Here is a 72089-nt window from a genome sequence, read left to right on the forward strand (position 1 = left end):
TAAACGATCCAATTAAGGTGCATCTTCAAAGCTTATCATAAGATATAATTTTGGTGTCGGAAATTTCAATTATGAGCTAAAAAACTGCTTCACATCTAATTATAAAATTTAAAACTCATAAAATGATCAATCTCGAGTAGATCTTTAATCTAACGAAATTCTTGAGAAGAGTATGTCTAAATAATTTATTACAAGATGTACCCTTTTTGTACTTTAATTTTCTTTTTTTTCTCACATCCGTACATATTATGCTCGAGATGATAAACTAGAGGGTTTTTCACATAAACTTTTTATGTTTGTATTTCCTCTTATGTCCCTTGTCTGCGTGTGCCTCTATGGCCAAAATCTCAATTGCTAATAGTTTAGCTATGTTCCAAATTTCAACAAAAAATTGACACTCCGATGAAATAATGCAACATTGTGTTTGATTTCCCTAGGGTCGTTTGTTTGAGCAAATTAGTTGAAATAAACTTAAATTTGATTAATGAAATTTCCATCAGGATTAAATGAGTAGCTTTTTCTGAGTAATCATGAAAGATTGAAGAGAGAGACAGGAAACAAAAAAAACTTAGAGCAAGAGATTAGAGAAATAAAAAGAAATGTATGGAACAACTTGCACTTGCGTTCGATTTACTCAGAACTCACCATTGAAAAGAGAAAAGAAAATAGGAGGAGAGAGAGAGAAAGATGAGACTTTTTTTTAGAGGGGATAAGAGCATCTGCCAGAAAGCAGGGGGGTGGGGAATGGAATAGATATGGACCCGACCCGGTACCTGATGACTGGACCGGACTTGTGTCCGAGTATGGGTCCAAAACTTAGACCCGGATGGTCGGATCCAGGTCCAAACATTGAACGCAAATTCTATTCGAAACCAGGTCCGAGTCTATGTAGACCTGACCTGAAGTATTATTATTTAAATAATATATAATATTTTAATAATAAATAATTAATATTTAATCAACATGTAAATAAATATAACTAGTTGTAATATTTAAATAGTACATGTGCATATTTAACATAATATTTAAATATATTTTTATTTATTTTTAGGTTGGGTCCAAGTCCAATAGGGTTCTGGTCGACCTAACCCAACCCCAACCAGAAAGTTAAAATTTTGGTGTGAACTAATTTAACCATAATTAACTTGGTGTCATTAATGCTTGTTGATGGTGGTTAAACTGAGTCCTTATTGCCATAATTGTTTTCTCTTCCTCCTTAGAAAGGCACATTTAACTATTCAATAATGCTCAAAATATCTTTCACTTTCAAAAAAAATAATGATAAAAATATCCTTAAAATATGTTACATGTTAATTGGAGTGTTGAAGAAATAAACAAAGACTATTTTGCCCTTGATCGTGGGACAACGGCAAAGTTAGGGGGAAAATTATTGGGGTTTACCCTACGAGCATTAGGATTTGAAGAATTTACGGTGGGCCACCACAGGTAAAAGATAGAACTATTGTTGGAAGACAATAAAATGGTCGAACTGCATAAAAAATTCAACAAGGTGGTTAAATCAATCAAATTTTGAATAAGTGGTTACTTGTTAAGAGTAAGGAATTATTTCACCTAGGTACATCCTTAATTCTTTTATAAAAATGCTCGAGTTACCAAACTCTGGCAATATTTTTTATAATTTGGCCACATGAGTTACTCGAGCTAAATAACCTAAATAATGCTTCTCATAACATATTATTTCATCAAAAAATTGTGCTCCAGGTTGTTTGGAACCAAAAACAAGGAATTATTTCACTCAGGTACATCCTTATTATTTTATATATCTTCAGTAAGATTATTTTTAGTGAAAAATATAGGTTCAAGATTTGAATCCAAAGACCAAAGCAATATTATTTTTTTATATTTTCTATCATTTTGGAAACGATTGGAAAGTGTTTTGGATATGAATACTTATTTTTTACATTTTCCTTATTTTTGGATTATTTTTAAAATAACCCCCCATCCCAAATTGATTTTTCAAAAGGAAGAAAATTCACTACACTTTTAACCTCATTTAGATGTGTTTTATTTAATTTTACTTCAAACAAAATTTTCTTATTTTTTATATTTTTATTTTTTTTAACACTTTTTGGATTGACCAGACTTCGCTCGACCCCAATTAACTTGGACTCGGCCTGAGTTACTTAGCTCGGCCATAGGCCGAGCCCCGTATTTGAGTCATAGTTTTACTCACAGGAAATGACGAGCTTGTTTGAGACTACAAACAGAACAAGGCAATTTAAGTAAGTTAAAAGTTTATATAAGGTTGCAACCTTAAAATGTAGAATTAAAAATGCACCTAAACAATCCATTGAAAATGGTTGTTTTAACGTTTAAAAATCCTATAATTGATCATCTTGACATCGAGATGTATGAATATGAAAAAAAAAAAAGATTTGAGTCCCATAAATAGTGCATCTTGCAACACATCATCTAGACCATCCAAGTTTAAAGATTTTCATATGTTTATAGATCTACTTGATATTAACCATTTTTGGAGTTTAAAATTTTATAATTACATTTATAAATAGATTTTCAGATAATCCTAATAATTTTTACAGCAAAATTACATGTTATGATAAAATTTGGAGGTGCACTTTAATTGGATTGTTTAAGGTTGCAACCTTATAGAAACCACACCCTTTAAGTAATGTTTAATAAAATTTGGGGGTACCCAGATGAAAATATGTTTAAAAACATTTTCATTTTCTTTTTTCTTTTTGTTTTTTTTTTTGTGTTTTTTTTGTTTTGGTGTTTTTTTTTTTTTGTGCTTTTTTTTTTTGTGTTCTTTTGTGTGTTTTTTTTGTTTTTTTTTAATGGAATCTTGACCATTTAAATGATACTTTCCCACAAATAAGTTTCTAAGGAAAAAAAAAAAAAATCCCCCCATAATGCATTAAGAAAGATAGACAAAGATTGGATATTCTAATATAAGTAAATAACTGGCATGGCTAGACACTTTTAGAATAGAAATCAGTGCCATTATGAGATAAAAGATCGCAAAGGTCATGTCCCAATGCATTTGGATACATGAACCAACACTAGTACAAAGAAGAAAATCAATGCTATTTTAAGTAAAGTAGTATTGTAAACTGGCACATGTCCCAATGCATTTGGAGATACTATAGAAATTTTAAGTCAATGAGTAGGGGTGGCAATGGAACTGGACCCGTACGAGGTCCAGGTACAGGTCCAATTGTTTAACCTAGTGTGTCGGGTTCGGGTCCAAATCTTGGACCCGAACACTATTCAAGTCTGGGTCCATGTCCTGGTCCAATCAGGATTGCGTCCGGGTCCCAGTTCTCAGTCCCACATTATATTTTTAGGTCCCAATTTATGAAATATATCTAAATATATGGATATTTTAATTTTGTTGTTAGGTTTAGGTCCAAGCCTGAGTCAGAGTCCCACATTATATTTTCAGGTCTAGGACTAAGTTCAGTGACTTTGGGTCCAGCCAGACTCCCACCCGACCCATTACCACCCTTATCAATGACACCACTAAATTTTAAGCATACATGCTGGATTTGCCATATAGGGGCAAATAGAGAAGGCATTAATACTGGATAAAGACAAGCTTGCCAAGAATAAAGAAAAGGAGAGCAGAAATACTAAAAATAGAGAGAGGCGTGCCAAACGTAAAGAAGCACCAAAGATATAGAGAGGTGTGCCAAGAGTAAAGGAGCACCAAAAATATAGAGAGGCATGCCAAGAGTAAAGGAGGAGGCAATTCAAATACTGCTTTACAAGAGGGTCGTTTCCAACGGTGGTGAGTGAATCATAGTTAACTATGGTTTGTCATTCATTTGGTGAAGTCACCCCAACCTTCACTAATATAAATACAGAAGGGCATCTATACCCCTCATCCAACCCCTTGCAATTATCTCCCTCACATCCCAAAGCTTCTTAGAGGTTTACCCCTATCCTATTTTTCCTTCTTCTTGAGTAGTTCTTTCTCATCCACTTAGTTCCTTCTTTGTTCAAGTCTCAAAGCCTAGTGCTTGATTGACATGTCTTTTCCCTACATCCTATATGTTTGAGGTCACTAGGGTTTTGCTCAATCCTAGGAACATCATGTACAATTCTATATCATCATCATTAAGCCTTTTTCCAATTATTTAGGGTCGGCTATATGAATCCTGATATGCCAATATGCTCTATCAAGAGCTATACAACCAATGAAGTCAAAGTTCTACATCAACATAAATTTATATCAATAGAACATTTCTACCAAAAGCCCAAGTTGTCAAGGTATGGTTTTGGAGAGAAAATTATTGAACTAGCCCTTGTTTTCTTAGGTGTCTCTAGCAAAATCAGTTTTTGATTAGTTCGTTAACAAGAGAATAAGACTAGAATTATCACTTTTGATGGAGAAGAATACTAGAATTTTATCTCTTCTTCTAATGGCGGATGAGGAGGAGATTGAAGATTTGAACTTCAATTCTTCAAGTATAGAGAGTTTGCTGGTATTTGTGATATTGGAATGGAGAAAATCACACCCAAACAGCATGGAAATAAGAAAACTCCAACCCAAATGGCGTGAAGATGTGTATATACTGGATGGAGGTGTAAGCTTGAGCTTCACATTGCACCTTCTTTCACGTCAATGGAAGAATCAGAGCCCATCATGACTTCTTACCTGGCTCACAAGGGGATTTGGAAACAATTCCAGGTTCGTTATCAGGTTTTGAAGAGGAAGAATAGCATGTACCTTGTTTTTGTTGTTCATTTGAAGAGAAACCCGAGGCCATGAATGTTTTGGTAGAGATACACATCCATAGATGTTTCTTATGATAGTTCAGAAGAGAAAGTAAAACCAATTTCAGTTGATCCTTTGAATTCAAAAGAAACATAAACTTCTTTATTAAGTGTGGAACCCAAATTCGAATTTGCTATAGCGTCCAGCTCTAATGAAGAAAAGGACTCCAAGCCCTTTGTGGATTGTTCTCTTTCAGAAGAGAAAGATCCTTAATCTGAATCAGTGGATGTTTATAAGGAGGTGGTAATACGCTTTGAGATGGCTCTCTTTCTATCAGGAGCAGCAAAGTCTCTATTAATATCAGGAGGTAAGAAGGCATCACCCTCTAGTCAAGAAGATAAACCCAAATTCTTACATGGTCATCATGGTATTTTATATCCCGTGATGGTTCAAAACATTAATCCCATCACCATACTAGGTATACTGTGATGCCTTCAGGATAATACACCTACCATAAAGGCTATTTGGTAAAAAAAAAAAAAAATTCAAAAAAGTGAAAAGGTATGGAGAAGGTTTAGTAAAAAGTACAAGGTGTTTTTTCTAATATGCCAAGAATTAAGGTATATTTATGATAACTCGGAGTATGTGAAAGAAGAAAGTAATGCATATTTTCTTTTTAAATCAGTTGGTACGGGATACAATTTTTTTTTCCTAAAGCTTGATAAAAAGAATAAATTTTGATAATCTGTCATTGCAAGAGGAAATATGCAGTTAGTTATTGAAAACAACTACAATGATGTGTACTTTTGCAATTATGTTACTTGTTGTCTTCAGCTTTTGCTGGTCTCTCATTGCATCCAATAGTTTTTTGCTGCCAAAAAAAGAAATCAGAAAATAATAAAAAAAAAAAGGAAAATCATCAATCCATCTTCACCACAATCAAACTTGTGAAATATCAAGTAATGAAATACTATATTTTCTTGAATAAAGGTGGAACTAATCTTGCGATTGATTGTTTAAGTGGTTGATAATTGCAATGCTACCATCTATTTTGAACATTGACGTTTGCAATACTACCATTCCAAGTGTAAATACTACATACGAGTTCATGTTCTACCATTAACCAACCACTAAAAAAAAGAAGAAAAAAAGAAGAAAAATGATTAGCAGTAAATATATTTCCAAAAACATATATAGTTTTAAATTCTAGAAGTTTTTTGGGTTTCAAGCTCTTTCGGTTGGATCTGTGGTTGCCAAAAGGGGCCTATAGTAAACCCTAATGTAGACGCATAAGAGATCGGTAGAGATCCTATACTAGGAAGTAGCTTCATGTTTTATATTTTACTTAGATAATTATACTTGAAGATTACCATTATCAACCTAATAATGAAGTTGTCCTGATATGGAATAAGTTCATCTCACACTCACTCTCTATTCGGCAACAAGAATGGCAAGGCAATCAGCTGTAAAGCCATTTTGCCATGTTGACAAGGAGAGCATGGATCTTCTTTTGCTTATCGCGTATGGGATCCGACATAGACAACTTTTGTAGTGTCCCTAACATGACTAATGTTCGAGACTTCGTTACAGATTGTTGGCGAAGAAATCCAAAGTGGTGATTATTGACACCACATGGACAACTAGGCTTGCGTTTATAGTGCCTGGTTTGGGCAGTTTAGGCCTGATCATAGCGAATCTTTGTTAGAAGGCTACTAGTTCTATACCTTGTTTCCTTTCCTTATTTGTGTATTCCTTTCTACTGAGACATTGTAGAACATAAAAGGCATGACCCCTGAGACATTGTAGAACATAAAAGGCATGACCCCAAGCTTCCATGTAATCCATTACAACGGAAAACTGGATATAGACAAGAAAGTAACAGAGAATACAGAAGGATAAACTTTGAGAGAGAGAGAGAGAGATCACTTTTAAGAATTTTACATTAATTAGAAAATTCTAAATTCAATTTGGCAAATGATACAATCAATTATTGATAACAGCTTCATGAATAAAGATGTAAAGTTGGCACAAAATGACAAAAGTAATCTTGTGAATGATAGCAAGTGTGCATCACTGCATTTGAATATCAATGTGTTTGAAAGCTCATCCATGGATATAAATAAAGAAATAGCAAATGTGAGACCAAGAGGTCCTATGTTATAGCCCATTTTGAAACATTTAAAGAAATGGAGCATGTTTTTCAGCATGATGAAAAAGCATGATGTTAGACCAAATTATATCACTAGCTCTCTTATCAATTGATATGGTAAAATGGGGTCCAAAAACTCCCGTAAGTACTGAGACAATTGGGTTGTTCAGCTATTCAAGATAACCCATATTTAAAATGCATCACAAGTGCATACGGTAGTGCACTTGTGTTAAGAAAAGTATTTAATGATGACATAAAAGCAATGCAAGTCTGATAACTTAAAAGAATTATTATCCAAGCTTACGCAAGTCAAAGTATGGGTGAGGCTACTCGTGAGGTGAAGATAAAATTTGGCATGTGGAGCAGCATATCTCAAGTATTAATTTAACTTTCTTTTTGGTATAATACATTACAGTTGTTGGTGAGAAATTCCCCTCATAAAATCCATTAATGACACCATTTTCTGATGCATACCAGCTCTATCATACGACTTGATCAAGATATTTAGAGTTTGAATGTTGATATTCATCATACTAGTTCTAGATTTCTTTAATAGATCCACAGTTACCATGAGCCAAATTAAAACAATTCTTTGAGTAAATATATATAGGCATCTACCTGTTTCATGCATTTCTGTAACTGACTTTTCCATATCTTTGAGCATTCCTGCCTCGCTATATTCATCGGTTATATAATTGTAAGGAATAGTGTTAAAGTTCAACACAATAGTAAGACATTTCCTTAAAGACCTAATTGATTATTTACCATAAGCCCAAAAAAAACCATTCATAGAATAAATATTTAGTGGGCATTTACATGTTTCAAGCATTTCTATTCGTGACTTCTCCATATCTTTGAGCATTCTTGACTTGCTATATCCACCTATTATACAATTGTAAGCAGCGTTTAAAAAATCGCCGAGTCGAACCGGACTCGCCCGGTTCGACTCGGAATTCACGAAAAAGGGACCGGATTGGTTCAAAAAACGGGAATCGTCCGGTTCTAGAGAGAACCGGACGATTCCGTACAGTGACTCGCCGATTCACTGTGCGGAATCGGCGAGTCGGTGAAGAACACGGGTTGCACAGTGTTCTTCACAGATTTTTTCAAATTTGTCATTTTTTGATCATTTTTTTTGTTTTTTTCGGCATGTGATCTGTTTTTCAGGCTGTAAACAGCTTTATTCAGATTTTTCAAGGATTAAATGGTGGAAAAATTGGTTGTTTTTGGATCAAGAAAAATTCGGGGTTTAGGGTTTCCGCCATTTCTGAAATTTCATGCCAAATAGGGCATGAATCTTTCAAAATTTGTAGGCATATTGATCTTAAAGTTGTGAATCAAAAGATTTTGTTACTAATTTGTGATAATCGTTGAGAAAAACAGAGTTTTTTGGACATTGAAGGCTTCGGTTCACAAAAACAGGTAAGAACTTTGGGTTTTTTTTTTTTTTCCGCCATTTGATTTATTTCACGGCATATTTTGAACAAAATGAGTTCAATAATTAGGGTTTTTAATCTTTATTGTGTCTAGTATGATTTAAAATTTTTAATTTTACATAATCTGATCAATTACAGCAAGAAATTTGATATGAACAGTGAGATGCCTGCGGAACCAAATTCCGCTGTTTTTTTTTTTTTTTTCCGCCTTTTGATTTTGTTTTCATGATATATTTGAAATAATGTGTTAAAAATTTAGGTTTTTGATTCCTTATATTGTTGTTTATCAGAAAATATAGTCAATTGGATGTAATTTATTCACTTGGAGGTGAATTTTTGAGTTAAAATCGCTTATGTAAAACGACTCTGTGAAGAACAATTTTTTTTTTTTTTTTTTTTTTTTTTTTTTTTTTTTTTTTTGTGTAGCCCATGATAGAATTTTTTGTAATCTATGATCGAATTTTTTGTAATCCATGATCAAAATGTTTGTTTTTTTTTCTTGTAATCCATGATCGAATTTTATTTTTTATTTTTTATTTTTGTAACCCATGATAGAATTTTTTGTAATCCATGATCGAATGTTTTGTAATCCATGATCGAAATGTTTGTTTTTTTTTGTAATCCATGATCGAATTTTTTGTTTTTTGTTTTTTATGTAACCCATGATAGAGTTTTTTGTAATCAATGATTGAATTTTTTGTTATCCATGATGTAATTGTTTTTTTCTTTTTTTGTAATCCACGATCGAATTTTTTGTTTTTTTTTTTTGTAATGCATGATCGAATTTTATGTAATCCATGAACGAATTTTTTGTAATCCATGATAGAATTTTCTGTAATCCATGATCGACTTTTTTGTAATCCATGATCGAATTTTATGTAATCCATGATCGAATTTTTTGTAATCCATGATAGAATTTTCTGTAATCCATGATCGACTTTTTTGTAATCCATGATCGAAATGTTTGTTTTTTTTACTTGTAATCCATGATCGAATTTTTTGTGTTTTTTTTTTTTTTTGTAACCCATGATTGAATTTTTTGTAATATGATCGAATTGTTTTTTTCTGTTCTTGTAATCCACGATCGAATTTTTTGTTTTTTTATGTTTTTTTTTTTTTTGTAATCCATGATCGAATTCTATGTAATCCATGATCGAATTTTATGTAATCCATGAGCGAATTTTTTGTAATCCATGATCGAATTTTTTGTAATCCATGATCGAATTTTTAGAAAATTTATGATTTTTTTTTTTTAATCCATGATCGAACTTTTTGAAAATTTGTTAATTTTTTTTTTTAATCTATGATCGAATTTTTGAAAATTTGCTGTACTTTTTTTTTTTACTTCTTTTTATCCATGATCGAATTTTTTGAAAAATGATGATTTTTCGAAAAGATGTGAAAATCGTGATAAAGTTTTGATTATCATGATGTATTAAACATTTAAAATTTTAAACCCAATTTTTAATTTTTATTGTTTGAGTTTGCTGTAAATTTTTTTTTTTTTTTTCCATGATCGAATTTTTTGAAAAATGATGATTTTCCGAAAAGATGTGAAAATCGTGACAAGGTTTTAATTATCATGAGGTATTAAACCATATTTTAAATTTTTATTGTTAAAGTTTTTGTTGAAAAAATTGTATGTTGATGGATTATTTATGCAAAAAAATGCATGTTATTATATTTTCAATACAAAACTGTATTTTTTTTTTCTATTGTTCATGGATTTTTTAGTTGGAATGACTGATGTTAGCCGGCTCTTTGAAGAATTGTTTTTATTATTAATTTTTTAATACAAAAAATGTATGTTCTTGATAATTGAGTTGTAGCCATGTTTGGAGCTTGCATTTTGTATTATTCTAAATGTTTGTAATTGATATGTACGAAAATATTATTGTCCTTTTGCAATAACAAATAACAACGAATATGACTACATGAACTACCGCATCATATTATCATTACATATGGTGATTATTTTTCTTTTTGAACTGTCAGGTTAATTTAAACTTTTTACATCTTAATTTAGATCGTATATTACTAATTTTATGCTTTATTGTAGTCCATGTATGCTGATATACTTATTCCATGATAATTCTATGTTTATCCTTTTGTGTGATGTAAATTAAATGTTGAATGGCGGTTCATGCAGGGGAAGAACATATCAATATTCGCATATTCATTCAAAAACATGAAAATTCTTAATGGAGTACCCTCATTTTTTATTGAATTCCTAAAAAACAATATTTATAATGAATTTTAATAATTTTTTCGGATTTTTTTGAAGCTTTATTCTGACCGATTCACCCGATTCCGACCCGGATCGCCGATTCGCCGATCCGGATCGCCGATTCGCCGATCCGGATCGCCGATTCGCCGATCCGGATCGGTTTTTGAAAAGCCCGATCCTGGTCACCGATCCGGTTTTTAAACCATTTTGTAAGTGATAGTGTTAAATTAAACACAATAATAGGATTTTGCCTTAGAGACCCAGGGAGGGACAGTTAAAGGAACACTTAATGAGGACTCTGTTACATGCATATATCAGGTTTACAATGAAACAACTACATTAATTGCATGAAATGCTTCATCAAGACGACCAATAATACCATAAGCACCCAAAAATGATGCACACATCACTGTCGATTTGAGTCCTTCAACGAGCATAGTTTGGAAGAGCGATCTTTCCTATTCATGTCACTTACATGTGCCAAAAATTTCAATGAGCTTTACATGTCATTTGGAATGATGTTGCTATAAGGAGTACTACAAAAACTGCAAGTATCATGATCACTTTATTGAAATTCTCTTGTGCAAGATTGTTTGGTTTCCATTAAATCAAAGTGTCAGAAATCATAAAATTCCTCAGGTTATGTATTACCCGTATCGCAAATGCCACAAGGTCATTCATTTATGTGTGTATTTATTGTGTAAGACATATTTAAGAATAAGAAGGTATAGTTCGAGTGTTCCGTAAGGGATATAACTTCAAATTGAGTATTTATATGTGATCATGAATATTTATTCCTTGAACTATGCTTATTTCATTTAATGGACATGAGAACAATGCGGCTCACTTTGACACGATCAAAACATTGGTCCTGTCGCTTTTACAAACATTTATTTCAACAAGTAAACCTTCCCTCCAAAAAATAGGTTCCTAAAAGCTAAACCTAGATGATATTGATGAATAATTTTAAAAAGGGATTCTATACTATAAACCCATTTACTTTTAGTACAAAGAGGTCATGATCACTTTTTCTTAAAAGGTTATACCTGGTTAGTATTTGAGAAGGCATTCATTAGAATATTTTCAAGGCACAAATTCAATTTCTTTTCAAGATATTTTATAGAAAACTTGTTTTTATATTGGAAATTCAAATATAGTCCCATATATTTCATGTTTTACACTCAAATCTCATTTATTTGAAAGTATATAGTGTCATTTTAATATTTTATGCCTTTTTTAATACATTAGATTAAGCTTAAATTTGGCATGTTAACACTTCTCATGCTCAAACACATAAAAATTATTTTTAAAACAATGTAAAGTAAATAAAATTATTTTAATACTCTTGAATAGTATAGGGTCATTTTGGTTATTTATTATTTTTTGAATTATTATTTTAATATTTTTTATAGGTGTGATGGTGAAAAGTACGGATATACCAAACTTGAACTTATAAAAAGAATAATAATTAAAACACATTTTAAGCTTTCAAAAAGTGAGACTTGATTGTAAAATATAAAATATAAATATGATAAATATCTGTCTATCACTAAGATAAATAGAAATGTTTTTTCGTTATTTTCACCTAAGAAAAGTGAAAAACTCTCCATTGTTTTTTTGTAAACAACCATTTGATTAGGCAAAGCAACCCTAAGTCTAGGTACGGTGCCAAATTTAAGTTTTTGAACTCCGATATGGCTTATCCTTATATACTCTTTTTCAATCTTATGCATAGGGAAAAGCTTTTTATTATTTTTTAAATATTTTCAGGGAAGGGTATGGGAGCCTTACCATTTTAATATCCAAGGATCTCTCAGAAACTTATTCATAATTGCCTATTAGAAGCTTCGGTGCAAATTGAATGCACTTCTACAGTCTTTTGAAAAAAAAGCACATTCAAACCCCTATGGTGCCGTATTATTAGTTTTAAAGCCTAATTTTGCATTGGGTGCATTTGTATAAGCCGTCAACCATAAACAATCCAATTAAGGTGCACCTCCAAAGCCTATCATAAGATACAATTTTGGTGTCGAAAATTTCAATGATGACCTGAAAAACTGCTTCACATCTTATTATGAAACTTAAAACTCATAAAATGGTCAACCTCGAGTAGATCTATAATCAGTTGAAATCTTGAGAGTAAACTTTCTAAATAATTTATTACAAGATGTACCCTTTTGTGTACTTTAAGTTTCTTTGTTTTCCGACATTCGTACATATTAAGGTCGAGATGATCGACTAGAGGGTCTTTCACCCTCAAAATAACTTTTTACGATGCCCTTTTAGGCATGCCTTTTTTTTCTACAATTTAAGTTTGCACCTTTTTTAAACTTTTTATGTTTGTATTTCCTCTTATGTCCCTTGTTTTTTATAAATTTAAACACAGCTAGTATGTATCTATAACGGAAAAATATTTGATGTGTCAGAGCCTTGTAGATATATTTCAACAACTGTGTAACTCAAGGCATCAAAGATCCATCTTTACTATAGTATTCTTATGGATCAAATGAGTAGCTTTCTTTAAATAATCATAAAAGATTGGAGAGAGAGAGAAAAGAAACAAAGAAATATAGAGCGAGAGGATAGAGAAATAAAAGGAAATGTATGGAACAACTTGCACTTGCCTTCGGTTTACTCAGAACTCGCCATTGAAAAGAGAGAAGAAAATAGGGAGAGAAAAAGAGAGAGAGATGAGACTTTGTTTTAGAGGGGATAAGAGCATCCGCCAGAAAGCAGGAGGGCAATGGATCTAGACCCAACTCGGGACCTGACTGTACCCGACCTGTTGCCAAGTATGGGTCCAAAAATTTGAACCGGTGAGTTGGCTCTAGGTCCAAATATTGAACCCAAATATTATTCGAATCCAGGTCCGGGTCTATGTAGACCTGACCCGAATACTATTATATATATATATATATATATATATATATATATATATATAAACTTCATAACGCCTGAAAATGAATAGTGATTTGGCTTACCCTCATCACCGTCCAAGTTTCATCGTGCGGTCATAATTGTTTGATAGTGTTTTATATTTCATTTTTTTTTCTATAAATCGGAATGACTTGAAATTTGGAGGGTATGTACATCTTACTGATGGGCATCTAATAAAAATATAAAAACATTATCCGTAAAAATAAATTGACCAAAATACCCCTGAAATATTTTGTGGGTATTTTGGTCAATGTTTTTCATATAAATATTTTTTTTATATTTTTCAAACATTCCCCTATTTTTGATGAATACACGCTTTAAATTTCATGTCATTTCAATTTATAGAAAAAAATAAAAAATAAAACACTGCCGGACAATCACGACACACGATGAACTTTGGACGATGTTAGCGGTAGGTGAAATCACTGTTCATTTTCGCCTATAGGCATTGAGTAATGTTTTCCATATATATATATATATATATATATATCTTTAGGACTCATATTGTTTAATAAAACTATGAGTACTAATACCAATCGTGGCAAAATGGCAATGGATGTAGTTCCAACCGGATCACCATCCAGTATTCTCCAACTGACCCAAATAGCCATATTTTCCAACTGGCCCAACTGACCCAAATAGCCCAATATATCCTATATATTCAAGCCAACCTCCTCCATCTTCTCCTCATACACCATTATTCCTACAATCCTCTGTTCCCAGAAAATCAACAGTCAAATCTCAATATGAAGCAACCGCTTTTATTGATGATATAATCATAGAAGATAATCAATTGGCTGAAGACCCAAATATATTAGCTAGACATTATCTCTGTAACAACTTAAACCCTTCTTTTGGCATAAAAACCAGATAATGGTTTGAGATGATATTGCTAGAAACTGGCTCAGTTACTATAGCACACCATTATCAGAAAAATTCGAGAATAATATCATATTCAAAATTACAAATACGAAAAGTTCTACATTTCAGTGAATGGGGTTCAAACTCTTCAAGGGCAAAAAGATTAATATCCCCAGAATTCCCAAATAAGCATTTTAGATACTCCGAATATATTGAAGCCCGGCACAAAATCCTTACTGTTCAAAACCAATACTACTCTCATACCTGGTTCTTACAATTCAAACTGCCAGTTACAAACCCATTCCCAAACTGGTTCATGGTTTGGGGTTCCAGAACCCAAATAATGCCCGCAGCCTTACAAATATCTGAAGACAAGTTCATTGAATTTAATGGGAGCAATCCCAATGTTCATTATCATTTGTATTTTGTAGCATTATATCAAATACCATAGATACTGAAATGGACATATGCTATATCTCCCAATATAACACATAATTATCAATATGTACCATGCTTGGGAAAACAAATCTCAGTAAAATGGTGGGACGTCTTTGTCTGTCACCAACTTGAGCCTGATAATATTTTGCTCAAACAAATACCTTTAGATCATATATCAGTTCCAAATGAAAACCCAAATAGTTTATCAGAATATATATCTGTAATGAAAAAAAAAAACCCTCAAGTCACCAAAGCAGAATTGGAAAAAGAATTACTCAAAATACTTTCAGAAGAAGCTGAGACTGCCCAAATACATCATGAAGGATCAACACCAGGAGACCCAGAAGACCCTGAAACTATTGAAGATCAGTCGGCCCATGGATGTTCGCAGAAACAAACACTCTACTGACCCGACCCGATCTAATTCAGTAATCACATCAGCAATAAAGATTCCCTTACCTGATAAAATGTCATATCGAATAAAGCAATTAGTTGTATACCTGCCACCTTTATCATGACAAGACATAAAGAAGATTCTCCTGTCAATATCAACCGAAATAAAGCAAAAGTAAATGACGTGGACCCTACACCTGTCACCTTTAAAAGATTCCCTCATCATCCGTACAAGACCACCTGTCCACTATCTATAGGAAAAAGAAGACTCCCTGTCGGCCATTCACTCAACAGGTCTCTTCAACCTTCTCACAACCGTCCACTTACCCCTTCTTTACCACCAACAAATCTCAGCCGATCAAGTAGCATCCAGATGACGCGCATCGAACGGTTCTCTCAAAAGCCAATAAAACCCAATGTAATAAATTTGAAGTTCGGCTATTATAAATAGCAGACTCCTCAGCACTTGAGAGGCATCGAGTTGTCTTCCAAGCCTCCTTCTTCCTTGGTCACTCTGCCAGACAACGAAGACTCTCTCTCTCCCTCTTCTCTTTTTTCTTCTATTCTCTTCTCTCTCTTGTAAAATAGTAGCTTATGTTTGACTGTAATTGGAATAACCTTCCAAGCTATTGTCCCGAACAATGGAAAGCCTTTTGTAGCTACTGTCAGTGCAGATTGTAAGTACTTCCAGTTTTTACAATTCATTAGTTTGTAATATAGTCTGTTATGAGTTGTAATACAGTCTGTTAATAGTCTGTAATAGCCAATATAGTTTGCAATAAATTCCAGTTTATGATGAATTATGCAATTTCGAATTGTTTTTAGCATCAAAGTTTATGATTTTTCATACACTACTTGGTTGTTAATCGATATAGCTCCTTTTTCATTAATCTTAGTTCTTATTCTGTGCCTATAATTAGGTTACTTTAGGTTGATAATTTAGCAGGGATGATCTTGGTTTGATTTGGTATCAGAGCCATTCCTTAAATCTTCTAAAGAATAGCTTCTAAGTATTTACTCTAAGAAAATTATTACTTTGAGAAATACTCTATTAGGCAGAAACCTAAGTAAATTTACCATTAGAGAAAGTTGGTCCGAGAGTTGAGGCTAAAGAGCACTCAGTCGAGAGACCGTTAAGGCCAGGAGAGCCGCTGAGGTCAAAAAGACATAAGAGGTAGCCAAGAAAGCACTCATCCGCAACTTAATAATGGAAAATTTCATTAGAAATCTATCTAATAAAGCGTTACCTCAAAATAATAATATTCTTAAAATAAAAAACAAAGAAGAAATTATTATAGATAATATAGAAAACCAATTACAAAATTGGACGATACCTAAGGTACCCATTTCAAATATATATCAAGTAGGATCTTTCGATTTAAAAATAGGCTATGCCATGAAGACTGTAGAACAATCTATCTCAATAACTAGTACTCAAAAAAACTTTCAATTATTATCAGATAAAATTATTCAAGTACATAAGAATAAAAACTATAACTATCTACATATAGGACTCATCCAAGTAGCAATTAAACCATTGACAAGATTAGGATTTAATAATTCAATATTAGTATGTCTTAAAGATACTAGATATAATCAATTTAATGATTCATTACTAGGTATGGTTGAATCTAGTCTATGTAATGGACCTATGTATTTTAACTGTTTTCTTAATTATTCAGTCTCTTTAAATGATCCAAACATCCTCAATGTCTTAACATTAAATGTAAAAACTCAAGGATTTGATATGATCCCAGGATTACAAAATCTAGCAATTATCTATAAAATTTATTATAAGGTTATGAATACCTTAAGCCCTAAAGTAGTTCAAATGGATACTAAAGGAAGAACAATTTTTTTTCAAACAAATATAGAAAAATCCAACATCATTATCCCAAAAACAATAAAATGGTCAGAAATTATTTTACCAGAATCTTGGTCGATCCAGAATGAAAATATTCATCATCAAGTTCCACTAAATAATATTCCTGATAAGATTATCCAACACCTAGATGGTAACATAGAAATAAAATTTGCAAGGTCAAATAAAATATTAAAATAAAAAAACGAAGATGAGATAGAAACTTCTAAACATAAAATTGAACCATCCAGATATTCTCTTTCTTCTGCATCTAGTTCTTCTAGACCTCAAATACAAGGCCTAATATGAACAAGAGATAATATTATCATACCTCATAATAAACCAATACAAAAGGAAGCTAGAAATGATTCAGAATTCTCTGATTCAGAAATGGACTTTCATGTATTAGTATTAGAAAAACAAACAATTAATAAAGCATATATCGAAGCAGATTATCTATCAAATGAAAATAAAGAGATAAGGAATTGGTATCGTAAAAAATGTGAACCAAGACTAGTAGAATTATTTCATAAAAAATATAATAAATTTCTAAAACAAAAAATACAAAATAAAGGATTTTTTACATGGTTAAGAGAAATATTAAAAGAGAGAAATATTTCAATCCCCAATTTTGAAATAAATAAATTAGAAAGTCAATATACGACTTATGATACACCAGAAGGAAACAAAATTACTAGTGTACATCCCCCAGAAAAAAGTTTAATTATAAAAGGGAAAGAAACGGAAAATACTCATGTATTAGAAACAAAAGCCACTCCTTATAAAATGACTTCTGGAGAAATAGTTCATAGGACAATTAATTCCACATATTATAGAACAAAACAATTATACAAATCTATACATGCAACCTATTGCAAAACAAACTCTAAGAATAGAAAATATGCTAAGACCACTACCCATACAAGAAACACAGAAATCTGTATTATTTAAACCACCTCCTACATTAAATAAAAAAAAAATTCATATAGGAGACAATAATAAGACCTTAATGGACCAATTAATATCTAAACTAGCTAAACTTGATATTACAGAACCAGGTAAAAAAGATAAAGCTAAAGGTAAAATACCAATTATAGAATCTGAAACATTAATATTAGAAGCTGAAGAACCTGAAATACCCGATACTATAGAAAATATGGAAACTGCTTTTACTGAAGGCCAAAACAGTCACCAATCTATTCAAAGAATAGCATATGGAAGAATTTGGAAACTTGCTACAACTAGACCCTATCATCATAGACCAACCCCAGTTGACATCCAATTTGAAGAAGATCTTATATCTCATACAACTTCCTACTCAGGAAGGACCATAGTCAGTTGGAATATAGATGGCATGTCAGAACATCAAATACTTGATACAATGAAGCATATGACTATGTATGCCTCTGCCAGTAAAATGGTTAGTAACCATGACCAAGAAGTTGTCAAAACTATTGTTTGTGGATTCACTGGCTGGTTTCGTAGTTGGTGGGATTTTCATCTCTCTGAAAATACAAAAAACCAAATATTAAATACTACTAGACAATAGACAGTAAAAAATGAACAGAATCAAGATATCTTATACTCCGAAAGTGATGTGGTTAACACCCTTATTTATACGATTACTCTTCATTTTGTAGGGAGTACAGCCCTCCTTTAGGCAAGAACCGAATATCTTTTATCCAATCTTAAATGTCCAACCCTATCACATTATAAATGGTATAAAGATGTATTTTTCTCAAGATTATTAACTAGAAAAGATAACCAATTAAATCATTGGAAAGAAAAATTTATAGCTGGATTACCATATTTATTTGCCGAAAAAGTAAAAAATAGATTAAAAAATAAACATGGAGGTATTATACCATATTCATCATATACCATAGGAGAACTCTCTGTAGAAATATGTGCAGAAGGATTAGCCTTATGCACATATATAAAACTCAAAAAACAATTAGATAAACAAAGATAAAAGTCATAAAAAGAAAAAATATAAATATGAGAAAAAAGAAAGAAAATCATATAAGAAACATAAGAAAGAAAAATTCATGAAAAGGTTTACACCAAAATATAAATATGAAAAAGGCAAGAAAAAATTACTAGTCTGCTATATGTGTAGAAAAGTAGGTCATTATAAAAGCAATTGTAAAGTTAAAAAGAAAATAGATTCATTAATATTAGATGAATCAATCAGACATAAACTATATGATATCATACAAATATATCAAGAAGATGGTTCTGAATTAAGTAACTCAGATAGTTCTAGTGAAATTCATTAATAGGAAATATAGAAGACGAAAACCTCATTTGGGAAAGTTCTAGTGAATCAGATCAAGAAATGGAAGATTGCTCTTGTAATATGTTATCTAAAGAAGATACTCTAATTTTAGATCTAATTGAGAAGATCAAAGATCTAGATGAGAAAAGAGAAACTATTACCCAATTTATAAACATTACTAAAAATAAAAATAAACCTCCTCCTTTATTAAAAACCCCAGATGAATATAATTTTGCTGAAATTATTAAAAGAATAAACAAAAAAGATATAGTTCAGAAAGAACCAACAATAGGAGAATTACAAAAAGAAATGAATGAAGTTAAATTAGAAATTCAACAATTAAAAGATAGAATTAAAATACTAGAATTACAAAGTGAAGTTTCAAGAAATATAACTGATACAGATGAAATAGAATTTGAACAATTAATCAACCAAATAGAAAAACTTGAATCCTCAGGAATAAAATTAGAAGAATTAGATATATCAGTAAACCTAATAGATAGAGTTATTACCCAAAAATGGTTTATATTAACCAAAATCATAATCAACAATGACTACACTTTTCAAACCTTAGCATTAGTAGATTCTGGAGCAGATTTAAACTGTATAAATGAAGGTTTAGTACTTACAAAGTATTTTGATAAAACCAAATAAATCTTAAATACTGCTGATGGTAGTAGATTATTAATAAAATATAAGTTATCTAATGCTATTGTATGTAATAATACACATTGTTTTCCTATTCCTTGTGTAATGGTAAAAGGATTAAGCCAAGCAGTCATTCTTGGTGTTCATTTCCTTACTTTATTATATCCAATTACAATTACTAATAAAGGAATTGAAACAACTAGACTAGGAGAAACAATCATATTTGAATTTGTAGATAAACCAAAATTGAAAGAGATTAATAGAGTAAAAAATAATATAAAACAAAAAGAAAAGTTTATTTACTCTCTTAAAGAAGAAATTAAGTATAAAACAATAGAAGAAAAACTACAAATAGATGAGGTAAAAGAACAAATAAAAATTCTTACTCAACAAATAGAAATGAGTATATGTAGTGAAATTCCTAATGCATTTTGGGAAAGGAAAAACCATATAGTAAGTCTACCATATGAAACTGGTTTTCATGAATCTAAATTACCAACGAAAGCAAGACCTATACAAATTGAATACACAATTATTAGAAATCCGTAAAAAAGAAATAGATGGATTATTAAAGAAAAAATTAATTAGACCAAGCACTTCTCCTGGGAGTTGTGCTGCTTTTTACGTTAATAAAAATGCTGAAAGGAACGAGGAGTACCAAGGTTAGTTATAAACTATAAACCATTAAATAAAGCACTTCAGTGGATTAGATATCCTATACCTAATAAAAAAGATCTATTAGATAGATTATTAAATGCTTATATCTTTTCAAATTTTGATTTGGTTATTGGCAGATCCAAATAAAGAAGAAGATAGATATAAAACTGCTTTTAATGTCCCGTTTGGACAATATGAATGGAATGTCATGCCCTTTGGATTAAAGAATGCCTCATCAGAATTCTAAAAAATTATGAATGATGTCTTTAATCCCTATATAAAATTCATGATAGTATATATTGATGATGTTCTAATCTTTTCTGAAAATATACCCCAACACATCAAACATATTCATGCTTTTATAAATGCAGTAAACATGCAGGATTAGCTATATCTGCAAAAAAGATAAGTTTATTCCAAACAAATATTAGATTTTTAGGACATAATATAACTCAAGGAACTATCATACCAATAGATAGATCCATTCAATTTGCTGGCAAATTTCCAGATATTATCTTAGATAAGAAAGAATTACCAAGATTCTTAGGATGTCTTAATTATATTGTAGATTTTTATAAAAATTTAGCAATAGATGCAAAACCTTTATATGATAGATTAAAAAAGAATCCTCATAAATGGACTGATATCCATACTGAAGCAGTAAAGAAACTCAAACTAAAATATAAGGAATTACCCTGCCTTTCTCTTTCCGATCCAAAAGCTTTTAAAATTATTGAATGTGATGCATCAGAATTAGGCTTAGGTGGAATACTTAAACAATGAATGAATTCCAGTGAACAATTAGTCCGTTATACCTCTAAAGCATGGAATTCTACTCAACAAAATTACTCTACAGTTAAAAAAGAAATTTTAGCGATAGTACATTGTGTTACTAAATTTCAAGGAGATGTTCTTAATTCCAAATTTCTTATGCCTATAGGAGAAAATGAATAGTGATTTTGCGTACCCTCGTCACCATCCAAGTTTCATCTCGCGGTCACGATTGTCCTATACTGTTTTATTTTTCATTTTTTTTTTATAAATAAAAAATGACCTGAAATTTAGAAAGTAAGTACATCTTATTGAGACGAATCTAATAAAAATATAACACAAATTATCCGAGAAAAACAAATTGACTTAAAATACCCCCGAAAAGTTTTGGGGTATTTTGGTCAATTATTTTCATGTAAAATATTTTTTTTATATTTTTCGAAGATTTCCCGATTTTTGATGAATACAAACTCCAAATTTCAGGTAATTCTAATTTGCAGAAAAAAATAAAAAATAAAACACTACTGAACAATCGTGACCGCGCGATGAACTTTGGACAGTGATGGGGGTAGGCGAAATCACTGTTCATTTTCACCTATAGGCGTTGCGTAGTGTTATATATATATATATATATATATATAAAATAGTTAATTAATACTTAATCAACATTTAGATAAATATATTTTTATTTATTTTTGGGTTGGGTTCAGGTCCAATAGGGTCCGGGTCCGGGTCCGGGTCCGGGTCCGGGTCGACCTGACCCAACCCCAACTAGGAAGTTATAAATTGGGTGTGAGCTAATTCAACCATGATTAACTTGGTGTCATTAATGCTTGTTAATTGTAGTTAAGAGGAGGCCTTATTGCCATAATTTATTTTTGCCTTCCTTAGAAAGGCAACCTTCCCTTTCAATAATGCTCAAAATATTATGCTCTTTCAAAAAATAATGATCAAAATATCCTTAAAATATATTATATGTTATTTGGAGGGCTGATAAAGAAACAAAGGTTATTTTGCCCTTGATGGGAGGGACAATGGCATAAGTTGGGAAAAAATAATTGGGTTTTAATACAAAATTTACCCTATGAGCATTAGGATTTGAAGAATTTACGGTGGGCCACCACAGGTAAAAGACTGAAATATTGTTGGAAGAAAATAAAATCGTCGAATTGCGACAAAAATTCAACAAAGTGGTTAAATCAATCAAAATTTGAACAAGTGGTTACTGGTTAAAAGTTAAGAATTATTTCACTTAGATACATCTTTAAGTATTTCATAAAAATGCCCGAGGTACCAAACTCTAACAAATGAGGAGCTTTTTGATAATTCGGCCAAATAAGTTACTTCAGCTAAATAATCTAAATAATGTTGCTTTTTTAAAATTTCAAACTCCCAATATATTATTTCAACAAAAAAATGTGCTCTGGGTTCTTTGAAACCAAGAACAAGTGGGGGCATCTTCATTTTTGGACTCAAGCGACTAAAAAGGGCTAACCAAAATTATCGTACTTATTCCAAATTCTACATCTTCAGTAAGATTATTTTTAGTGAAAAATATAGGTTCAAGATTTGAATCCAAAGACCAAAACAATATTTTTTTTTTAAAGTTTTCTATCATTTTGGCAAAGATTGAAAAGTGTTTTAGTCATGAATAATTATTTTTACAATTTCCTTCTTTTAGGATTATTTCTAAAATAACCCCATCCCAAATAGATTTTTTTTAAAAAAAAAAAAAACTAATCATTACATTTTTTACCTCATTTAGATGTGTTTTATATAATTTTACTTTAAACGAATTTTTCCTATTTTTTATTTTTTTTTATTTCATTTAACACTTTTTTTGCTTGACCGGACTTCGCCCGACCCTGATTAACTCGGACTTGGCATGAGTTACTCAGCTTGGTCATAGGCCGAGCCCCGTAGCCGAGTCAGACGAGCTTGTTTGAGACTACAAACATAGGAGAAGGCAATTTAAGTACTTTTCATCAAACTTGGGGGTACCTAGATGAAAACATTTTTAAATATTAACCATTTGATTGGCAGAATAGTTGATTTAGCCACGTTTTCATTTTCTTTTTTCTTTTTTCTTTTTTCTTTTTTGCTTTTGGTTTTTTTTTTTTTTTTCTGTGGAGTCTTGGTCATCTAAATGATATTTTCCCACAAATACGTTTCTAAGGAAAAAAATCCCCTGCATAATGCACTAAGAAAGATGGACAATGATTGGATATTCTAATGCAGTTAGAAAGATAGACACTTTTAGTACGTAAATCAATGCATTATGAGATAAAAGATCACAAAGGTCAAGGACACCTGAACAAGCACTAGTACAAAAAAAAAAGAAAATCAATGCTACTTTAAGTAAAGGCTCACATGTCCCAATGCATTTGGAGACACGGTACAAAGTTTGGCCATACCTTAATTGTAAGTGCATGAGTAAGGGTGGCAATTGACCTAGACTCATCCGAAGTCCCGGTACAGGTCCAATTTTTGGACCCACCATGTCGGGTTCGAGGACAAATCTTAAACCTAAGCACCATTCATGGTTCCATGTCCAGGTCCGATCAGGATTGGGTTCGGGTCCCAGTTCCTAGTCGAACATTACATTTTTCAGTCCCAATTTATGAAATATATTTAAATATATAGATATTTTAATTTTTGTATCGGGTCCAAGTTCAAGCCTGAGTCTAAGTCCCACATTATATTTTCATATCCGGGTCTAAGTCTGGTGACTTTAGGTTCGGCCAGACTCCTACTCGACCCATTACCAGCCCTATCAATGACACCACTAAATTTCGAACATACATGCTGAATTTGTCATATAAGGGCAAATAGAGAAGGCATTAATACTGGATAAGGACAAGCTTGCCAAGATTAAAGAAAATGAGAGCATAAATACTAAAAATGGAGAGAGGTGTGCTAAGAGTAAAAGAGGAGGCAATTCAAATATTGCTTCCCACTTGGGCCTTATTCAACTATTGTTAGTGAATCATAGCTAACTATGGTTAGTCATTCATTGAGTAACCCAACCTTCACTAATATAAATATAGAAGGCCATCTATACCCCACATCCAACCCCTTGCAATTATGTCCCTCACATCCCAAGGCTTCTTAGAAGTTTACCTCCATCCTATTTTTCCTTTTTCTTGAGTAGGTCTTTCTCATCCCCTTGGTTCCTTCTTTGTTGAATGGAAACAAATATACCCAAGTCACAAGGGCTATTGCTTGATTGACATATTTTTTTCCCTATATCCTATATGTTTGATTTCAGTAGTCTAGCTCCATCCGAAGCACATCATGTACAAATCTATATCATCATCATTGAGCATTTTTCAAACTATTTAGAGTTGGATATAGAAATCCTGATCTGCTAATCTGCTCTATCAAGAGCCATACGCTCAATGAGGCCATATTTCAATATCAACATAAATCTATTAATAGAAGATTTCTACCAGAAGCCCAATTTGTCCATAGAGTTTCCTCACTACTAAATGATCAATCCAATGTATGGTTTTGGAGAGAAATTATTGAACTAGCCCTTGTTTTCTTAAGTCTCTCTAGCAAAAACAGTTTTGATTAATTCGTTAACAAGAGAAGAAAACTAGAATATTATGACTTCTGATGGAGAAGAAGACTAGAATTTTATCTCTTCTTCTAATGGTGGACGAGGATGGAAATGAAAAACCAAACTTCAATTCTTCGAGTTTGGAGAGTGTGATGGTATTTAGGATACTGGAATGGAGAAAATCACACCCAAACAGTATGGAAATGAGAACAATCCCACCTATATGGTGTTCACTCTTCTCATGACCAAAAAACACCCAAAAGAAGATCCTCATGGACTGATACAACAGATATTTCAGAACCCGTTGCACCTTCTTCCACTTAAATGGAAGAATCAGAGCCCACCATGACTTCTTGGTGTGGTTCACAAGAGGACATTGCGACAATTTCAGGTTCATTATCTGGTTTGGAAGAGAAAGAGCATCATGTATCTCATTTTTGTTGCACATATGAAGAGAAACCCAAAGCCATGAAGGTTTTGGTAGAGAGAGACATCCATGGATGTTTCTTATGATAGTTCAGAAGCGAGAGTAAAACCCATTTCAGTTGATCTTTTGAATTCCAAAGAAACAAAGGCTTCTTTATCAGGTGTGGAACCCGAATTCATATTTGCTATAGCGTCCAGCTCTAATGAAAAAAAGTACTCCAAGCCCTTTGTGGATTATTTTCTTTCATATGAGAAAGATTCTCAATCTGAATCATTGGATGTTTATCAAAAGGGGCAATACGCTCTGAGATGGCTCTCTTGCTATCAAGAATAGCTAGGTCTCTATTGATATCAAGAGGTAGGAAGGCTTCATCCACTAGTCAAGAAGATAAAACCAAATTCTTACATGCTCATCACGGTATTTTAAGACCGTGATGTTTCAAAACATTAATCCCATCACAATACTGAGTATATTATGATGCATTTATGGTAATATGCCTACCGTGAAGGCTATTTTGGTCAAAAAACTCAAAAGTAAAAAAAAAAAAAGAGAGGATATGGACGAGGTTTAAAAAAGTAAAGGATTTTTTTTCTAATAAGCTAGAAATTAAGTTATACTTTTTATAATTTCCTTATATTATTCTAATGACATCGCTCTGTATATGTGAAAGAAGAAAGAAATGCATGTTTCTTTTTTACATTAATATACAATTTTATTTTCCTAAAGCTTAACAACAATAAGAAATTTTGATAATCTATGTCATTGAAAAAGGAAATGCCCAGTTTGAAACAACTACATTGATGTGCACTTTTGTAATTCCATTATTTGTTGTCTTCAGCTTTTAACAGTGTCTCACTGCATCTTTTTTTGCTGTCAAAAATAGAGAAATAAAAAAAATAAAAAATAAAAAGGAGGAAAATCAGAAATCCATCTTCACCACAATTAAACAAGTGAAAATTAAAAGAAATCAAATGGAACCAGCCTTGGGCTTGATTGTTTAAGTGGTTGAGGATTGCAATACTACCATCTCAAGTTCAAATACTACATCCGAGTTCGTAAGCTGCCATTAAACAACCACCAAAAAAAAAAGAAGAAAAATGATGATCGAGCTCAATGTTCTACAATAAACCCAAGATTACACAGGCATTTTCAAAGAAATCCAATATCATGTCTCTTGTTGGAACAATGATTTTCAAGGATACAGATCCAGTTGCAATAAATGTATTGCTGAAAACACATATGGTTTTACATTCTAAAAGTTATTTAGGTTTCAAGCCCTTTTGGCTGGATCTATGGTTGCCAAAAGGGCTCTTTAGTGGACCCTAATGTAGAAGCATCAGATCGGTTGAGATGCTAGACTAGGAAGTAGTCCTGATCTGAAATAAGTTCATAGCATACTCACTCTCTATTAAGCAATAAGAATGCCCGAGCAATCAGCAGTTTGGACTTGACTACTGTTTTTCCATGATGATAGTGACAGCATGGATCTTCCTTTGCTTACCTTGTATGGGAACTTACATAGAAACCTTTTATAGCATCCCTAACAGGACAAAAGTTTGAGATTTTGTTGGAGAGAAGTTAGCGAAGAAATTCAAAGTGGTGATTATTGATACTTGGTGTGCTAAGGGTTGCATATCATAAACTATGTTGAAAGCAATCCAACAACTACCTTTTAGGAATGCTGGTATACACATGAATCGAACAATGTGTGTCAGAGAAGCAACATAACTCAAATGCTTTGCCAAAGGCATGGCAGCTCACTGAAGCAGGTATGGGATCATTGGCAACTTTTATAAGGAAGTTTCTTTGGAACACAAGATGGGTTATACCAGTACAGGATTGAGTTTATAGTGCCTGGCTTAGGCAGTTTAGGCCTGATTATAGTGAGTCTTTGTTAGAAGGCTACAACTTTTGTAACATATTTCCTTTCCATATTAGTGTGTTCCTTTCTACTGACACATCATAGATAAAAGGCATGACCCCAGGCTTTCATGTAATCCACCACAATGGAAACCTAGACATAGACAATAAAGCAATAGAGAATACAGATCAAAACCAATGAACTTTGAGAGAGAGAGAGAGAGAGAGAGAGAGAGAGAGGGTGAAAGAGAGAGATCATATTTAAGTATTATACATTAATTAGAAAATTCTAAATTCAATTTGGCAAATGATGCGATCAATTATTGATAACAGCTTCACTAATAAAGATATAATAGCTTAAAAAATAAAGATATAAGTTGACACAAAATGACAAAAGTAACCTTGTGCACGAGAATGCGTGTGCATCACTGCATCTGAATATCGATGCATTTGAAGCTCATGCACGCATATAAATAGAGAAATAGCAAATGTGAGAGTTAGAGATCCTATGTTGCAGCCAATCTTAAAACATTTAAAGAAATGGAGCATATTTTACAAGGCAGGATGTTAGACAAAATCATATCACTAGCTTTCTTATCAATTGATATAGTAAAGTGGGGTCTAAAAAATCCCATCAGTACTAAAACAATTAGATAGTTCAGGTATTCAAGATAACCCAAATTTAAAATGCATCACAAATGAATATGGTAGTGCACCAGTCATAAGAAAAGTTTTTAATGATGGTATAAAAGCAATGCAACCCTAATAAAGTAAAACAACTATTATTCAAGCTTACACAAGTCATAGTATGGTTGAGGCTACTCATGAGGTGAAGATAAAATGTGCCATGTGGAGTAGCATTTCTCCAGTAGTTAGTTTAACTTTCTTTTTGGTATCATACATGATTATTTTACTGTTGTTATACGGTTACAGTTGTTGCGAAGAAATTCCCCTCATAAAATCCATTAGTGATATAATTTTTTGATGCATAGCAGCTCTATCATACGACTTGATCAAGATATTTAGAGTTTGAATGCTGATATTCATCATATTGCTTCAGATTTCTTTAATAGGTCCGTAGTTTTTTAATACGTCCGTAGTTTTTTAATACGTCCGTAGTTCATTAAAACAATCCATAGAGTGAATATTTATATAGGCATCTACTTGTTTCAAGCATTTCAGTAAATTACTTTTCTATATCTTTGAGCATTCTTGCCTCGCCATATCCATCAGTTATATATATGTAAGGGATAGTGTTAAAGTTCAACACAATAGGAGGATATTTCCTTAGAGACCTAATTGATTAATAAAAATCATTCATAGAGTAAATATATAGTGGGCATTTTACCTGTTTCAAGCATTTCTATTCGTGACTTCTCCATATCTTTAAGCATTCCTGCCTTGCCATATCCACCAATAGTACAACTGTAAGTGATAGTATTAAATTAAACACAACTATAGGATGTCGCCTTAGAGACCCAATTGATTAGATCAAGGAGAAACAGTATAAAGCAACAATTAAATAGGACTTTGTTACGTGCATATATCTGGCTTACAATGAAACAACTACATTAATTACATGAAATGCTTCATCAACACGACCACTAATACTATAAGAACCCAAAAATGTACAAATCAAATGTCGATTTAAGTCCAACATATATAGTTTGGAAGAGCAATCTCATATGCTCATGTCATTTACATGTGCCAAAAATTTCAATGACCTTTACATGCCATTTGGGATGATGTTGTTATAAGGAGCAATACAAAAACTGCAAGTATCATGATCACTTTATTAAAAATCTCATGCACAAGATTGTCTGGTTTCCATTACATCGAAGTGTCAAAAATCATAAAACTCCACGGGTTATGTATTACCCGTTTCTCAAATGCAACAAGGTCATTCATTCATGTAGATATTTATTATGCAAGACATATTTAAGGGTAAAAAGTTATAGTCCAAGTGTCCAGTAAGGGGTATAGCCTCCAATAGAGTAATTATTGTAATAATGGATATTAATTCTTTGAACCATGATTATTGCATTTAAGAGACATGAGAACCCTGCGGCTCACATTGACACGATTAGAATATTGGCCAAAATGGTATTGTCGCTTTTACAAGCATTTATTTCAACAAGTAAAACCTTCCTTCTAAAAGATATGGTCCAATTTAGTTTATCAACACACACAAGACCACTAGGCAAGCAGGCTGCTCCTAGGAACCTCACAATTGGTAGGGACCCCAAGGCCTGAATCTAGTTAGCCTATGTTCCATCTTGCACTGTGTGCCTCCCCTATGCTTCTATAGGGTGGTGGAAACATACATCAAGCAATGGCAAAAACTCTTATTCCCCTTGAAAAGGGAGGAGTTGAAAGGGGGGCTTTCTTAGAGCGAGAAACTTTCATAAGTCTAATTTTGATTTTTTTAATAAAAATATAAAGTTTCAAAGAACTCTTTTAGAAACAAAGTTTGAAAGTTTCCAGAGTTTGTGATATCTGAATAGTAAGAGTTTTGGCATTCAAAACTCGTTGAATCTGCAAATCTGCATTAAGATGTTTATTTTGTCGTATTGCTTGGTTTTTGGAAATGTCATATTCCGGATCTCATAAACATTTCAATTTAGGATGAAAATATGCAAAACTATATAATGATTACACTATAAATAAATAAAAATAAAAAGTTAGGCTACAAGCATAAAACCTCAAACCCACAGTAATTCCACTCCCTTTTAAGTCTATGGCAAATTCGTTGAGGAGATGACACCTAGTCATGGTGCTCCAATTTATTGTAGATTACATGGATACCTCAAATGCAAAGTGATTAGTACTATGTGAGCTATTGGAGTCTCAAGACCAAAGAGAGGGAGTTCAACTCTTTCTTCTTTTCCTCTTTTTTGGGTGGGGGAACACTGTAATTTACTTTATTAATAATTTAGAGAATGCAAGTCTCTTTTTGTATATCTTGAGTTTATGTAAAAATATTCCAAAGTCTCATTGGTAAGGAACCATCTTTTTCCACAATCAAATATAGGAGTTGGAGTCTTGAACTCAAGCAGGGACTATTGAATTTTAAAGTAATAGTTGAATATTATTGAATATAGCTAAGCTCAAGATGTGTGATGGTGTTCCTAGATCAAAATCCCCTATGGTGTAGATCTCAAAACCTAATTTTACTTGACCTTTGTGATCATACCCCTTTTCTGAATGTTGGGTTTAAATAGTCACGGATACAAAAGTAACTAGTATATAACCTTGATTATCAAAACTATAGATGAGAAAGTTCTGATATTATTTTATTCTATTTTTAACCACTAAAACCGTCTTTCCCTAGCATGAAAATAATTCATATTTAACCATTGGAATGTCCTTTGCCTAGCATGAACTCAAAACTAAACTTCTTCACTCTATTGACAAATTTGACTACCTATTGAAATCTTAACGTGCACATTGATTGTACTTCTATAGTCCTTCTGTTGAAAAAGAACATCCAAATCCCTGTGGTCCCTTAATGCTTGTATTTGCTTGTGTAAATGTCTCATTTTGTATTTTTTGATCTTTCATGTGTGCAGTACTTTTATGTATCCATAAAGGAAAAGTATTTTATGTGTCAGGGGCGTAGTTTAAATACTATATCCCCCAACGCATCAAAATCCATCTTTAAGATAGATTTCAAAAAGTAATGGCCCTACCAAAAACTAAACTAAACAATGTTGACAAATATATAACAAAAGATTATCATTCTAAATTTTCAAAATGTATTTTGCAATGGTTGAGATTTACGAACCCAAAATTTTGGATCCAAAATACATATCTAAGATAGATTTTGGAGTGGAGTTGTATGTAAAAAATGAGCCACCTCACTCATCACAACCTTATTCATCTATAAAAATGTCTAAGGGCCATTAAGTGGTACTCTTAGTGAGTTGATTTTTTAGATTTTTGCATAGTAAACCTCACAGTAAGAAAAATGTATATGAACTGACTGTTAATGCTATTTCAATCAACATTTAATGTTTATCATATTTTTTATTTAGCTAATATTTTAACCTATTATGAATTAGTTAACTATAATTAATTTAGGTCACTAAAGCTCATTAACAATAACTAAGCCAAAAAGCATGTTTCCATAAGTGATTGCTCTCACTTCTCACTTCTCACTTCTCACTTCTTAGAAAGCCATCCTTGACTTTTTAGTAATGACCAAAATGTCCTTAAACTATATTGTTATTATTTGGAGGTTTTTTGTCTGAGAAATGAAAAATGGCTATTCTTCCATTCCGTCTAGGGAAAAGTTGGAATTATTTACTCACATTTTGGACAAAATTACCTTGTTTGCATAAGAATTGAGCCACCACATATAAACTACATAAATACTTGTAAAGGCAATAGAATGGTAATGCCACATCAAAAAATCTATAAGGTTATAAATATCAACTAAATTACCAACAAGTGGTTACTTCTTAAAATTTGGTAACCTCAATTATTTTAACAGAAATACCCAAGTGCCTCTTTTTGTGTTTAGACACTGTAACTTACTTTATTAATAATTTAGAGAATGCAAGTCTCTTTTTGTATACCTTGAGTATATGTAAAAACATTCCGAGTCTCATTGGTAAGGAACCATCTTTTTCCACAAACAAATATAGGAGTTGGAGTCTTGAACTCAAGCAGGGACTATTGAATTTTAAAATAATAGTTAAATATTATTGAATATAGCTAGGCTCAAGATGTGTGATGGTGTTCTTAGATCAAAATCCCCTATAGTGTAGATCTCAAAACCTAATTTAAGTTGACCTTTGTGATCATACCTCTTTTCTGAATGTTGGGTTTAAATAGTCACGGATACAAAAGTACTAATATATAACCTTGATTATCAAAACTATAGACGAGAAAGTTTTGATATTATTTTATTCTATTTTTAACCACTAAAACCGTCTTTTCCCTAGCATGAAAATAATTCATATTTAACCATTGGAAATGTCCTTTGCCTAGCAAGAACTCAAAACTAAACTTCTTAACTCTATTGACAAATTTGACTACCTATTGAAATCTTAACGTGCACATTGATTGTACTTCTATAGTCCTTCTGTTGAAAAAGAACATCCAAATCCCTGTGGTCCCTTAATGCATGTATTTGCTTGTGTAAATGTCTCATTTTGTATTTTTTGATCTTTCATGTGTGCAGTACTTTTATGTATCATAAAGGAAAAGTATTTTATGTGTCAGGGGCGTAGTTTAAATACTATATCCCCCAACGCATCAAAATTCATCTTTAAGATAGATTTCAAAAAGTAATGGCCCTACCAAAAACTAAACTAAACAATGTTGACAAATATATAACAAAAGATTATCATTCTAAATTTTCAAAATGTATTTTGCAATGGTTGAGATTTACGACCCCAATATTTTGGATCAAAATACATATCTAAGATAGATTTTGGTGTGGAGTTGCATGTAAACAATGAGCCACCTCACTCATCACAACCTTATTCATCTATAAAAATGTCTAAGGGCCATTAAGTGGTACTCTTCGTGAGTTGCTTTTTTAGACTTTTACATAGTAAACCTCACAGTAAGAAAACTGTATATGAACTGACTGTTAATGCTATTTCAATCAACATTTAATGTTTATCATATTTTTTGATATTTTTTATTTAGCTAATATTTTATCCTATTATGAATTAGTTAACTACAATTAATTTAGGCCACTAAAGCTCATTAACAATAACTAAGCCAAAGAGCTTGTTTCAATAAGTGATTTCTCTCACTTCTCACTTCTTAGAAAGCCACCCTTAACTTTTTAGTAATGACCAAAATGTCCTTAAATTTTGTTGTTATTAGTTGGAGGTTTTTTGTCTGAGAAATGAAAAATGGCTATTCTTTCATTCTGTCTAGGGCAAAGTTGGAATTATTTACTCAACAAGTGGTTACTTCTTAAAATTTGGTAACCTCAATTATTTTAACAAAAATACCCAAGTGCCTATTTTTGTGTTTAGAACTCTTAACCAGATATGACATTTTGGTAATTTGGCCACATAAGTTAGTCAAGCCAAATTAACCAAATACCACTGCTTGTTCCTGATTCCAAACTCAAAGTTTTCTCAAAACATCATGTTTTGAGTTTGGAACTCGAAAAAAGAAAGGGTATTTATGTCTTTGGACTCATTTAATTTAATAGGGGCTAAACTACAAAATGGTGTTTCTTGTTCCAAATTCCAAATCTAGAATAATAATGTTTTTAGTTCATATTAATATTCTAGTTTTGAAATTTTATTTATGTCATTTTGCTCAAATGACTTAAATATAACAAATTACTGGAAGAGCAATGATTGATTGGGGGTTACAATCCTAGAAGAATGGCAATTTTAAGCATTTTTTCTTGGAGAGGTATCCATTTTAAAAAGTAACCACTATATGGGTAAAATAGTTTATTTAACAACACAACTGATCTTTTATGGTGGTTGGACCATATAAATAATATTTTTATTTTAATCTTTTAACTTTATATTGAGTATGAAAGACCATATGAATGATATTTTCTAATAAATTACATATCAAAATGTAAAGAAAATGTTTTGATAGGGCCACAGCCGTATCAAAATAAGTAAAGCCTCACCATTATGGTTGTGAAATAAATTTAGGATTTCAAGCCAAAAAATAGTATCTATTTTAAAACATTATCTATACCTTCCATTTCGCCCTAAAAATAAGCATTTATCAATTTGCAAGATCTGTACTATTCTTTTAGTTTCAAATTTCATAGTCGGTATTGAAAATTAATTTTAGAATCATCAAGGACATTTTCAATACCCAAAGTGCTTTTCGGACAAGGATTCGGGATGAGGCTTTGCTTTGTTTTTATAGAGCCTATGCCTTATAGCAAATGCATCTTTTACTTAAAATTGTTTTTTTGGTGTTACAAACCTAGAAGAAGGGCACTCGAGCATTTTTAACGAACTTTTTAGGGAGTTGTGGTTTGATCATCTAAAAGATATTTTCCCCCAAATCAATGTTGTGTTTAGTGAAAATTCAGCTATCTCCAAAATGCCTCAAGAAAAACATACAAAGTTTGAATGTCCTAATATAAGTAAATGGCACCGCTAGACTATTTTAGTAAACAATCAATGTTATCATGAGAAAAAGATCACATATGCCAAGAATGCATCAATGAGGATTGGTACAAATTAAATAATAATGCTATTTTCAGTAAGAACTCACTTATGTCCCAATGCATTTAGAGAGATTGTACAACGTTTTGCTGTATCCTACTTGTAAGTCAACACTGCTAAAATTTGACAATGTAGAGTTTATTCTTTCATAGTTGCAACTTACAATGAGGGCATAATAATGGATAAAGACAAGCATGTCAAGATTAAATAAAAGAGAGCATAAATACTGAAAATAGAGATGGGCATGCCAAGGGTAAAGTAGGAGGCAATTTACATATTGCTTTTCCAATTGGGTCTTATCCAAAAGTGATTAATGAATCACAATGTTAGTTAACCATGGTCAGCCAAATTGGTAGGTTAAGTAACTCTGCCTCCAACATTATAAATAGAGAATGTCATCGCTCTCTCTCATACAACTTGCGGTCATCACTCTCACATCCAAAGGCTTTAGCTTTTCATTGATTCATCTCCCATTGCTTTTTCTTAATAATTTATTTCCCATCCTTTTTATTCTTTCCTTGTTAAATAAAAAAACCCAACTCCCATCAGCCCACCTTTTTGCTTTTCCTCTATTCTTTTGCCCAGGACTGGGCAAATCATGTAGAGATTTATATCAATAGAATTTTTCTACCAAACGCCCAAGTTGTCTAGAGTTTTATCTTAAGAGATCAATCCTCATTCGCATAGTTCTTGGGTCAGACTGATCCAATTAGTCGCTAAAAAGAGAAGAAGACTAGAATTTTGTAACTTCTTCTAATGGCGAAGGAGGATGAGATTGAAGATTCGAACTTCAATCCTTTGAGCCTAGAGAATTTTGTGAAATTTGCGATGTTGAAATGGGGAAAATCACACCCAAGCAGTATGGAAATGAGAAAAATCATAACTGAACAGCATGGAAATGAGAAAAACCCAAACCTACATGAAGTGGAGATGTGAAGGTATGTAGTGCTATGTGAATGGTCGAGCTTTATACAGATGTGAAGATGATGAGGAAAGATGTGAGGATTGTTCAAGCCTAATAACATACAGGGCAAAGAACTCTTCAAGCCAAACAATATATTAGACAAATTTTCTAGCTATTTTGTCGGTTTGATGAATTGATAATAAATTTGCATGCAAACATGCACATATATGTAGTTTTAATTTTATATGCATGTCAGTAAGCTTGTTTGTTACATGCAAACATGCACATATCTGTAGTCATAGTCTTATACGTGTGTCAGTAAAATTGTTTGTTATCCCAGGAAAAAATCATAGTGTACTATTATGATGACATCTCTCTACATGTTTAAAATAAGAAAACAATGTATGTTTGCTTTTTTTTCCTATTTTTTGTTTGTTTTTTTTCCCCCAAACCAGAAGTTATATGAGATAATTTGCTTTTGCTAAAGCTTGACAAAAAAAGAGGAAATTTTGCTAAATCATTCTAAGAGGAAATACCAATTCATTTGTTGAAAGCAGTTGAAATGATGTGCAATTTCTCATTTCCAATGCTTCTTGTCTTTAGCTTTTGCTGGTGTCTCCTTGCATAAAATATCTTTTTTACTGTCAAAAAAGTAAAACAAACACCAAAAAAGATGGACAACCATCAATCCATCTTCACCACACTCACTAAAACTTGTCAGTTAAGGTATTGATTGCTGAAAATATGGCCTACGAAGGCCTAAATTCCAGTAGTCTCTCATTCAGTGGGAGTGATTAAGATATTGAAATCTTGGCGTCTTACGAAATGGAGCTTAGATTCTTTTACCCCAAGTATGCATGAGGAATCGAGAGTTCACGTGTTGATAAAACAACTTCTCAAAGAGGTGTGATGGTCACCTCCTAGTCAGAATTTTATAGGTTAGCATCATGTTTAGCTGCAATCGGCCAAGGCTTGGAGAATCCAAATGAGAAAAATAGAACCCGAGTACGTATTGAGTATTCGCCCTGCACATAAGTCCGTATCCTGATAAGAGACCATGGCATAGCATGTGTATTTTTATTTCATACGGGAAGCCACTCTTCCAGATGCATTATCTAAGTTTAGAAAAGCCAGTGCACATATGCTTTGAGAGGACCCCTGTAATTGAGTTGAATCATATCCCATAGGGGTACATCTGTAATCCATTGAGAGCCAAATAATCAGAAGTTCTAGCTCATATAGCCAATTATGTGTCCCTGCTTTAGACTGTGGAACATAGGTCTATTGGGTCGATCTAAGACTCGACAGAACATCATTCGGGACTAGCCCAATGGAGTACTCCGATACCTATAGTTATTAGCCCGAGATGTCACTATACCTTTTGTACGATTTTATAATTGTGAAAAAAACCTAATAATTACTCAAAAATACTTTAAATATTTATTGTGAATTTTCGAGAATTTTTCGAAATTTTATTTGTTAAAAAAACTAAGGGTTTTCATATTGTTAGGCTCAAATTCCACTTTAGTCTTGATCTGGTAGTGCCATGTAGCATCCAAGTGGCCATAGGGCTGCCACATGGCACCCCACACCTCACTCTAGGATCACCACTCAGCTGGCCACTGATCCCTAGGCGGGAGACTAGATTGGCATTTGGTTGTTTGTTTTATAAGGGGTTGAGTTATGGTGTCTTGTTATATAGTGTTATTTTTTGTTATATAATGTTATAAATTAAGGCCTCCTTTTTATCACGTCTTAATTAACTTACACATGGTTCATGCATGGCATGTGTGAAGTTTAATTAATTTATTTATTTGATATTAATGAGAAAATGCATTTTCAAATTTGAGTGTAAAAATATCTTCTCACACATATGTGAAGGGGATATTATCTTTAAATTGATTGGCTTGAAATTTTAGATCTACAAAGTGATTGACTTTGATAAAGAAGAATATCTCCACATGTGTGAGCGTTGCCAATTACTTCTTTGCCCTTTAGCCTTTGTGGTTATCTAATTTAATATATTATTAAAAAAACTAAGGGTATTTTTGTAAGGCCATATTGGATATAATTGGAATAAAAACATGGGTCAATGACAAAATGGTAAAGTAGCATAACTTAGGGTTAGGGTGGGTGGTATGAAATCTCATCCTTTCATTCTAGTGGTTGGATGGGGATGGGTGGCTAGGTACATTAGCCTCTCATATGCCTTTAGATTAGTGCATCAAGGGTGTTGATTGAATCCAAAGTTACACCTATGTTATAAAAACACATCATGAGATCTCAAACCCTAACTATCTCAACTCTTGAACAATTTTTTGAAAAATTGTTGCTCCCCTCCTTCTAAGGTTTTGTGAGAGAAAATTGAAGAGAGACAGATTTTAGCGTTCTATTAATGGTGATCTTGATGGTAGTCCTCCTTTTTTATGCATAAGTCCATAGTGTGCATTTATCAAGATAAACTCCATTAAATTTTCTTTTCTCATAAGATCATATCCTTGTCATCTATAGTTGCTGGAGTTTTGAATTTAGAAAAGTTTCATTGATCTTAGAATCCCCATTTGATCATCCTTTTCATCATGCTTATTCATAGAGTGGTCATTCATGAGTTATAGCCTATATGCATAAGAATGCATGATCATGCATAGTATCTTTTAATTACTTTGCTTCAAACCCATCAAATAATTTAGTCTCAGAGTGGCACTCTATTTTCATAACTTTTTCATGACGTTTTTACCTATGGGGGTTCATAATCTTTCTATACAAGACTGTTTTGGTGGTCCGAGAGACCACCGTAAGTAGTTTGGCCATAACTCTCTTGTTCTTTATCCGATTCGATTCAAACATTTTGCATTATGTTTTGGATGATAATGTCAGTGTGTTGAGATCTTAAGAAGTGATTTTAAGGCATGTAATTTCTTCCTATTTGGATTAGACACTATTGTGAGATTGAACCACTTTTGTACAATCCGAAGGGACAAAATTAAGTCCTTATTGGGCCTAATTGCGTGGCCCTGGCCCAAGGGGTTCGAACCATGGCTTATGTATTTTAATTTGGCATTCTAATTCCCTAGTTAGCTGATTTTATTCTTTATAATGTTGTTTAGATTAGTTGCATGATGTATTTAAGCTTTGGGACATAGTTTATGTAATTTGTGCTGTGAAAGTGTAATTCATAAGCTAGTCTTGCTTTATATGTAATTGCCCCATAAGGAGTTAGTATTTGAGTTTATTTACAGTGGTTATACAAGGCTAGAAATGGTTGTAATTGTTATGTAAAATGATTGTAACTTATTCACTTAGCTTGGTTTTAGTAAGTGCCTTGTTAAAGGTGTCCATTTTGCCTTGTTTTTTGGCTTAAAAATTTGCTCTAGTTTTTGTATCCACTATCATTGATGACTACAATAGTACATCCCAAGTTTGAATCCTGCCACTAAAGAGAGAGAGAGAGAGAGAGAGAGAGAGAACTAGTAAAGGCGAAAATATAATTTAGCTGAATTTTCCAAAGCAAACATGAATACACAGGTATTCCTAAAGTAATTCAATATCTTATGTCTCTTGAAAGAACAATGATTTTCCTGCAAATAGATCGATTAGCATTAAATCTATTGTCAATAGTACATCCGGTTCTACATTCTTGAAAACATTTAGGTTTAAAGCTCTTTTGGCTGAATTTATGTATGCATAAGGGCCCTATGGTCAACCCCAATGTAGAAGAACCATCAGTGAATTAGTAGAGAGAGAGAGATAGAGAGAGACTAGACCATGGAGTAGCTTCGTATTTTATATTTTGATGTCAATAATAACGCCTAACGATAACCATTATTAACCCAATAATGGAGTCATCCTGATCTGGAATTAAGTCAACACCCACACCAACTATAATGCACCAAACTTGCTTGGACAAAAAACAGTTTGGACTCAACTATTTAGCAAACTATTGAATTGCCCCTACTATCATTCCAAAGACCTTCAAGATGACAAGGTGGCATGGATCATTTTCTCCTTGCTTACCCCTCATGGAATCTAGAGAGATACAGGCAGCAACCAATGTTTGAGACTTTTGTCAGACATAGGTTGGCAAAGGAGCTCAAACTGGCGATTATTGACACACATGGAAGTCCAGCTTCCTATTACTATAAGGCACACATGTTTTGCTAGGGCTTACATATTTCATAATACATAACTAGTTGAACGCGATCCAACAGCTATTTTTTTAGAAACTCGCGCCAGTATGGTCTAAATTGCTAATCATGTGTACCAGAGGAGCAACATAGTCTCGAATGCCTTGCCAAGACATGGCATCCCAGTAAAACATGGATAGTATCAGTTCCAACTTTTACAAGGAAGTTTCTATGGGAACAACTAAACATGTATAGGTTTTGAGTCATCAGTGTAGTGTCTAGTTTAAGCAGTTTAGGTCTGATCATAACGATCTTTCATTAGGAGGCTCTTAGTTTTTGTGTCATATTTTCTTTCCCTATTTAATGTATTATTTTGTGTTGATACAAAAAAAAAACAAAAAAAGCCCAGATCCTGAGCTTTCATATAATCCACTACAAGAAACCTAGATATGGATCTTATTTAGCCTTGCTAGCAAGAAGCCACAACAAATATAGAACAAAACCTGCGAAATTTAAAAAATAGAGAGAGAAAGAGAAAATATTTAATAAGAACTAAACCTTAATTGAAAAATTCTACATTCAATTTTAACTCAAAGGCTCAGGGAGAATAAATTAACTGAAACATATAATTCACTTTACATTACGAGTCCACGAGGCAGTAGTAGAGAAAAGGGTTGTCAACTTCACATTGTATCCCTTACAAAGTTGTCCTTTATACTCTGTCATCTTAGAAATTAGTAAGCCTTCTTTTTCAGCAATGTATGCTGGTAAATCAAATGCAAGATCCACTTATAAAGTGAGTTATAAAGCTCCATTTCACTCATTACCCATAACAATAGTTCATCATAAACCAAATAGGAGCCCCTTGGTTCAACTTATCTCCACCCATTTCTTTTCTTTCTTTTTTTTGTATCAATGTGTCTCCATCCATTATATTACTCAACCCTCAACCCAGTATTTGAGCATGAAACCATCACTATTAAAAAACTGTAACGAGAAAAATATATACAAAATAATAATGGGAAGAAAAGCGGACCAAAAAAATTTGAGTTGGAACATAGAAAATTAGAACATATGCTGCCATTTTCTTCTCAGAATTGCCAGTGTGTAGTAAATCAACAAACAACAATTAGAAATATTCCATGGGATAGAAAATAATAATAACAATAGTGGTCGTGATCCTTAAAAGCCACCCAGGGAACACCTACTCTTTCTCCATGGAACAAGGAGTAGCACCTAGAACTAGACATGCATAAATTTCAAAAGCTATGTGTTCCTTGAAAGCAATTATATTTTGTTTCTTAGTTCTAACTCACGTGCACTTCACAACTCTCTACTTGGCAATTTATTTACTCGTGAATGTGAGGTGAAGATAAAATGAGGCAAATGGACCAGCATAACACGAGTAGATAATTTAACTTTCTTTCTTAGTATCTTACAACTTTATTTCAATTATTGTTATTAAAGTCACAGTTGTTGGTGAGAAATACTGCCTCCTCATAAAATCCATTACTAACCATCATTTTCTGATGCATGGTAGCTCTATCATAAGACTTGATTAAAAATTCAGAGTCTGAATGAATGGCTCGACAACCAATACGACGAAATTCATCATACCACTTCTAAATTTCTTCAATCGGTCCATAGTTACCGCAAGCTGAGATATAACAATTCATAGTATAAATATATTGTAGGCATTAAGAGACTTTTCCATATCTTTGAGCATCCTGCCTTGGCACATGCATCAATTATACAATTGTAAGTGACAATGTTAACTTCAACCAAATAATAGGGAATTTCCTCAAAGACCACACTGATTAGATCAAAGTGGGACAGTTTAAAGCAACAACTGATGAGAACTACATACATGTATATATCAGGTCAAATTTACAAATGGACTTCATTTCATCAATTACATAAACACTTCGTCAGTTCAATCACTGAGGACATAAGCGCCCAAAAGTGGTGTCAGCATTAACTATTGGTTTGAGTCATTTAGGAAGCATGCTTTGGAAGAGCTAATATATTTGCTCGCTCACGTCGTTTACATGTGCCAAGTATTTGAAAAAGTTGTACATGATTTTTGGGATGATACAAATGTTGCCACAAGGAGTACTTCAAAAAAACTGCAAATATGCACAATAAAATAATATCCTGATCAGTGAGGTGAACTTCTCCAACAGGAAATCACCTGGTTTCCATTATATCAAAGTGTTTCCATTATATCAAAGTTTATTCAACTGTCAAAGATCACAAAATGTTCCCTTACAATGTATTACCAATATTAACAGGACCATTTGTTCACACAGATATTTAATGTACAAGATATATTAAAGATTGCAAAGGTATAAGACGTAGTCTGGAATTAATTATGAACATTTCTTCCTTCTACCATGATTATTATATTGGAAAGTGAGAACATGGCTCACTCTAACACAATGCGAATATTTGCAAGAATGGTCCGTTCACCTATAAAAGCATTTCTTCTAACAAATTCAATGTATTAAAAGCAGCCAAGAACAAAGGCCGACTAGGCAGGGGAATTTTAATTTTTCTTTCTACGAATCCAAATAATTTAAAATTTTAGTCATGTGTTCTTGAAAATAGGATAATCTAATAAAAATATCAAGAAAATAATTCATAAGAAATAAATTGACTAAAATACCGCTGAAAATTTCAAAGCGTATTTTGGTTAATTTATTTCTTACGAATTACTTTTTAAATATTTTTATTAATTGTGCCTTTATGAGAAGAATGAATGTCTAAAATTTCAAGTTATTTGGATTTGTAAAAAAAAAAAAAACATTTAAACACAATATGAGGTCGTAACCGTCAAATCGACCTAAATTCAATCTGGGCCATTAGGCTCATATGTTCATATGAGCTAGTGGGCTAATCTCAGCATTTTCCATATATATATATATATAGAAGATGCTATAATAAGCTGACGGGTGTACCTGTAAGAATATGCCCAACGACCCAGATTGAATATGGGCCAATCTGACGGTCACGAGATGGCCTTGACCTCAATTCATGTTTGAATTTTATTTTATTTTTTTTACAAATCCAAATTACTTAATATTTTAGGCGTGTGTTCTTCTCATCAAAACGCACCTAATAAAAATATCACAAAAATAATTTATAAAACATAAATCAACCGAAATTTCCCCGAAATGTTTTGGGGGTATTTTGATCAATTTATTTTATGTAAAATATTTTTTTGATTTTTTTATTAGATTTGCCTATTTTTTAAGAAGACATGCCTAAAAATTCAAGTAATTTGAATTTATAAAAAAAAAATTAAAATTCAAACACAAAATGAGGTCGTGATCAACAGTTCAACCCAGATTCAATTTGGGCCGTTGGGAGTCTACTGTAGTAGTACGCACATGGGCGTACATGAACTTTTTCCTATATATATATGCTACAGTATGTATATGGTTGTGCAAGATCTTTTTCTTATATATATCTGCTACAGTACGTATATGGTTGTGCAGAATCTTTTTCTTATATATATATATATATAGGGGGTATTTTGGTCAATGTTTTGTTCTTACGAATTATTTGTTTTTATATTTTTATTAAGTGAGCCTTACTAAGATGTACATATATTCCAAAGTTCATGTCATTCTGATTTGTAAAAAAAAATTGAAAAATAAAACACAATTACCGGACAAGAATGAACTTTGGACGGTGATGAGGGTAGGCGTTAATGAAGACTTTTCCATATATATATATATATATATATATATATATATATATATATATATGAACAATGTACCTTGATAATATATATCTTGTATTCCAATTTTAGATTGGAATACCAAAACAATGGATAGTTTTGGATTGGAATACCAATCCAAAACTATTTTGTATTCCATGAACAATTTTGTATTCCATGAACAATTGTTTTGAGGCATTTAATATTTGTTCATGATATATATATATATATATATATATATATATATATATATATATATATCATGAGATATATGAACAATTTTGTACTTCAAAATTGTTCATAAACAATTTTATTAACAATATTGTTCATGAGATACAAAATTGTTCATAAACATATATCTCAAAATTGAATTTTGTACCTCAACATATATGAGATATATGAGATACAAAATTGTTCATAAACATACATCTCATATATGAGATATATGTTTATGAACAATATATATATCTCATAAAATTGTTTCTGCCTTTTGAGATATATATATGAGATACATATATATTTTATTTATGAACAATTGTTTATGAGATATATTTATATATATTGTTTATGAACTTATATATTGTTCATAAACAATCCGAAATCTTTATAAAAATCTGAAATCTTTTGAGATATATTTATATATATTGTTTATGAACATATATTTAAATATATGTTTATGAGATACAAAACTGTTTCTCATAAAATTGTTCATAAATATATGTTTATAAACAATTGTTCATAAACAATGTATTTATATCTCTAAACAATAAATATAAATATATATATCTCGAAAGGCAGAAACAATTATATATATATATATATATATATATATATATATATATATATATATATATATATATATATATATATATATATATATATATATATATATATATATGAATATGAGATATAAAATTGTTTCTAAGATATGTATTTAAACAATTATATATATATGAGATATATCTCATATATATATTTAAATTGTTTATGAGATATATCTCATATATCTCATAAACAATTGTTCATATATATAAAATTGTTTATGAGATATGTTCATAAACAATCCGAAATATATCTAAAAAACAATTGTTCATAAACAAAATATATATGTATCTCATATATATATCTCAAAAGGCATAAACAATTTTATCAGTTATATATATTGTTCATAAACATATATCTCATATATGTTGAGATATATGTTTATGAACAATTTTGTATCTCACATATCTCATATATGTTGAGGTACAAAATTGTTCATAAACAATATTTAATAATGACAATTGTTTATGAACAAATGTTTTGAGATATATTTCATAAACAATTGTTTATGGACAATTGTTTATATACAATATTTAATAATGACATATATTTATGAGACATCTCATAAATAATTGTTTCTGTAGGAAATATATATCTCAAAACGGCATAAACAAAATTGTTGCTGCCTTTTTTATGAGATATATCTCAAACATATATGTTTAATATCTCATAAACAAATGTTTATATGTTTATGAACATATATGTTTATTAAACAATTGTTTATATGTTCAAATGTTTATATATGTTTATAAAATAATTGTTTATATGTTCATATGTTTATATATATATCTCATAAGCAAAATTGTTTATAAGTTATTACATATATATCTCATAAGCAAAACGCAAAATTGTTTATGAGTTATTAAACGCATATGTTCATAATATAAGATATATGTTTATATGCTTATGAACATATATGAGACATATCTCATATTATGTTCATAAACATATAAACAATTGTTTTGAGACGTATCTCATAAACAAATGTCTATGAACATATCTCATAAACATATATGTCTCATATATGTTCATGAAAGACATATCTCATAAAAAAAATTGTTTCTGCCTTTTTGAGATATCTCTCATAAACAAAATTGTTTATAAACATATCTCATACATGTCTCATATATGTTCATGACATACACGAGACATATATGAGACATATATTTAAATATATGTTTATGAACATATCTCATAAACAATTGTTCATAAACAATTTTGTTTAATGAGATATATTTAAATATATATCTCTTCAACAATTTTGTTTATATCTCATAAATTGTTTATGAGATATGTTCATAAACAATATATATAAACAAAATTATTTATGAGATATATCTCATAAACAAAATTGTTTACGAACATATCTCATAAACAATTGTTCATATATATATAATTGTTTATGAGATCTATCTCATATATATTTAAATATATTTAAACAATATATATATTTAAATATATTGTTCATAAACAATATATTTAAATATAAATATGAACAATTGTTCATATATTTCAGATTGTTTAAAATTATATTTCGGATTGTTTATAAACAATTGTTTTAAGATATATTTATATATATTCATAAAATGGTTCATAAATATATCTCATATATAAACAATATATTTAAATATATATATTTAAATATATCTCATACACATATATTCTTCATAAACAATCCGAAAACTTTATAAAAATCTGACATATAATTTAAACAACCAAGAAATCTTTGTAATTCTGTTTTTCCCGTGATTGTATCTGAAAATTTGGATGCAAATTCTATTGCTCTATCGATGGGAATAATTCTTCCCTAAAAAATATTGTGCCCTAAAAATCTAATTTTTTTTCTAACATATATTTATTTTCTTTGCTGAAACTACTAAGCGAGCATTTTTATTGCTTTGATAAATGTACTTAAATGTTTCCAATGTTGATCAATTGAATCAGAGAAAACGAGTACATCATCAATATAAACAATCATGAAATTGATATAGGGATTAAAATTTTCGTTCATGATATTTTGGAGTTCTGATGGTGCATTATTTAATCCAAATGGTATAACATTCCATTCGAATTGTCCAAATGGAACATTAAAAGCAGTTTTGTATTTACCTTTTTCGATAATCTGGATTTGCCAATAGCCTGATTTGAGATCAAATTTTGAAAATATACAAGCATTGACTAATCTATCTAAGAAGTGTCTTTTGTTATAGATTGGATATCTGATCTACCTTAAAACTTTGTTGAGTGGTTTGTAATTTATAACCAATCGTGGAGCCCCTCTTTTTATTCGGAGGCTTTTTCTACATAAAAGGCCGAACAACTCCATGGTGATGAGTTTTTTCTGATAAGCTTTTGTCCAATAATTCTTTTATCTCTTTTTTGCAGATTTCGAGCAACCTATTGTTCATTTGAGTAGGCCTTGCTTTGGTAGGTATTTTGCCTTCTCAAAAATCTGGTTCATATGGAAGTTCAACTATATGTTACTTTCTATCCCAAAAGGCATTGGGGATATCGGCGCATATATTTCTTTCCATATCAATTTTTAGATATTTAATTTTATTTTAGATTTCAGAAAGAGATAACTTTTCTTCGATATTTTTGTATTTTATTTCTTCTTTCAAATAATACAAAAAAATTTCTTTAGAAGAAATCTTATTTTTAATATTATTGATTTCATGGACTCTGGGATTTTCAATAAAGGTAAATTTGACCTTATGCCCTTCAATACTAGCTTCTATCCCAGTATCATCAATCTTAATTGGATAGAACATATTTAAAAAGGAGTCCCTAGAATAACATGTTGACTTAAACCTTTTACCATTATGAAGGAAAAATTGAAACGGCACCATTATTACATACTGCAGTTTCATATAGTTTATAGTTTATAAGCATTTTGCTGTCATCTGCAGTATTAAGAATTTGGGTAGTCTTGTTGAAGTATTTAGTTGGTACTAATCCTTCATTAATGCAATTTAGGTCTACTTCTGAATCTATCAGGGAGGTAGTTTGGAAGCTATATTCCTTTTGAGTTACGATTTTGACGTTTGTAAACCATTTTGGGTTATAATTTTGTCTCCTAGGTTTATATATTTACAATTTTGGACCTTTTCTATTACATTCATACCAGCTTTGGAGGTTTTTGGTTTAGGAAGGATGTCTTCAACCTCATGTGGTAAAGGAATATTATACTCAGTAATCAGATTATCAAATTCACCTTCTATATTTTCTTCTTCAATTGTTTCGTTGATAGGATTCTGGGTTAATTCTAAGATTTGCACCCTAGATTTCAGAGCTATCAACTCATTTTCGACTTAGTTGATTTCATATTTCAGCTCAGATATTGAAGGTTCATTTTCTGTATATTTTTTATTTTGTACCCTTTTTAAAATATCTTGAAAAATATAATCTTCTTTTGTTGGAACAAGAGAAGACTTAGGTTTTCTAGAAAGGGCTTTGGACATATTGATGTATTGGATTAGGGCTTCTGTTTTAGCCTCTGGGTCAGATATTTTGTCGATAAGGTCTATGATCAGGTCTTCTTCTTTGGTGAGGGTATTGATGCTTAAACCGTTCATGTCCATTATTGCCTTGTAAAATCACATTGGCAAATTTCTTTTTTTTTTTCTGGACTATTTTCATTATCGGAGTCTGAATCAGAACTGCTAATAATGATATCCTCATCATTTATTTCCCCAATCAACATTTCCTCTTCTGATTCAGAGGAATCAGAGGTTTCATCCTCAATTTGGAGTATCTCAAATAATTGCTTTTTAATATTATCATTTATTTTCAAAGAGTTGATTTTTCTTTGAACTCTACATTTGTTTTTGTAACGGCCAACCTTGCCACAATTATAACAGACAGGGATTTTCCTTTTTCCCCTATGCTTAAAAGATGGTTTATCTTGTAAGAGTTTTTTTCGAGAATTTTTCTTTTGCTTTTGAATAATGTTTAAATTTTCTTTTTCTAAATTTTCCATGTTTTCTTTAATGGAAAGGCTTTGAAGGGGGTAGCATATTGAATCCAAATTGCTCGCAGAAGTCTCCTAATTCTTTTCTGCCCGTTATTCTCTGTTTCTCTAACTGTCTTCTAAGTTTCAGGTCTGTACATAAAGCCAGGCCCTCAGCACAGATTCCAGCTGATAATTCTCCTGATGTATACAGAGAATAAGGAATAATTCCACCATGTTTGTTTTTAAGCCCTTGTCTTTACCCTTTCTGCAAAAAAGTGTGGCAGACCGGCTATGAATTTTTCTTTCCAATGGTCTGACTTACTATCTTCTCTTGATAGTAGTCTTGAGAAAAATACATCTTTGTACCATTTATAATGAGAGAGTATTGGACATCTTAGATTTGATAACAAATCTTCAGACCTTGCTGCTAGCAAAGCAGTACTTCCTACAAAATACAGAGTAATGGTATATATCAATGTATTGACTGCATCTCCTTCTTGTACTATATTAACTTGGTCATCTTCTCTCTTAACTATCCATTGTTTTGAGGCATTTAATATTTGGTTTTTTTATTCTTCATCCATATGAAAATCCCACCAACCTCTTAACCATCCTGTAAATCCACATATTATGGCCGTGGCTATCTCATGATCTTGGTTTCCACTTGCCTTGCAGGCAGTGGCACACATGGTCAAATATGTTTCATGAGATCTAGGATTTGGTTCTCAATCATGCCATCTATATTCCAATTTACTATGGATTTACCTGAATAGGAGACCGCGGCAGAGATTAGGTCTTCTTTTATTTGTAGATCTACTGGTGTAGGTCTAGGATAGTACATTCGAGTCTGGGACACTAGTCTTACCTTTTTCCATAGTCAATTCTATTTATATATAAGCTTTTAGTTTTAAAAGCTTTTTCCATTTCTTCAATTTCTTTGTCAGGTGCTTTTTGCAAAACTTGAACATTTCCTTCCTTAGTGTTGAAAGGTTGGCGTTGGCCCTTTCCTTTTTCATCGATGCTTAATTTTTTTAATCTTTTGACCAGCTCATCAATTAACTCACTATTTTTCTCTTTTTTCTTTATTCCTTGCATGCTGAATTTTCATGTTTCAATAGTTTGACGAGGTTTGAATAGGACGGCTTCCTTTTGTTTTTCAGAACTTCTAGGTTCAGGAGTTGGTCTTAATTTGTTTACTGCATTTTCTATTCTTGTAGTCTGCTTTCCTATTGTTTGGAGGCGAATATTTGTATAACTATTTTGTTCAATAATATGAGGTATTCCATCAAGTTTGGCCATATTATGGTCGCTTTCTTTGGGTCCTATCTTGAGAGGTGAGGCTCTAATTTCAATTTTCTCCCCTAATTTATCTCTTTTAAATTGTAAGCTAGCCTCAGGGGATGAATGGACTCAATTGTTTCCCCTTTGGTGGTTTGAAAGGATTTTTCGACCATATTTACCTCAAAGTTTGGAATTTTTATTTTATAATATTTTGTTATATATTTTAATCATTTAAAAAACTTGACAGTTGCCTGATGTTTTATCATAAAACGATTAAATTTTAGATGAAAGGAAAGGCATCTATCAGAGGTTCTTTAAATTATTTGAATAACCATTCTCTTATTAATCTATTTTCTTCAGAGTAGAAATCTTTTCTGATCCATTCTTTATCAATATTAAATTCTTCTTTTTGAATAACATTCACATCAAAGTCCAGATCAGAGGAGTTGGTTCTTGTTCTTCTATTTCAGAAGAACCTGGAGTATCTACTCTATAGACTGGTTGTTGAACTTGATTTTGAATCATATTAAGTCTTTCAATAATAGTTCTCCTATGAGTGGATAATATTTCATATTCTGACTGTGGGATCGAAGAGGTAGAGCTTCGGGGAGGATCCCTAATGCTAGATTCAACAATTATTAATGTAGTCCGTCTGGAGGATGGAAATCTGATTTCTATCTCTCCATCGGAATATTCTATTATTTGTTCAGTGTCTTTGTTCTCAAGGTTTTTAATTGGGGATTCAATTTGTAAGGACCATCTCTATGGTAATTGTACCTAAGACTATGCCACTGACTTTGGTATGACTAGATTTGATTTTTCCATGTTTGTTTGGAAAAATATGGTTTGTCCTTTTAAATCCATTTGCCCAACATTTGGACAAAGAGTATTCATTACCTTATAATATATTCAGTAAACAAATGCTAGATTTTGAGAACCTGAGTCCATATCAAAACCTTGAGTTTTAAAGTTTAGAGTCAGGACCTTTAAAAGATTAGGATCAGTTAAGGCCACCGAGAAATTTGGAAAACAGTTGAAATAAATGAGGCCGTTACAGAGACTGGATTCTACTATTCCTAACAAGGAATCAGTGAATCTCTTATGCCTGTTGTCTCTTAGACAGAGTAGAACATAATTATTTAATCATGTTCTTGTCAATGCTTTAACAGCTATTTGAACCAAACCAATATGCAAGAATTTGTATTCTTTCCTTTTATGATCTTCAATCATTTTAGGGAAAAATAATTGGAATTTATCCTGGGTTTCCATTACAGAAATATTTTGCTCAATAGTTTTAATAGAAAAGCTACTTTTAAAATCAAACTTTCCCTTACTATAAACATCAGTTATAAGGACCTTTGGTATATTCCAATTTTGGATTTGCTTTTCTATGTTATCTATTATTATTTCTTCCCTATTATTAACATGTAGTGTATTACTAGTAGTAGCTAACCTATTAGATAGAGTTCTAATACAATTTGCCATTGTAATTCGAGTCAACTGGAAACAGTCCCTACACTTTTCTGGCTCTTCCTGGCCTTAGTGGTCTTTAGGTCATGACGACTTTGAACTTACTACTACAAATTTTTCTCAGAATACTATTTAATAGTTCAGTTTTCTACTGGTAATACAGTTAGACCACTGTAATATAAACTTGGCTCTGATACCATAAAGCGGAACTGAACATTAAAGCAAGATTAAACGCAGTACAACATTAACATGAAACAAATACAACAGACTACAAGACGTAACTTCCCTTTGCATAGTAGTTGGACTGATCCAAAATCTGAATTTTCTTGTCCACATAGCGGTTACATTAGAGATGTTGCCTTCATCTCTACTCATCTCATCTCCAAATCTCCTATACTAAATAGTTTGCTCCATCTTAACAACAAAACCCTTGCCCTGTTTGAGATATCTCCCTGCATAATTAATCTCCTAAACCCAAGTACTCCATAACTTCTCTCTCTCTCTCCCCCCAACATGGGCTCCCATCAACCTTCCTGAAAATCTACCCACACAAACGCCATCAATGACCCGATGCATGAAACCTCCATTACTGGTCGAAATCGTAACCTCCACCTTTGTAAAACATATACAATTTCAGGCACGAAAACAATGTTCCATTCATTCATAAAATTCTCCATATAAGAAAATTCAGGTTGAGAGCCCTGGTTTAGAGGGCCTTCGAAATAATTGCCCGCAAAGTGGTTTGAGCCCTTGGTAAACTAGGGTTTTGAAGCCCACAAAGGAAGGTAGCATAGTAAGTCTGGGATGAGGGCAAGGTAACAGAGCATGGGGCTGGATACCAAACGCCGAAGAGGATAGGGAATAATATGCCTGAGAACAAACGGAAAGACCATCTTGTGCAACAAGATTGTGGACGCACTATGCAGCAACAAACGGAAAGACCATCTTGAACTTAGCTCAGTAGCAAATGGGGAGGATAATATGAATACCAATAATGAACTTGATCTTAGAATAGCCAGTGTTCTCAAAAGCAAAGGTTATAAATACCAAGGCGAACTTTGGACTGATTCAACAACGAAAGACTTTGAGGGTCAAAAACACAATGTTGTTATCGTGACTACTGCAAGTCTTCCTTGGATGACTGGAATTGAACAAAAGAGACATGCGCAAGCGTTGAGGAAGGGGGAGTGTTGAGAACATGAACTCCGCTTCCCTTCTGGTGGTGCCACTTCAGCCATGGCCTCTCTTTCTCTGTTTGTACGGATCGGAGGTCCTCTCGATATTCAAGATCAATGTCTCGCTGCTCTAATACCATGTTAGAATTCGTGGGAGCATAGAATGGAGAGAGAAGAAGAGAGAACACAACATTTACGTGGTTCAGGCCAAAGCCTTACATCCACAAATCCAAAGCCCAACTGGCCACATCTTAACTATTTTGGATGAATGTTTACATCAATAAGTTTCTCTATATATAGAGGACAATCACACAATTAGATGAGATAATTATGGTATGATAACCTGATGACCAAGTAACTTAGTCTCTACCTTTTAGATACCTAACTTTATCAAGAGATATATACATATACATCCATAATAATGTATATCAATATGAAACCGATATATCCATATCTTAACACAATTCGCATCCAAATCATGGGTAAGATGCATGGTGACATCCTTTGTTGTAACTTTGGGAGGGATAAGACCACAGCCCTAGTGGAAGAAAAGTATTTTTGCCCCAAACTAAAGGAAGATATCAGCCAGTTCATGGAGTGCTGCCAAGTGTGCCAGTTGGCTAAGGATCAGACTTAAAACACCAGCCTTTACACTCCCTTACCCATCTCCGACTGACCACGGACAGATCTGAGTATGGACTGTGTGATGGGGCTTCCCCCCACCTCAAGAGGGTGTGACTCTATCGTCATGGTGTGAGATAAGTTCTCTAATGGCTCGCTTCATTACATGCCGAAACATTTTTTAGACATGACACAAGAAGCCAATATTTTCTTTAAGGAGGAAAATTGGTTCAGCAGGGAGGAAGGGGGGGGGGGGAGTAAAATTGGTTCAGCACAGGGGAGGAGTAAAATAGGTTCAGCAGGGGGGGGGGAAGTTTGCAACGCTGTTAAATCCCCTTCGACCCAAAATGCCATTGTCAGAGTGCATTATCCGCACTCTTGCCAACGGCTTGCGGCATCGCCTAGCGGCGCAGGAGGATGCGGGCGCCTAGGCACCTCAACACCTAGGCCCGTGCACTTCGCATAAGCTGCCTAGCCGCATAGGCAGCCTACCAAGGGGGCAAAGCATTTCAAACAGAGGTAGTTCCCAATTTTGAAGTATCTCTTTAATATTATTCTCTCACTCACTTCCAGAATTCCAATTATGACTTCCACATGTATTGTCAATCCAATTGAAATGATATTTGGAATGGAAACATGACGAACCACAAAATGAGAATCTATAAATATTTGATAAGCGAATAGAACATAATAATATGTACAAATTCGCTTTAGAAATAGCATTGACAAAATCATCTTCTAAATCATCTTCTAATTAAATGAAGGCTAGAAATAGCCTCGGTCAAGTTCTTAGTGGCCATAATATTGCAGTAAAACTCAACAAAGCATGGTAAGTACACAACATACGATGAGTCATACAGGACCTTCAAAGATGCAAAAAATCAAGACCTATATTCAAATTCTCTACATAGAACATGCCTGTGACAAGACAGCGAGGAGGTCCTGAAAACTGTGTGTATACTCCGGATGAGAATCTATTTCATCTCTTAGCCAGTTCAAAATGCCAGCACCACCCCAATCTTCTGAAGAGACTTGCACTGCCAAAGAAGCCACCACTACACTAATTGGCAAAACAAAGAGGTGAACTAGGAGTGACTTTCATGCTATGAGCATTGCTTAAACAAAATACATAAATTGCAGATAGACATTCCACAGAAAATTACCTGTGCTCCAACTTTCGTTGGTCCATTGTGGAGCTTTTTGAGCAATGACTGCATTTAGCACAACTCCTAGGTCATGCAAAAGATGAAGAAGATATGGGGAATATGGTAAACGAGATAGAGTACATTGAAAAAGATTCAAATGCCTACAACTATCCATCAAGCATGAGTCATTCATCCGGCCGAAGAGACCACACCTTCAGAACCTAATACTACTGTGTACAAAAACGCGCATCTAATCGAGTTGATGCATGCTAGCTACATGCAAGAATTCACATGGTTAAACTACTTGCTCAAAAGATGCATGGTTTTGTCCCATTCACTTTCTTCGTTTTTGTCTTTTTAATGCTATTTGGTCCATTTCACTAAACACATTCAATCAACTAAAGTTTTTCTATTATGCTTTGTCATTAAAAACAAGTAGTGTAGGAATTCCTTACACATAGTAAATCACATAAGGGGCGAAAAGCTTCAGAAGGAAGTTCCTCGAAATCTCTCTGCACCTAAAAATTAAATGAAAAATTACTTGGGTTTTTTTCAGTTAACTGAAATATCAATTGAAAATCGATGCCCAAAATAAAAGAACTTCGAAAGATTGCAAAACATAAAAAGCAAAATTACTAAACTCAATGAACACACTTAAAGCCTACAAAAAGAATATATTACGCTTAGTTTTCAGTGTCTGAGCACAGAAAATAATACTTTCTAGGTTGCTGCTGGCATTATGAAGTAAACTATCAGACACCTGAAAGAATTGCAATTTGTTAAGAAAGATCAGTTATATCACATGGAAAAGTGTATATTACAATCAATACAAGCACCACACAAGCAAATAAGAGAAGCCTCTGTTTCACCATTCAGCAGACTGCAATACAACACCCATTAGGTTTTTCCAAGAAAGACCTACAGTTCTGCAGATAATGTACACTTGTTTTCATTGCAAATGCAACCACAAATTAAATATGCAAAAAGACAAAAAGGCAACCACGAGGTTAGCAAAGCAACAAACTCACAACAGTACCCCACCCACACAATACAATGTATCCGTAAAATATATGCACCATGAAGTCAAAGAAAAGTTTCACTATCTAGACTGTTTTATCCAAAAAAAAAAACAGAGAGCGATAACTTATTTAACAAGTATACACTTTCTACTAATTTCCGCCAGTCCATCTAAGAAGTTGTTAGAAAATTTTGGAAAGGAAATTTCTGATGTCCCTCCTATGTCAAAAAACAACCTTTTTTTGGGATAAGTCAGCACCAAGGTTTGAACCTAGGATGTATGATACAGAGTGCTTTCTGAAGCCATAACTTTTCATCCGAATGTCCCATCCAAAGCACAAAAGTGAGATGTCTTCGATATCTAATCTCTTGAAATGTTCGATCCAATTACTCATATGGACACCATATATGCAAATCACCTACTATTATATAATAGACAGGGTCTCCATGAACAATAACCCAGACTCTTCTCTCTTCGAAAGAGTTCATCGCAACTACTTTGTCTAAAGAGACCATATAGTTTTGGTACAAGAGGTCATAACTACTGTCTATGAAATTTCAAATTGGGTATTGTTAAGATTGTCATTTACTAGACTCAAAATTCAAAAAAATGTTTCTTGAACATTATGGAATGTAGGAAGTGAAATGAGCTTGAGTTGCCAACTGGTGGAACACAGCAAGTGAAATGAATAATTAAAAGTGATTGTTACAGTGGCCACAACAGCACGAGTTTGTAAGGTTCTAATACCAACTTAACCTTTAAATAAATGATTTCTCTGAGCTTCAAATATAAGCTTGAACACCCAGGCTCTCTCCCCTTAGCTATCCTCACACGCTGAAAACAACTCATCTTTCTCTCTCCCCTTATCCGTCCTCACACTCTGCAGATGCCTCATCGCTCTCAAATCAAGGACCATGCCATTCGTATCTCCTTTGGCCTAACACTAAGGTCCAAAGTTTGAACCCCACCATACCCAACTAAACAGGAATCCTATTCTTTTAATAGGCTTGTCCTGGAACTCTTCAGTGACACATTTTCCCCTATCCCACACCGAACCCTGCTTGTTTGTGAAATGGAAAAACCTGTTTTTCTCATATGATAGAGATGTTCTAACACAAATACTCAAATCCATCGCTGTCCCATGTCGAACCCCACTAGTTTGTAGAACGAGACAGATCTGTTTTTCTCATATGATAGAGATGTTCAAACATGAATGCTCCTAGGACAGCAGTCTATCACAGTAAAGTTGAATGTACCTTCCTGTTCATTGGATTGGAGTCCATGGACATGGGTTTAAATCACATTACCAGGCAAGAAAGTAGGACAAGGGATATCTCAATGGCTACAACACCGACATCCAAGCTTGAAATCCCAGTTCACCCAAAAAATACAAGAAATGGATCCTCCAAACTTAGAACCAACTTATGAAGACAGAGAAAAAGACTCACATTCATCCTCTAAATGCCTCATTTCTTGACCCAAGGCCACTACTACATTGCATATCTCTCTAGCTTCAGGATGTGACATATCATTAGTAGTGAAGCCATGCGTCTTCTCCCCTGCATCAACCCAACTACAAGCAACCTCTTTCCTCACTCTGCCATCTCTCATCCTCCTCCTAACCTTAGCTACCTCCTCCCAATTTCCTTCAGCCGCATACATGTTTGATAACAACACATAAGTTGCAGAATCCTCAGGCTCCATGGCCATCAATGTCTCGGCTGCCCTTTTCCCCATCTCAACCTCTCCATGATTTCGACATGCTCCCAATAAACTTTGCCAACCTCTAATGCTCGGTTTCCTCTTAACCACTTCCTCAGCTTCTCTAAGCCTACCTGCCCTTCCTAACATGTCAACCATGCATGAGTGGTGCATCGTGTGAGGCTCAATTCCATGCTCTAGAGCCATGCTTTCAAAGCATTGAAGCCCTTGATCCACCATACCCACTCGCCCACAAGCCGAGAGTACAGCTAAGAAGGTTACCGGGTCAGGGCTTACCCTCGCAATTCTCATCTCCTCAAGCAATGACAGGGCTTTGTGGCATTCACCATGTTGTGCATAGCCTGATATCATCCCAGTCCATGTAACCAAGCTCCTCCCATCCATCTCACTGAAGACTCTTTCTGAATCCTCAATCGAGCCACACTTGGCATACATGTCCAGCAAAGCACTTCCTACAAAAACACATGAGCTAAACCCTAGCTTGGCCACATGGCAATGGAGTCTGCGACCTAGACCTAAAGATAACAACCCTGCGCAAGAGCTTATGACGCTTACAAATGTGAATTCAGTTGGCCTCAACTGAACTACATTATCATAGCTTGCTAAGAGAAAATAAACTTCTACTGCTTCCGTGTATAGTTCATTTTGTGCATAACCAGCCATAATGGCATTATAAGAAACGATCTCTTGAGCATCTATCATGCCATCGAAGACTTTTTGGGATGAATCCATGTTCTGGAATTTGGCATACATGGTTATGAGGCTGTTGGCCACATTGATATCTTGGTCGAGCCTAGTTCGCACAGTGAGTCCATGGGCCTGTGGACCCAATTCCTCCATACCTTGGTCTGAGATTGAGTGGATGAGGGCCACAAATGTGACCTGGTTTGGGCTAACACCTTGTAGTCTCATCTCATTGAATAGGCCCAAGGCCCGGTGTTTGTATAGAGAGATCATGGATGTCCATGAGACTATGTTTCGGTGGACCATGAAATCAAAAACCCTCTCTACGTAGCCTAGAGTCGCTTCACTCTTGGAGTATAGTGAGATCAACTTATTGCATACAGATACGTGCTTCTCTTTGTTGGTTCGAAGAATTTGGCAATGGCATTGCCTCCCGAGTTCGACCTTCTGTTTGCCCACACAAGCTGAGAGAACACTTACAAATGTTATGTGGTCAGGCTTTGGACCATGGCCATGAACCATGTTTGCAAAAAGCTCAATGGCTTCATTCCCATAATTATCTTCCCCCTGTGTGTTGTAACCAGAGATCATGGAGTTCCAAGAGACCAGGTCCTTGAAGACAATCCCATTAAACACTTCCTTGGCTTCTCTTATTGAGTTACACCTAGCATACATGGAAACCAAAGCATTTTGGACAAAGATTTCTTGGCCATGGCCATGAATTACTGAGAGAGCATGGATCTGGTGCCCAAGACTTAGCTCTGATAGGCTCGCACAAGCATTAAGAGAGCTCGCAAAACTCACTCTATCAAAACTGGGCATTTCAGAGGCTTGCATTTGGAGTAAAACCTGTATGGCCTCTCGCTCCATCTGGTTCTGAGCAAAGCCGGCAATGGCTGTGTTATAAGTGATCAAATCTTTCTGGGGCATGGCCCTGAACATCTTAATGGCTTCTTGGGGTTGTGCCCTCTTAAAATAGAGGTTCAATAAGGAGTTGCAGACTGTTACATGGGATTGGAAACCAATAACAATGGCGTGGGATTGGATTAGTCGGCCAATGTTGAGCCCAAAAGGCCCAATTGAGCAACATGCCTTGAGAGCAAGGGCCAGTGTGACATGATCGACAGGTTGCGATGAACTCTTTCGAAGAGAGAAGAGTCTGAGCGACTGTTTATGGAGACCTTGTCTATTATATGATGATAGTAGGTGATTTGCAGATACGGTGTCCATATGAGTAATTGGATCGAACATTTCACGAGATTGGGTTGCTTGTTTGAGTAAAGAAGTTGGGGTGCTGGATTTTTTTGGGTTTTCATGGAAGGGGAGAGAACAGAGAGATAGAGCGTTTTCATGGAGGGACGAGAGAGAATGGGTGCAAAGAGGATCGTGGTTTTGCAATGGGAGAAGGTGAGTGTTTCTGAGAAGGGATTTTGTTGGGTTAGTGAAGTAGAACATGAAGCTGGCATGGGGAGAAAGCTAGCAGGGGCAGGGTATGTTTGCTTTGCGTTGGTGGGTTAATTTCAAATCTCTGAGAAAGGATGCCCTCTCTTTTTGTTTTGGTGGGTTGATTATTTGAAGGAAAAAGTTTATATAAGGTTGCAACTGCAGAATTAAACATGCACCTCATAAATGTATCGGAAAAGGTTGTTCATAAATGTATCGGAAAAAGTCGTTTTAATGTTAAAAACCCTCTAATTGATTATCTTGACGTCGATATGTATAAATAAATATGAAAAAAAAAAAAATTTGAGTCCTAAAAATAGTGTTTCTTTCAACAAATTATGCGGACAGCCAATTTTCAAGATTTTCATATGTTTATAGATCTAATTGATTTTAAATATTTTTAAAGTTTAATATTTTATAATTAGATATGAAAATAGATTTTCAAATAATTCTAAAATATTTTACACCAAATAACATATTGTGATAAAATTTGGAGGTACGCTTTAATTGGATTGTTTAAGGTTGCAACCTTATAGAAACCACGCTTTTATTTGAATCCTCTTAGTCCACAAGCTCCAACAAGGAAAAAGAAAAATTGTAAAAACCTACAAGATGGATTTTTTTCGCATTTTACCCCACCCAACTTTTCATAGCAACTCCCCACAAAAAATCATGTTTCCTAGCAAATACCCCAATACAAAAAGTTAATTTTTTTAAAATGAAAATACTCTTCCCTCATGTAACCAATCATTTTCGGGTCCCAATAAAAGGAAACGTCGGACTGTACTTGTACAATGCCGGACTGCTCACTTCAAAAAGTTGGACCGCTATTCAAAACATCGGACTGTCCCTTCAAAATGTCGGACCGTCATATCAAAACACCAGATTGTCCCTTCAAAATGCGAGACCGTAACTTCAAAACGCAAGACCGCTTATTCCAGCAAAAAATAATCACCGGACCGCCACCATGAAACATTGGACAGCCACTATGAAATGTCGGACCAGCCATTCCAGTAAAAATAATCGCAAAAATAATCGTTGGACCGGCTATTCTAGCAAAAAATAATCGCAAAAATAATCGTCGAACCGCCACCATGAAATGTCGAACCGCCACTATGAAATGCCGGACCGACCATTCGAGCAAAAATAATCTTCGGACCGCCTATTTAAAATGCCGAACCGGCCTCTCCAACAAAAATAATTTGTTAGGTGAGGGAAGGGTATTTTTTACCAAAAAATAATAATAATAATAAACTTTTGTATAGGGTATTTGCTGAGAAAAGTTGAGTGGGTAAAATGCGTAAAAAAATCACTTCTAAGGAAGTTTTTGCAATTTTCCAAACGAAAATCTCTCTCTCCACCATTCATCTCCCTATCCCTACCTCCATTGGTCTACAAACAAAAGAGAGAGAAAGCAAAGTAAGGAGAGAGATCCTCTCTACAAATGAGCTCCTATCCTCATCCAAACTAGCAAAAGAAACCAAGTGTGGCCTGCTGCATCATTCCTCACCAACTTTGGAGTAATCGCTCCACACACACCAACTTTTGAGTGATCTCCCACTCCCTCCCCTCCCCTCCCCTCCCCTCCCCTCCTTCCCTCCAAAGACTACCCATGAAACTCAACTAATCCACAAAATCACTAGCAAGAGGCTCATCATCTCAAAGCATCACTTGCCCACACAGTTTAGCTTCCCAACAAGTAACCAGCAGTGAGCACCACCCTTATGACATTCTCCAAAACTATTGAATCTGTGAAATCATCCCTGAAAATTCATGAAAATTAACTTTAATAAAAATTAAATTTTAGTTTTCATGAAAATTAAACTTTAATGAAAATTAAAGTTTTATGCTGGCCTATTGTTAAAAGTATGGGAGAGAGAATGAGTACACAAGAATTTATGTGGTTCAGCCAATTGGACCTACATCTACGAAAGGAGAATTAATCTGTATTATTATGACTCTTCTATAGTTTCCTTGTACATATATATAGAATTGTACATGATAACATTCTATATTGAGTCCACAATAGGAAACAGTGATCTGCGTGATTAAGGGAAATCAACGTGATTGAGGAAAGCTAGTTAATATGCAGATATCACTGGGATACACCAAGCTGTCTCAACACTCCCCCTCAAGTTAGTACGAAGAGATTGAATGAGTCCAACTTATCAAGAACATGAACGAATTTTTCCTTGCCAACCGCTTTAGTCAAGATATCTGCAAGTTATTTTCATTGTTAACATGGAGAGTACAAATCATCTTAGCTTGAACCTTTTTCCTGACTAAATGACAATCAACTTCAATATGTTTAGTTCTTTCATGAAAAATATGATTAGTTGCAATATGGATTGCAGCTTGGTTATTACAAAATAATAGCATTGGTTTGGCTGACTTGAAACCTAAGTCATTGAGAAAAGATTTTAACCAAATTAGTTCAAAAGTTGTGCACAGTATTCTGCCTTAGCACTGGATCTATCAATAACATTTTGCTTTTTATTTTTCCATGTGGCAATATTTCCACCAACAAAAGTATAAAAACCTGTGGTAGATTTTTTATCTGAAGGGTTACCAACCCAATATGCATCACAATAACCAATTATGTTTTCATGTCCATTGTTTTTCATCCAGATTCCATGACCAGTGGAAGATTTTAAATGTCTTAGAATTCCATCAACGGCCTGCATCTGATAAGATCTGGGGTTATGCATGAACTGACTAACCATGCTCACAAAATAGGTGATATCTGGTCTAGTAATTGTTAAGTAAATTAATTTTCCAACAATTCGCTGATGTTTTCCAACATCCTGAAGAGGTTCACCATCCTTGATGGAGATCTTGTTGTTTATCTCAGCTGGAGTATAAACAGGTTTAGCTCCAATTTTACCAGTTTCTCTCAAGAGATCTAAGGTATATTTCTTTTGTGAAAGAAGCAATCCTTTCTAAGAATAAGCAACTTCTATACCAAGGAAATACTTTAATTTTCCTAAATCTTTGATATCAAAAACGTTGTCGAGATATTTCTTTTAGTTGATCAATACCTTGTATGTGGCTCCCAGTGACTATAATATCATCAACATATACCAATACAACAACAATTCCGATGGAATTCCGTTTAATAAACATAGAAGAATCAGCAGCACTTCGAGTAAAACCATTATTTAATAAGGCACTGCTTAACTTGGCATACCAGGCCTTAGGAGATTGTTTTAAGCCATATATTGCTTTCTTTAGTTTGCACACAAGATCTGAATTTTTTTTAGGCTGTCCATGAGGTATTTCCATATACACATCTTCTTCTAAATCAACTTGAAGAAAAGCATTTTTAACATCGAGTTAGAACAAGGGCCAATTTTAATTTGTTGCAATTGAAAGAAGAACTCTAACGGAGTTCATTTCGGCCATAAGTGTGAAAGTTTCTTTATCGTCTTCACCATAAGTTTGTGTAAACCCTTTTGTAACCAACCTAGCTTTGTGCCTCTCAATTGTACCATCACCCTTGTACTTGATTTTATAAACCCATTTATTTCCAACCACTTTCTTTCATTTGGGTAACTTGACAAGTTCTCAAGTATGGTGCTTGTCAAGAGCCCAAAGTTCTTCTTCTATAACCTTTTTCCAAACTGACTTGGAAATAGCCTCTTGGAAGTTAGCCGGTTCCATATTAGAAGAAACAGAGCTAAGATAAGAAAAGTAATGTTGAGAGATATGAGAGTAATCAACAAATTATTCAATAGGATAGGTGGAAGCATTATGGGTATAAAAATCATGAAACTTACTTGGGAGGCGACTGGTATGTTGAGATCGACTAATGGAAGGGGGGGCCACATGAGAGTCGATTTGGTGAGGTTCATCTTGAGGTTCTTCTTCATGAGGAACTTCAACTACTTCTCCTCCATTCTCATTGTCATCATTTTTATCAAAATTATCAAGAGTGATGTTAGGCATAACCATATGTGAATCCCCCTGAACCAAATTTTCCTTAGTGGAAACAAAATATGGTTCATTTTCTCAAAAAGCAACATCACAGGAAATGATAACTTGTTGGTTGATTGGATCATAGCATTTATATGCCTTTTGAGTGTGACAATATCCGATGAAAATACATTTTTTTTGCATTGGCGCTTAATTTATCAATATTTTGACTGTGCACAAAACAGACACATCCAAATATTTTGAGGTGATTCAAAGAAGTCTTCTTTCCTTTTAGAACTTCCACAGGAGATCTATTTTTCAAAAGTTTGTTTGGCCATCTATTAATAACATGTTAAAACAACATCTCCCCACAAAATGTTTTGGCATATTGCTCTGAAACATCAAAGCTCGAGTGACCTTAAGTACATGGCGATTCTTGTGTTCGGCAATCCCATTTTGTTGGGGAGTTCCAATGCAAGAAGTTTGGTGAATAATTCCTTTTTCTTTAAGATAAGTAGAAAAATTGTTGTTCACATATTCTGTCACATTGCTAGATTGCAACACTTTAATTTTGGCATCAAATTGAGTTTCAATTATTTTAGAGAACTCTCGAAAAGTGGGGAAAACTTGATCTTTTGAATGGAGTAAATATACCCAAATTGTCCTAAAAAAATCATCAATAAATGTCACAAAATATCGATGTCCACGAGTAGATTTAATTGGAGCAGGTCCCCAAACATCAGCGTGAATTAAATTTAATGAAGCAAGAGATATTCTAATAGAACTTCTAAAAGGCAAATGAGTTTGTTTGGAGTACCGACAAATATTGCAGCTCATAGAGTCCAAATGCAATGAAGGAAAAATATAACATAGAATTTTCTTAGAGGGATGTCTGAATCTCATATGTCATTTTCTACTATATGTTACCTCCTTCTCTTTAAAAGTGACAAGAGCTTTTGTGGTAGAATCCAAAATGTAAAGCCCATGAACTAGCTTCCCCTTACCGATCCTCCTCCCCGTGACCCGGTCTTGGAACAACACATTTGAAGGAGAAAAGATTACATCACGGTTGTGACTTTGGGTGACTTTACTAACAAATAACAGATTAGATGAAAAAGAAGGTAAATAAAAAGCATCAGATAAAGATGAGCTACTAAAAATTTTGATTTTTCCATTTCCTTTAACAGGAATGAGAGTTCCATCCTCTATTGTGACAGGATTCCCTGTAGTATTTTTATTAAGATTTAAAAGCATAATCAATAATCCCAGTCATATGATACGTAGCTCCAAACAATAATCCACATTGTTGGTGATTGGGGAAAAAAACAAACGAATTTATCTGGTTCATGGTTAGGAGTCTCAGAGTTGGAAGCAATCGAAGCTCTATGAAAATTCTGGAACATTTGTGCTAACTTTTCAAGAGTTTGTCATTGTTCGCTATTTGAGCAAAGTTTTTATTTTTTTCCTTGCATTTGTTCTCTCCTTTTTTCAGGGTGAAGGTTCTAACAATTTTCTATGGGATGACCTTCCTTCTTACATTCGGACAATATGGTCTTCCAGTACCACGGTTTTTACATGACCACGCCCGGGTTTAAAGTTTGAAGTAAACGCTTTTCCAAAACTATGATCAGTTTCACTTTTAAGAGCCGACCTATCAGATTGCTCTAGATGATTTTTATCATGTCCAATCATAGCCTGAAGCCTCGATTCTTCTCTATTAATAATGAAGCAAACAGAATCAAAGTTAGGCATTTCTTTAGACAGCAAGATTTGGCTTCTCAAAGCCTCTGTTCAGGTCCAAGAGCAAATAACAAGGTAAATGTCTTTTCTTTATCTTTTTTAGTTTCAAGTGTTTTCATATCAGTAGTGGTGGGCAAATAATAATCCTATTGATCAAATATATCGGAGACAACGCCAATAAGCTCACTAAAAGTTTGATCACCCAACTTTAAATTCATAATTTCTTGTTTAATTTGATAAACTTTTGTAGCATTATTTAGACCTCTATACATAGTTTGGGCTTTAGTCCAGTTAGTAGCAGGCATTGAGCAAACTTGAAATCCGGAAGCAAATTTGCTATCCATAGAATTCAAAAGCCAACGTTTTACCAAATCATTCTTGGTTTCCCACTCCTCATATTTTGGATCAGTTCTTGGAGGGACCTTTTTAGTTCCATTTATGTATCCCAATTTTCCTTTTCCACTAATAAATAATTTGGCAGAATTTGCTCCCCTCCTCTTAATAATTCTATGGTTATTCTAAGGTTGGGATTTTGGCTGATTATTGTTGGAATTTTCAGCCGTGAGAACAAATACAATGATTAAATAAAAAAGAACGAAGAAATTTCTTACTGAGCCAAGCCTAAAAAGAATACCTGAAAAATAGTTGAATAAGAATATTGCCTTCTTTGAAATAATGTGGTCTCGGGGGTCCACCACAAACTTATGAGAGAGGATCACGTTTCTCTCTGAAAATGGAACCCTCACCATTAGGTCTTGCTTCTCTCTCTACCAGGCTCTCTCAATGGCATGTCAAATGACTTCCTCTCCTCCTCTCCTTCTTTGTCAAGATGAAGACGACGACGATGATTCCTTTGGCGAATTCAATTTCGCATCCCCACCTGATCCCTCTGATGAGTGGCGTGATTTTGTTTTTTACCCCTGCCGAAAATGACATGGTCGGGAAAACCAGTTCGTCAGAATCTGGAAAGATTCTGGTTAATGAGACTAGACTGTCCTTTCGCTCTCTAAAACTTTTAGCTCTCTTCTCTCTTTAAGATTTAGGAGAGGAGCTCAGAGATTAGGTCACTTCTTCCCCTATAGATTGCGATGAGGAAGTAGTACTTACTTCGCCATAAGGAGACTCCACAAGGAGAGCAACGACAAAGTTGAAGCAATCAAAGTGGCCTGTGAGTTTTTTGAAGCAAACAGGGGACTCCACAAGGAGTTGCAGGAGCTGAGGGCCCTCAAGCTTGGTTTTGCCCAGAGTGCATGATCTAAGCTAGTGACAGACGATCTAGGGGAACGCTACCTATTATTGCTTCCTGATATTGGAAGACCTTACTGGATGTAAAAAGGAAGGCCATCCCATAGAAAATTGCTGGAAACTTCACCTTGAAAAAATAGAGAAAAAATGCATGAAAAAACTAAAAGCTTTGCTCAAATAGCCAACAATGATGTTCATTAAACTTTTAAGAAGTTAGCCCAAATGTTCCAGAATTTTCACAGAGCTTCGATTGTTTCCAACTCTGAGACTCCTAACCATGAACAAGGTAAATCTGTTTCTTTTTTTTCTCAATCACCAACATCATGGGTTATTGATTTTGGAGCTACTGATCATATGACTGGTACTCCTAATCTACTTTTAAATCTTGATAAAAATACGAAAGGATATCCTATCATAATAGCTTATGGAACTTTCATTCTTATTGAAGGAAATGAAAAAACCAAAATTTTTAGTATATTATCTTCCTCTGATGTTCTTTATTTACCTTATTTTTCATCTAATATGTTATTTGTTAGTAAAATCACCCAAAGTCATAATTGTGATGTAATCTTTTTTCCTTTAAATGTGTTGTTCCAAGACCAGGTCACAGGGATAAAGATTGGTGAGGGGAAGTTGGTTCATGGGCTTTACATTTTGGATTCTGCCACAAAAGCCTGTGTCACTTCTAAAGAGAAGGAGGTAACAGATAGTAGAAAATGACATCTAAGATTCGGACATCCTTTTAAGAAAATTCTTTGTTATGTTTTTCCTTCATTGCATTTGGACACTATGGACTGTGATACATGTCGGTACTCGAAGCAAACTCATTTTCCTTTTAGAAGTTCTACTAGAACATCTCTTGCTTCATTTAATTTAATTCACATTGATGTTTGGGGCCCTGCTCCAATTAAATCTACTCATGGACATCGATATTTTGTGACATTTATTGATGATTTTTAGATGACAATTTGGGTATAATTACTTCATTCAAAAGATCAAGTTTTTCCCACTTTTCGAGAGTTCTCTAAAATAATTGAAACTCAATTTCTGATGACCCAAACATTTCCCCGCCAGTTAGAAGGCATGGCGGGATAGGGAGGCAGAGGTTGTGGCCAGCACCGGTTGGAAGAGCCAGTGCCGGGTGGATTTGTCTAAAGAGGCCAGCGCTAGTTGGAAGAGCTAGTACCGGGTGGATTTGTGTGAAGAGACTAGCATTGGTTGGAAGTGCCAGCGCCGAGTGAGTTGGAGAAGAGGCCAGCACTGGGTGGATTTGTGTGAAGAAGCCAGTGCCTGTTGGAAGTGCTAGCGCCAGGTGAGTTAGAGAAGAGGTCAACGCTGGTTGGAAAAGCCAGCGCCTGGTGGATTTGTGTGAAGAGGCCAACGATGGTTGAAAGTGCCAGCGCCGGGTGAGTGGGAGAAGAAGGCCAACGCCGGGTGGATTTGTGTGCAATACCAGCTGTGTCTCTGACATGCATGAGTTGTGTATGCCACTTGTCAAATGCATGTTGATTGAGTGCCACATGTCTTGATTTTTACAGCCTCTTGGTAACACTCGGCCAGCCATCTCAACCCAAGAGTACGTAAGCCCCTTTCCTCACCCGTACCACTCATGCTTACTTCATCTCTCTCTCTCTCTCTCTAAGACATAAGGTGGGCAGCCACTGTTGGGCGACTAAGAGTTGTGAGGAGAGGAGTGGAGAAGACGCCATTATTGTTTAGGTAAGTTAATCCATCACCATTGTATGATAGTCATAAGGATGCATGGAATTTATACAGATAAAATGAGAATGAAAGTGTATGTGATGTAAGAAAATTCTTACGCCTTTTATTTAGAAATCGGGGCTCTTGTTCTATGACAATGGTGAATGTCAAGAATGAATACATGATTCTTAGATTATGTAAGAAATACATGCTATGCGTGATTATGTATGTGTTCACACTGTGAGATAATGGTTTTTACCAAGTGCCTCACCATGAAATGAAGATTATGGAATGTATGCTTGAGACATGTTGTATGCCACTGTGAAATTCCATAAGTTTGCATGTTCTTGTAAGAGGCTTTTGAATAGTTAAATGGGGTCCGATTGACCTCAAATTACCCCCATTGGAAATATGTATGAGTCTAGTAAAATGTTTGTTTTTACCTATTGTTGAAATTATTTATAAAAATGAAGTTATATTTCAAATGGGAAGGTATATCATTATTAATTGTTTTTTGGATTTTTCAGTTTTACCACTGTGTTCCCTAATTTTAGCTAGCCAAACGAAGTTCATTTTCTGCCAAACTACAACCATTTAAAAGATCTTTGAATGGGATAAAATTTGAATGTGGAAACAATGGAAAAGCTTCCTAGATTGAAAGTTAGACCTTGCTTTATGAAGGTATGTCATTGTTGGCGGTATTGATGAAAATCAGAACTATAACCTTGTTTACCACGAATTTTTGAACTACCAAATGGAATCCAAATGCTTTCAAACTTGTTTGTTAAAAAGATATACGTCTTGGCTTAAACTTTTATTTTGTACTTAACACAAGTTGCCTTACGGTTTGAATGTTATAATGATTTGAAGCAGGGTACATTGTTGTCCACTATACACAATAGGGGGCAATAGTTAACCCTCATTTCCTTGAACATTTAATAGGCCAAACGAAACCCTGATGTCTTTAAACCACTCCCAAGTGAGGGATAGGTATGTTTGGTACGAAATTGATTTTGGAACCATCTTCAAACACTAAATGGTCCAAAAGTTAGGACCCCAATTGCGAGCACACATGTGCATGCACGATAATGAAGTTATGCTTTGCTATGACATGAAAGTGTGATTATGATGAATGCCCTGTTGCATTATGAATTGCATGATTTTAATGATGCTTATGTCATATGTGAATGGATACCTACTGTGTGAATGATGGTATCATGATGCTTATATTATATGTGAACGAACACCTATTGTGTAAATGATGGTGCTGGCAGCTGCCTATGGGGAAGGGTACCTACTGTATGAATGATGGTACTGGCAACTGCGATGCTATTATGTTATGTGAAAGGGCACCTACTGTGTGAATGATGGTGCTGGCAGCTACGATTTTTACCTGACTCCCCATGGTATGACACAACTCAAGATGTGAGTAGTTGGGATGGTCGCGCCCCGTAGATCTATGTGGGCACTACGCATTGGGTCACCTAATGGTAGTGTAACGCTTTCTCGCCAAAAAGGCGTAAGGAGAGGGTAGTATCTTGCAAGGCCTCTACCTATCGAAAACCTAACAACGCGCTGGGGATGTGTGTGTGTGTGTGTGAGGGCCTTACGAAGTGGGTCTTCCACTTGTCATGATGAACCATCCTGAGTGAGGGTAGAAGTTTCAAGTAGGATAGGCTTAGCCTGACCGATGTGGCTTCTACTTCAGGAGTAGATGAATCTGTTTGCCAGACTATTTACCCTTTTTGCATGAGCTTTTAACTAAAATTGTGATCTGCTGTCTTTATTACTCTACTTTAAGAAAGGTGATTGTGACTTATGCATTATATATATTGAACTGCCTTTCTCACATTTCTGTTAGTGTTGAGAAGCATGTTGAGGGATTTTATTTGATACATGTGTATATGTACGTATATGTGTGTTGCGTATTTTTATTACTGTCATGCTAGTTGGAATGCAATGGTGTAGATCTGCTTACTGGGTTGTTAGCTCATTCCATCTTATTTTCATAAGTGTAGAGTGAAGAGTGTTAACACATGTGCTTAAGGTGAGTGACCTTTGGGGATTTGAAGCTTATAGTCGAAAGGTTAAAAAGCCGTCCTTTGAAGACTTTCATTGTATGTTTTGGATGTCTCAATAATGTGTGTTGTACCTCATTTTGTGTATTTTATTTGGCCCAGTAGTGCCAAGAAGGAATTGTAAAGACTTTTTAATATTGGATGAATGAGATGGTTGTACTTTTGGAATTGTTATTTATTTTGATGAATGATTTATTCTGGTTTTCTTTCATGGTTTTCTCCTGATTTCTCATTTTCATGCGTTGAGCCACTCCCACCTGAGTGACGTTCGCGACCTCCGATCGTGACCCCGCACTCTGTCGCTCCCGGCAGAAGTCAGGGGGCGGGGTTGTGATACAATTTGATGCCAAAATTAAAGTGTTGCAATCTGACAATGGGACAGAGTATGTGAACAATAATTTTTCCACTTGTCTTAAAGAGAAAGGCATTATTAACCAAACTTCTTGCATTGGAACTCCCCAACAAAATGGGATTGCCGAATGCAAGAATCGCCATTTACTTGAGGTCACTCAAGCTCTGTTGTTTCAGAGCAATATGCCAAAACATTTTTGGGGATATGTTGTTTTAACAGTATGTTACTTAATCAATAGATGGCCCAGCAAACTTTTGAAAAATAGATCTCATGTGGAAGTTCTAAAAGGAAAAAAGACTTATTTGAATCATCTCAAAATATTTGGATGTGTCTGTTTTGTGCACAGTCAAAATGTTGATAAATTAAGCATTTAAGCAAAAATATATATTTTCATCGAGTACTGTCCCACTCAAAAGACATACAAATGCTATGATCCGATCAACCAACAGGTTATCATTTCCCGTAATGTTGTTTTCCGAGAAAATGAACCATATTTTGTTCCCATTAAGGAAAATTTAGTTTAGGGGGAGACACATATGGTTATGTCCAACATCACTGTTGATAATTTTGATACTGATAAAAATGATGAAAATGAGAATGGAGGAGAAACAGTTGAAGTTCCTCATGAAGAAGAACCTTAAGCTGAACCTCACCAAATCGACTCTCGTGTGGCCCCCCTTTCATTAGTCGACCTCAAAGTACCACTTGCCTCCCAAGTAAGTTTCATGATTTTTATACTTATAATGCTAAGTTTCATGATTTTTATACCTATAATGCTTCCACCTATCGTATTGAACAATTTGTCGATTACTCTCATATCTCTCAAATTTACTTTTTTAAACTTAGCTCTGTTTCTTCCAATATGGAACTGGCTAACTTCCAATAGGCTATTTCCAAGTCAATTTGGAAAAAGGCTATGGAATAAGGGCCTTTGACAAGAACCATACTTGGGAACTTGTCAAGTTACCCAAAGGAAAGAAAGTGGTTAGAAATAAATGGGTTTATAAAATCAAGTACAAGAGTGATGGTACAATTGAGAGGCACAAAGCTAGGTTGGTTACTGTAACAATCCTAAACTTTCAAAAAAAAAAACAAAAAGTCTTTATAGTATGATGGTCCATATAGGCATTATGGTCCTTAGGAACCATCACTACTTTTATATCTTTGTACCCTTCACTTTTCTTATCATCTGCCACGTCCTTTAGTAGAAGTGGGTTGTAAACATTAGAAGCTTATTATTAATGCTACACCTCATGTGTGAGGTGGAGGTGTTTTAAAGAATTTAAATAGGACGAAAGGTAAGACGTCGCCTAACAATTCCTTTCTCGCTCTCCCTCTTATAAACGCAGTGAGCTCCTCTCTTTAGCCGAATTTTTTTATCATAAGTGACTTCATTGTCTTGAAGAATAATTCGTTCTTTTTAAATGAAATAATTATTTGTCTATTATCACGAATTTTAGGCACGGTAAATTTTATGCGCAAGTGACCTCATTGTCTCGAAAAATAATCTTTTTAATAAAATCGTGATATTTTATCTATGTTAGAAATTTTAAATGTTGTAAATTCTTAGAAATAAATTATTTATATTTCTTGTCTATTGTTAGAAAATTTTAGATACCGTAAAATTATTAAAAATAAATGTGATATTTCTGCTTTTAGTAAAATTGTGAGATATCTTTCTACTGTTTTTGAATATTTAGACGTTGTAAAATTCATGTGCAAATGACTGCCTTATTATTTGAAAACTGATATTTTTGTAATTGATTATAGCATTGTCTGTGAAATGTTTATTTGCGAATTGACATCCCATAAATTGTGATAATTCGGTATTCTTGAATTTCTATAAGAGTTTTTCTATACATATTAGATTGGCAATTATGCTAGAATGTCTTTACGAACTGCTACCTTTCTAAATTTGAACCCAAAATATTTGACTGGTTATTTTTGAAATGTTATTGAAAGTGACTGTTATTAATGGTTTCAGTGAAATTCATATTAATAATTTCAGTGATATGTTGAGTACATGTTATTGCTGCTTTCGAATGTTTAAAGAGATTTAGAAATATTTTAAGTATGCAAGTGGACTCATCAAGTTTGCTGGTGAGGTATAAGTGGACCTATCCGGAATGTCAGTAGGGATTAAATGGACTCATCCGATACACCGATGAGGTATAAGTGGACCTACAGGGATTAAGTGGGACCTATCTGGGATGCCGATAGGGATTAAGTGGACCCATCAAGATGCTGATGGGGTATATAGGTGACCTACTTGGGACGCAAGTAGGGTAATTTGTGAAATCCTTTGAATTATGCTCTACCGTTAAAATGTTATATGCATTTCAATTATTCGGATTATACTTAATTATGTATTTTTTAAAGTGAAACTGTTCATGCATTTTTATTAATAGATCTCTGTTTTAAAAATGTTGATATCTTTCAACCATGATTATTTTTAGGATTATGATGATCACTTACTGAGTAGCCAACTCATCAAACTATGGTAAACATTTTTTTCAAGATAACTGTGGTTTCATATTGAGTGCTCGTCAGGATCAACTTTGGAAGATATTGTAGTTGTGCTTAAACTTTCTTTTGTTACTTTGTAA

The 72089-nt window shown here is 33.6% G+C and overlaps 1 protein-coding gene and 1 long non-coding RNA gene across 16 annotated transcripts; one reads left to right on the forward strand and one right to left on the reverse strand.

The window, feature by feature from the left end:
* Positions 1 to 15543: 15543 nt before the first annotated feature.
* Positions 15544 to 35675, forward strand: LOC148780648 (uncharacterized). The gene is made up of 2 exons (XR_016040091.1): positions 15544 to 15817; positions 26880 to 35675. It is a non-coding gene; the product is annotated as an uncharacterized LOC148780648 (long non-coding RNA).
* Positions 35676 to 41094: 5419 nt separating this feature from the next.
* Positions 41095 to 58751, reverse strand: LOC18441598 (pentatricopeptide repeat-containing protein At4g32430, mitochondrial). 15 transcript variants are annotated; one of them, XR_016040085.1, is made up of 6 exons: positions 56055 to 58751; positions 54306 to 54348; positions 54044 to 54100; positions 53607 to 53654; positions 53362 to 53498; positions 41095 to 41527 (listed from the first exon to the last, which is right to left on the reverse strand). XR_016040085.1 is itself a non-coding variant. In XM_088845907.1 (4 exons), exons 1-4 carry the CDS (start codon positions 58465 to 58467, stop codon positions 41519 to 41521), a joined length of 2589 nt encoding a protein of 862 aa, XP_088702033.1. In that variant the 5' UTR covers positions 58468 to 58751; the 3' UTR covers positions 41095 to 41518. The 15 variants fall into 15 exon arrangements, 5 of the variants coding, with proteins under 5 accessions (XP_088702033.1, XP_020527537.2, XP_088702032.1 ...); XR_016040089.1 differs by having other exon boundaries at positions 54044 to 54106; XR_016040090.1 differs by having other exon boundaries at positions 53362 to 53503; positions 54044 to 54106.
* Positions 58752 to 72089: the final 13338 nt, after the last annotated feature.

The sequence above is a fragment of the Amborella trichopoda genome, chromosome 9 (genome assembly GCF_054954075.1).
Source record: "Amborella trichopoda isolate Santa Cruz 75 chromosome 9, AtrichopodaSantaCruz75HAP2 v2.0, whole genome shotgun sequence".
Classification (NCBI taxonomy): Eukaryota; Viridiplantae; Streptophyta; class Magnoliopsida; order Amborellales; family Amborellaceae; genus Amborella; species Amborella trichopoda.

Bases quoted from the DNA above. Each gene is read 5' to 3' on its own strand.
- LOC18441598 (XM_088845904.1), bottom strand. From the start codon at position 58,467: ATGTTCTACTTCACTAACCCAACAAAATCCCTTCTCAGAAACACTCAC. The intron at 53,655-56,054 runs GTGAGTCTTTTT...TGCTAAATGCAG, and splicing joins GAGGCATTTAGAGGATGAAT to TCATTGCTCAAAAAGCTCCA. The intron at 53,499-53,606 runs GTAATTTTCTGT...CAATTAGTGTAG, and splicing joins CAACGAAAGTTGGAGCACAG to TGGTGGCTTCTTTGGCAGTG.